Below are 63,462 nucleotides of genomic sequence, written 5' to 3' on the forward strand. Positions count from 1 at the left end.
AAATTAGGAAGAATGAATTCAATTTTTTTTTTTCATTATTTGAAAAATTATGGATAAGTGAGAAATATGCTCATCAAGGTAATGACAGTAAATCAAGAGGTCACTTAAAAACACAATCACACATTTTTTAAGGCTAAGTTTGAGAATTTGAAGAGGAGGTAAGAACTTTGGAAAATAGAAAGAATTTGGTGAAAAGAATAAAAAGATTTTGAGTAGGAGAGTTTGATTTTATTCATATATAACACCAAAAACCCCATAAAATGGGGAACTCAACAATTATATTGTATGAGAGTTTTGAAGGACATACATAAATTTTTCAAATATCTTTTAGGTTGTTATTACTATTTTGAAAACTAAAAAATTTGTAATGATAATGACTCTTTTATCATTCTAAACAAAATCATTTTTTCAAAAATGTCAAATATTGTTTTATATTTTTTTTTTTTAAATTCATTTTCGGAAATCTTCCCCTCCCCTCCCCTCCACTCCAAACTCCCAAATATAGCCTAAGCGTATTTTAAAAGTTATTTTGTGACTTTCACACTGCACCAATCTTACTTGGTGATAGCTAGACGTAGATCTATCTTAGAGAAAATTGAATTACCACCAAGTTTGTCCATTAAATTATTATTTAAAGGCATCAAAAATCTATCTTTAATTATAACTTGATAGATTTTTCTATAGCCCAAACATAATCTCCAAGACCTGTATGTAATTATGGGTGATGCAAAGGGATTATTACTATGTTGCATAATGAGAATGAATATCCGTCAAAATTATTGTTCACAGTGAATAGGTAAAAACTCACAAAGTAGATAGAGATCCATTAAAATAAACAGGTATGAATACAAATATCCATATCTTAGTACCTACTCTTGTTAGAACAAGAAATGTTTTGATCAATATTCTTAGTTTTGATGATAACATTATGTATGAATTTTGTATAAGACAATGTGGTACTCTAATCCTTTACATTTTCCATTTCAGAAAATATTTAAAGAGTATGCACAAATTAGCGCTCAGAAGCACTGACTCAGAAAGTTCTGGATGGCTTCATCAGAACATGCTCTGGCAAGACATCAGAAGATGGTCATGCAGAATCAGAACATGAACTGGAAAGCATCAAAAGAATGGAAGTCAGAAGTACAAACTCTGAAGCTCTGATGGTATCACGCTCAAAGCTCTTCAAAGTCAGAAGACAGAAGATGCTCTGCACCAAAGCTGATGACTCAGATAAACGTTGTAATCTACAAATCTGAGTCCAGAAGAAAGTACAAGATGAAAGGCTATAACGTCAAATATCTGACTGACAAAAGGAACGTTAGAAGCTACAAAAGGCAAAGTCAGTAAAAGCAGCAGAAGCAAGGCTCGAGGTAGTTGACAAAAGTGTGAAACATTAAATGCAGCGTTGTACTATTCACGCAAAGCATTAAATGCACCCCAACGGTCATTTCCTCTCAAGCGTCTATATATAGAAGTTCTGATCAGAAGCTGAACATAACACTTGCGCAAAACTTACAGAAACGCTGTCAAATTCAAAAGCTAAAGAACTTCATCTTCAACCTCACAAACTCTTTGTAATATTTAGTGAGTGTTAAGTTTAGAACTTAAGAGAAATATCACAGTTGTGATTACAACTTTATTAGAAGCATTCAAACTCTTGTAAACTTTATTTTACATTGATTGTAAAAGGATTCCTAGAGTGATCAAGTTGTGATTTGTAGGCTCTAGAAGACTTAGAGGGTATCTAAGTGGAAAACCATTGTAATCAGTTGAATTAGTGGATTAAATCCTTAGTTGAGGTAAATCACCTTGTCAGGGGTGGACTGGAGTAGTTTGGTTAACAACGAACCAGGATAAAAATAATTGTGTTCATTGTTTTTATCTTCAAAGTTTTTGAGTTACACTTATTCAATCCCCCCTTTCTAAGTGTTTTTCACTCATTCAATTGGCATCAGAGCACCAGTTCTAGGTGCAAGCACTTAACCGTGCTAGACAAAAAAATCAGGGAGAAAAACACATAAGTCAAAATGGTTGAAACAAGTTCATCTACTCCTACTCTTGAACAAAACAACAATGGTAATGGAAGCAATAGTTTCAATGGCTACAATAGACCACCAGTCTTTGATGGTGAAAACTTTGAGTATTGGAAAGATAGAATCGAAAGTTACTTTCTTTGTCAAGATGGTGATGGGATCTAGTGCTGGATGGTTACACACATCCTGTGAATGCTCAAGGTGTCAAGATTTCTAGACAAGCCATGAGTGATTCTCAAAAGAAAGACTTCAAGAATCATCACAAGTCTAGAACCATATTGCTAAATGCTATCTCTCATGCTGAGTATGAGAAGATAACAAACAGAGAAACAACTCATGATATCTTTGAATCCTTAAAGGTGACTCATGAGGGTAATGCTCAAGTAAAGGAGACAAAGGCCTTAACTCTAATATAGAAATATGAAGTATTCAAGGTGGATGAAAATGAGAACATTGAAGCAATGTTTTCAAGGTTCCAGACTCTGACTGCTGGATTGAGAGTGTTAGATAAAGGCTACACCAAAACTGATCATGTAAAGAAGATCATCAGAAGCTTACCCAGAAGATGGGGACCCATGGTGACTGCATTCAAGATTGCTAAGAATCTGAATGAAGTGTCTCTTGAGGAGCTGATCAGTGCCCTAAGGAGTCACGAGATTGAGCTGGATGCAAACGAGCCTCAAAAGAAAGGTAAGTCCGTTGCATTAAAATCTAATAATAAAAAATGCACTAACGCTTTTCACGCTGAAGAAGAAGATTCTGAAGAGTCAGAATCAGAAGAAGAAGAAGAAGAAGAAGAAGAAGAAGAAGATGAACTATCTCTGATATCCAGAAGAGTAAATCAACTCTGGAAAAGAAAGCAGAGAAAGTTCAAAGAACTTCAAAAACTTCAAAAGACCTGAGAAGGGAGAATCTTCTGGACACAGAAGATCTGACAAGAAGAAGGTGACGTGCTATGAATGTAAAGAGCCTAGACATTACAAGAATGAATGTCCAAAGCTTCAGAGAGAAAAGCCCAAGAAAAAGTTTGAAAAGAAGAAAGGCTTAATGGCTACTTGGGATGACTCAGATTCTTCTGATCAAGAATCAGACTCTGAAAATGAGCAGGCAAACATAGCACTGATGGCCATTGTTGATGAAGAATCAGAATCTACATCAAACTCAGATTCTGAAGAGGTATTTTCTAAACTTTCTAGAGATGAGTTAGTTTCCAGCTTAACTGAACTTCTGGAAATCAAGGCTAAACTTAGTATCAAATACAAAAAGCTGAAAAAGCTCTTTGCATATGAAACTAAGAAACTTGAAATAGAAAACTCTGAACTGAAAGAAAAAGTTTTAAAATAATCTAAAGATGTTGAATCATCTTCAAATTCAGAAAATTCTATTCCAAGTGTGAACAATATTCTTAAGGAATATGACTTGAGTTTCAGAAAGTTTCTATCTAGAGGTATTGGCAGAAGTCAGCTAGCCTCTATGATATATGGTGTAAGTGGAAACAAGAGAATAGGCATAGGCTATGAGGGTGAAACCCCATATAAACTTGAACCTGTTGATGAGATGATTATCACATACAAACCTCTGTATGATCAATTCAAGTTTGGCCATTCTCATGATATAAAGCACGCATCTAACTCTAAGAGTTTCCACATAACACACACCAAGAAATATGTTGCACACACCAGAAAATCCTATGATAAATCATGTGCTAAACCTCAGTTCAATCAGAACTTGAGGAGAACTAACCCAAAAGGACCCAAAAGAATGTGGGTACCTAAGGAAAAGATAATTCCTGTTGCAGATCTCCTTCAAGGCTCAAAAGACAAAGGCAAACATGTCATGGTACCTGGACTCTGGGTGCTCACGACACATGACGGGAAGAAGGTCTATGTTCCAAGACCTGGAGCTTAAATCTGCTGGAGAAGTAAAGTTTGGAGGGAACCAGAAGGGCAAGATCATTGGTTCTGGAACCATATGCATTGGTAACTTTCTCTCTATAACTAATGTACTTTTAGTAGATGGATTAGCTCATAACTTATTGTCCATAAGTCAATTAAGTGACAATGGTTATGACATAATTGTTGAAAGTATTTGTGGGTAAATATTTTCTGTAATATATCGTATCCACAGGGATTGGTTAATATCACTGCCGTTCTATAGTTGTTTATTTTGAGTTAAGAAATTTGGTTTGGTTTGTTTTATACTAATAATAATTTCAAAAGCAAATAATAAAATAAAAGCAAGTAAAGGACTTTGTGTTAACAAATAAAGAAAGATGTTGAGTCTTTAGGGTTCATCAACCTAATCCTATACAATTATCAATTAATTCACAATAGAACAATCCTTTGAATCATTATCTTCACTTATCCTCAAATAAGATTCCATGTCTGCAAATCAAATTAGATAACTTTTACCGGTATGAGATTCGATCTCTCCAAATCACAATAACGATAATAGTAATTAAGAACGATAATTATGAAAACCCAATTACAATTCCATCTCTGCAAATTGCAATTGAATCAATATAGTAACCTAGGGCAAAAGTTAAATCCTTTCTTTCGATCAAAGATTCAACAATGATGTAAATTAAAAGCAAGGTTTCTTATTGATAATAAATTCAAACAATTGTTCACAGGGATTAATCAATGGTAATGTATATTCATAGGTTAACTACTACCTTAGACTCAACAAGAGGGATTTAGCTCTCCATAGACATGAAGAACATACAAGAATCAATGGAGGAATTCATCTTCATCAATAGAATGCCTTCAATTGGTAAAGAATCCACCTTCTATTGTTATTCTCAGCTTCAGAATCAGATTGCTCTCCTAATTTCGCTCCCACAAAGTATTTTTCTATAACCACTTGGAAACTAGGGCTTTAAAACAGAACTTTTGGGCTTTTAACGCCGAGGCCGCGGCGCGGCAACGGGCTGGCGCGGCGCGCCCCTCAAACAGAAGTATTTTCGCGGCGCGCCTAGGAACTCTCGCGGCGCGCCCTTTGTACTTTCCATCTTTTTCTTCAGCCTTTGAGACTTCCAGCTTTCTTTCCTCCTCATGTTCTTCTTAAGTTCTTATTCAGCTCAAAACCTGCAACAATAACACCCACAAGTGATTCGATTTGCTTTACGCACGAACTAAACTTATTCAGTTCAATTCTTAATAAAAACCTATGGATTCATCACATTTTTGCATTGGTTTAGAGAAGAAATCACTTATATTAACACATGAATTTACCATTAATTTACTCCTAACAAACTCTCCCCAACTTAGAGTTTTGTTTGTCCCTAAACAAAATTACTTACCTCCAACAAAGTTTACCGACAATCAAGCAACAAGTTTTTTCAAAAAGTTTTTCTCAAGTGATTCAATCCAGTAACCAAGTCAAATACTCTTCTTCTACCTGCAAACTCAGAACATCCACATGAAACAAACGTTGAAAGCAAATTACCTCCAGAAGTTCAAAACACTACACAATTGTAATTGAATCAGCACTAATCACTCTCATCAAAAAGTATGATGAATAAAAGAGGGGTTAAACACTCATCCAAACAATTAAATCAACAAAGATCCATATCATACGTTCACCAAATTGCTCGCATCAAGTCTTGTGGAATCTGAGAATCAGAAGGTCTTTCTATGGTTGTAATGTGGTTTAGATTCAAAGAAAAGAAGATAATCAAGGGTTGTTCCTAATCTAGGGAAGCATCCAATTCAAAACTCATTCCTTCTTTTCTATAACTTTAATTCTCTCACCCGTTCATCCTTTTCCATTCGTAGCTTGGTTTTTCTCTCTCACTTTTTTTTTCAACAACTATTATATTCAAACGTTGTTCTTTTTCCATCAATTTTCTCTATTTTTTTTCAAGCTACGAATTCTTTAGCCTTTCACCAATTACCACATATACTTACTCTTCTTTTGAAAGTGACTCTCCCCAACTTGGAGATCAACCTGTATTTAGATTATATGAATGCTCCCCTACTTTCTAAAAAAAAGTCAAAGAGAAAACACATCACCAAATTTTATGGTTGATGGTCCAAAACAAAACTTTTTATTGAGATCAAACTCACCAGGTATTTCCTTGGTGCATATTATGATACTTATCTTGACCTCAGGCTCAAAGAATGGTTAGCAAAGGATCACACTCTCACAGAAGAAAATAAGTTTTTTTTTTCATTGGAATAGGCTAAAAGAACTCTCAGATTCAAACAAGTGCCTAAATCACTTTCACAGATTTCCACAAACGATGCAACAAACGGTTTAGCATGATACAAACACGTCAAAATAATTGATGGTCTCCTGCATATAGTAAACAATGGAAAGCTTTCCTCACAATGGTTAAGGCTAAGCCGATCCAACAAACAATGTACCATAAAGAACTTCTGACAGTATTTACTAACACCTTAAGTTTCATTGCACACATTAAGAGTTTGAGTTCAAAAATTCATACCTGCTTTGTTACTTATTGAAAAAGAAAGTGAAACTGAAAAATTTTGAACATTCACTTACTACCACTTTCATACATGTTGCTTCATTGTTGATACTTCGCTTGAGGTTCTCGCTTTGTTATGGGACTACTTACTCTGACTGGGAGTACATAACAGACATAAAAGCATAAAATTGAGAAAAAAAAATGCAAAGAGTAAATCCACCCCCAAACTTAAACTAAACATTGACCTCAATGTTTCGTAACAAGCCCGAGATGGTTGACTCACAGAGGGTATTGCAATATCACTTGCCTCTTCCTAGCTTTCACCAGAAAGGTTCCCTTATTATTTCCTGAAATAAAATAGACAAAAATAAAACATTAGAAGTGTGGGTTACCTCCCACAAAGTGCTTCGTTTAACGTCGCATGGCTCGACGGTCCATTACCCCTTGTTTTATGGAGGGTATTTCCTTTTCCAACACTTGCTACTCTGTACTTCCATAACCACAAACTCATGAAGATGAAAAGCATGGATAGCTTTTCTCTTCCCTTTACCTTCCCCATTCTTCTCACTCTCCTTAGCCTTCTTAGGGCTTTTGACATCTTCATAATTTGGTTCCATTGGAGAAGATATGTTAGAGACTTTTTCTTGGAGGTTTTTGAGATTTTTGTCTTCTTGTTCACCTTCCGGCATACTAGTTGAATTTTTCTCATTTACCCCTGACCTATGTTTCTTGACTCCTAACATCTTCAAGGTTACTTCTTCATCAAATGATTTTAGCGTTAGCGTCCCCTTTTCAATGTCAAAATTACAGCGTCCTGTCGACAAAAAGGGTCTCCCAAGAAGGATCGGAGTTTCTTCATCTTCCGGAATGTCCATGATGTGGAAGTCAACAGGGAAAACAAACTTATCAACTTCTACTAGTACATCTTCCGCTACTCCATAAGATTTCTTAATAGTGTGATCGGCGAACCGTAATTGCGACTTACTTTCACTAATCTTGTCTAATTCAAGCCTTTTGAAAATGGATAACGGCATTAGACTCACACTAGAGCCAGAATCGAGAAGTACCTTTTTAAATGATATATTCTTGATAGTGCATGGTATCGCCACCGCCCCAGGGTCTCTTCTCTTAATTGGGATTTTTCTTGCTGCAGCGACTATACTACATTTTTCGATTGCCATTTTTGGTTCTCCCTCTAGTGATCTTTTTTTCGCCGATACCTCCTTCATAAATTTCTTATACACAGGTACGTGTTCCAGTGCTTCAAAGAAAGGTAAATTCACTTCTAACTTTTTGAACAAGGACGTAAATTTCCGAACGTCTTTCTCTTTTGAATCCTTCTTTGTTACTCGCAAAGGGAGGGGTGGTTTAATCACCTGTTCAACATCTTTCTTATTTTTTTCTTCAACTGGTTTCATTGGTAGTATTATAACTTCTGGCTCTTTTCGGTCCTCTCTTATTTCCAGATCTACCTCCATCGCCATAGGGTCACCTATCTCTTCTTTCTCTTTTTCCGATTCTGAACCCCTTTGACTCCTTGTTGTAACAGCATTAATTTTCTCCTGGTCTTGCGGTTTTTTTCCGGTTGAGTTTGGTAAGGCTCCTTGTGCCTGTAGAGTAAGTTGATGTGTTATTTGCCCCACTTGAGTTTGCAGGTTTTTAATTGCCGCTTCCTGGTTCTTCTGATTTATTACTGATGTTTGAATGAACTGATTCACTGTCTCCTCTAACTTGGATTGTCCTCCTTGCTGTTGTTGTGGTGGTTGAGTGTATGGTTGGAATGCTTGTTGTTGATACCCTTGATTCGGTGGTCTTTGTTGGTACCCTTGGTTGTTGTATCTTGGTGGATAACCTTGTTGGTATGGCTGATTCTGATATTGATTCTGCCTTTGTCCTTGGTTATTATTCATGTAATTCACTTCTTCTTCTTGCACTGGTGGACAGAATCCTGTTTGATGATCTCCCTTGCACAATTCGCACCTAGCAACTTGATATGAATTAGATACCCGGTTCAGCTCTTTGATTTGTTGTGGTAGTTTAGACATTTGTTGTGTCAAAAGTTCCACTTGTGAAGTTAGCAATTTGTTCTGAGCAAGTAGAGCATCACTGTTGTTCAACTCTAACATTCCGGGTTTCTTATCTCTTACCGTTCGAACATGATTGCCTTGACGATCATTTAGAGCCATTCGCTCTATTATCTGAGTAGCTTCTTCAGGTGTTTTGGACATGAGAGAACCACCAGCTGTGGCGTCCAAAAGTGTCTTGTTTGTAGCTGTGAGACCGTTACGGAACATATGGATTTGGTCAATGTCTGAAAAACCGTGTCCTTTGCACTTTCTCAACATAGCTTTATACCTTTCCCATGCTTCATTCAAAGATTCATTACTACCTTGAGAAAATACTGCTATTGCTGTTTTTGCTTCGAAGAATCGGTTTTGAGAGTAAAACCTTTCCAGAAATTTTTCTTCCAATGTGTTCCAATTTGTCATCACTACCTCGGGTTGATCCAGATACCAATCCTTTGCCTTAGATAGCAAAGAGTGTGGGAACAACCTCTTAAATAATGCTTCCTCATCAGCTTGAGCGACACCCGTAGTACCCGCTAACTCATAGAATCGAGTAAGATGCGTGTACGGGTCTTCATGGTCCAATCCGGCGAAAGGACTTGCACAAATCAATTGTATGATACCGGTCTTCAGTTCTGTCGGTCGCCCGTTGGCGGCAGTTCTCGCGAACTGAGGATTGAGTCTTGGACTATTAGCACATGGACCATTAGCAACCATGTTGCCAACAGTAGGTTGTATAAAAACTTCCGGTTCTTCCTCCGTGAATAGTTCGTGAAAGAAGAATCCTTCTTGCGACTCGTCAATGGTTTCAAGTTGTTGTGACGATGTCGCGGTTGCGTTGTCTCTTGCTTTTGCTATGTTCGCTCTTTTTCGTGCTTTGCTATTTAACCTCCTAGCGGTCCTTTCGATCTCGGGATCAAAAAGAAGTTGATCGCTAGAAACTTTGCTGCGCATACACAATCTTCTGCAGAACTAGCAAACACGTGAAACAACCAAATAGAGAAAATAAAAATTAAAACTCAAAATAAGAACTATTGCAATGCATGCAATATTGACACCAATCCCCGGCAACGGCGCCAATTTGTTGAAAGTATTTGTGGGTAAATATTTTCTGTAATATATCGTATCCACAGGGATTGGTTAATATCACTGCCGTTCTATAGTTGTTTATTTTGAGTTAAGAAATTTGGTTTGGTTTGTTTTATACTAATAATAATATCAAAAGCAAATAATAAAATAAAAGCAAGTAAAGGACTTTGTGTTAACAAATAAAGAAAGATGTTGAGTCTTTAGGGTTCATCAACCTAATCCTATACAATTATCAATTAATTCACAATAGAACAATCCTTTGAATCATTATCTTCACTTATCCTCAAATAAGATTCCATGTCTGCAAATCAAATTAGATAACTTTTACCGGTATGAGATTCGATCTCTCCAAATCACAATAACGATAATAGTAATTAAGAACGATAATTATGAAAACCCAATTACAATTCCATCTCTGCAAATTGCAATTGAATCAATATAGTAACCTAGGGCAAAAGTTAAATCCTTTCTTTCGATCAAAGATTCAACAATGATGTAAATTAAAAGCAAGGTTTCTTATTGATAATAAATTCAAACAATTGTTCACAGGGATTAATCAATGGTAATGTATATTCATAGGTTAACTACTACCTTAGACTCAACAAGAGGGATTTAGCTCTCCATAGACATGAAGAACATACAAGAATCAATGGAGGAATTCATCTTCATCAATAGAATGCCTTCAATTGGTAAAGAATCCACCTTCTATTGTTATTCTCAGCTTCAGAATCAGATTGCTCTCCTAATTTCGCTCCCACAAAGTATTTTTCTATAACCACTTGGAAACTAGGGCTTTAAAACAGAACTTTTGGGCTTTTAACGCCGAGGCCGCGGCGCGGCAACGGGCTGGCGCGGCGCGCCTCTCAAACAGAAGTATTTTTGCGGCGCGCCTAGGAACTCTCGCGGCGCGCCCTTTGTACTTTCCATCTTTTTCTTCAGCCTTTGAGACTTCCAGCTTTCTTTCCTCCTCATGTTCTTCTTAAGTTCTTATTCAGCTCAAAACCTGCAACAATAACACCCACAAGTGATTCGATTTGCTTTACGCACGAACTAAACTTATTCAGTTCAATTCTTAATAAAAACCTATGGATTCATCACATTGTTGCATTGGTTTAGAGAAGAAATCACTTATATTAACAATAATCTTCAATCAAAAGTCTTGCAAAGCTATTAGTCAGAAGGATGGCTCAATCCTATTTACAGGCAAGAGAAAGAACAACATTTATAAGATTGATCTTTCTGATCTTAAGAATCAAAAGGTTACTTTCCTTATGTCTGTTAGTGAAGAGCAGTGGGTCTGGCACAGAAGATTAGGTCATGCTAGTTTGAGAAAGATTTCTTAGATTAACAAGCTTAATCTGGTCAGAGGACTCCCTAATCTGAAATATAAATCAGATGCTCTTTGCGAAGCATGTCAGAAAGGGAAGTTTTCGAAACCTGCATTCAAATCAAAAAATGTTGTCTCTTCCTCTAGCCCGCTAGAACTTCTGCACATTGATCTTTTTGGCCCAGTCAAAACAGCATCAATCAGAGGGAAGAAATATGGATTAGTCATCGTAGACGACTATAGCATATGAACATGGGTAAAGTTCTTGAAACACAAGGATGAGCCACATACTGTGTTCTTTGACTTCTGCACTCAGATTCAATCTGAGAAGGAATGCAAAATCATAAAGGTCATGAGTGATCAGTGATCATGGTGGTGAATTTGAGAACAGATTCTATGAAATTTATTTCAAAGAAAATGGTATTGCCCATGATTTATTTTGTCCTAGAACTCCACAACAAAATGGAGTTGTAGAACGAAAGAATAGGACTCTACAAGAAATGGCCAAAACCATGATCAATGAAACCAATACGGCTAAGCATTTCTGGGCAGAAGCAATTAACACAGCGTGTTATATTCAAAATAGAATCTCTATAAGACCTATTCTAAATAAGTCTCCTTATAAATTGTGGAAGAACAGAAAGCCCAACATTTCTTATTTCCATCCATTTGGATGTGTATGTTATATTCTGAATACTAAAGATCATCTGAATAAGTTTGATTCTAAAGCTCAAAAGTTTTTCTACTTGGATATTCTGAACGCTCAAAAGGCTACAGAGTATACAATACTGAAACTCTGGTAGTTGAAGAATCAACCAATATCATATTTGATGATAAGCTTGGCAATGAAAAGCTAAAGCAGTTTGAGAATTTTGCAGATATAGATATATCTATCTCAGATCATGAAGAACCCAAAGGAAAGAATGATGCAGAAGATCAAGCTGCAGAATCTTTGGAGAATCTCAGAATATCTGAAGAGCCAACACTCAGAAGATCTTCTAGACTCAACTCTGCTCATTCAGAAGATGTCATCATTGGAAAAAAAGATGATCCCATCAGAACAAGAGCATTCCTTAAGAACAATGCAGAATGTCAATTTGGTCTAGTATCTCTGATTGAGCCAACTTCTGTTGATCAAGCTCTGGAAGATGCTGACTGGATAATTGCCATGCAAGAAGAGCTTAATCAGTTTACAAGGAATGATGTATGGGATTTGGTTCCAAGACCAAAAGGATTTAACATCATTGGAACTAAGTGGATCTTCAGAAATAAGCTAAGTGAGAAAGGTGAAGTCGTTAGAAACAAAGCCAGACTGGTTGCTCAGGGCTATAGTCAGCAAGAAGGTATTGACTATACAGAAACCTTTGCACCAGTGGCTAGGTTAGAATCAATTCGTCTATTAATTTCATTTGCCACTCAGAATAACATCACTCTGTATTTGATGAATGTTAAGATAACTTTTACCATGTTTATATAGATGAAGAAGTTTATGTCCACCAATCTCCTGGTTTTGAAGACTCTAAGTCTCCAGAACATGTTTTCAAACTTAAGAAATCATTATACGGGTTGAAGCAAGCTCCTAGAGCTTGGTATGAAAGTTTAAGTTCTTTCCTTCTGGATAATGGTTTCACTAGAGGAAAAGTGGATACAACTCTATTTTGTAAAACCTTTAAAAAGGATATTTTAATTTGCCAAATGTATGTTGATGATATCATATTTGGAACATCTAATGCTACACTTGGAAAGGAGTTCGCTAAGTCTATGCAGGCAGAGTTTGAAATGAGCATGATGGGAGAACTCAAGTATTTCCTTGGGATCCAGATTAATCAAACTTCTGAAGGAACTTATGTTCATCAAACCAAGTATGTGAAAGATCTACTGAAGAAGTTTAATCTTTCACAAAGCAAAGAATCCAATGCATCCAACGTGTGTATTAGGTAAGGATGAGGTAAGTAAGAAGGTTGATCAAAAACTCTACAAAGGTATGAATGGATCTCTTCTATATCTTACTGCTTCTAGACCTGATATTTTATTCAGTGTATGCCTGTGTGCTAGATTCCAATCAGATCCTAGAGAATCTCACTTAACGGCTGTTAAGAGAATTCGGAGGTATCTGAAAGGTACTACTAATGTTGGTTTAGTCTACAGAAGATCTGAAGATTACAACTTAGTAGGATATTGTGATGCTGATCACGCTGGAGATAGAGTTGAAAGGAAAAGTACTTCTGGAAGCTGTCAGTTTCTGGGAAGTCATCTGATCTCCTGGTACAGCAAGAAACAAGCCACAATTGCCCTCTCTACAACAGAAGCAGAATATATTGTTGCTGCTGGATGTAGTACACAGATGCTCTGGATGAAGAGTCAGCTAGAAGATTATCAGATATATGAGAGTAACATTCCTATATTCTGTGATAATACTTATGCTATTTGTTTATCTAAGAATCCAATCTTACATTCTAAATCTAAACATATTGAGATTAAACATCACTTCATTAGGGACTATGTTCAGAAGGGTGTTCTTTCTTTTAACTTTGTGGATATAGAACATCAGTGGACTGATATCTTCACAAAACCCCTTGTTGAAGATAGGTTTAAGTTCATTCTGAAGAATATCAGTATGGATCTATGCCCAGAATGAAAGGATAAGAAGATCTGATATATGGATTAGATTTGAAATGTTTTTTTTTATCAAATGTTCTGGATTTGTTGTTCGTTTAGATATTCTGATTCTGTTATTGCTAATGTTTCATATGTCTAAGTTGATTCAGAATTTCTGTTAAAGCAAAACAGCTGTCACCAGCTATTCCAGATGATGAACACGTGTTCATTCTAAAGGGACAAGCATGCGTGCAGTTGATGAGACGCCTCCCTAGGTAACTGTGCAAATCATTTCAAATTTCACGTTATCTCTCCTAACGTCATTCAACATTAAATGCAAAGTTGATTCTCTACAGTCCATAACAGTTCATTCTCAGAATTTGATTGCATTTTGTTTCGCATCCGTGGCTATTTAAACACATCTCATATTCATTTTCCCTCTTTTCACGCATTCATCATCATCTTGTTTATGCATTTCTGCCTCTTCTTCTCTCTATTCAAAAACCCTAAAAAGAAAACAAGAAATCTCAGTAGTGCTTCAATGGCTTCTCCTTCAAAGCAAAATGTTGGTTCATCTTCTCAACAACATAATTAAGATCAACAACAACAACTTGTTGCCCAGAAGACATGTTCTATTCCTTTGAATGAATTAGAGGTTATCTGTGAAATGATGGTTGATTTTGATAACCTGGAAGCACATGAAATTCATCTGAAGGAGGCTATGACTTTTCAAGGATGGCAAGCATTCTTCTATGGTTTGTGTGGACCAGTCTATCCAGATCTGGTGAAAGAATTCTGGGTTCATGCAACTGTTATGCCAAAGGCCATTCTCTCCATTGTTCATGGTGAACGTATCTCAATTACAGAAAACCTTCTGTTGATGCACGTTTTGATTTGTTAAATAACAAGGTCAGGACATGTTTAGAAGTTCTGAAGGTTGCTCATGACTCCAAGATGGATCATGTAGCTGCTAAGAAGCTCTGGAGAGCTTTTAGAAGGCAAGTTCAAGAAGACTTTCTGGATCTCCAGAAAGATTGTTTGGCTGCTGCTTCTGGTCCTTCTGGATTCTTTTTGGAGTATGATGATGGAAGATACTACCATCCCATCACCAACTGGAAGCCTCAGGAAGAGAAACCGTTTGTTGATGAGTTGGAAGAAGAAAATCCTCTAGCAATCGTTGTGTGGAAGCCACATCCATACAAAGTTCTGACTGGAGATTTTCAGGCTTTGTTCAACTGGTTCAGGGAGAACCCTCTGGAGAAAGCCCCTAACATGGTTTACCCAGAAGTTGAGTACCCTCCAGAACCTGTGATTCCTGTTTTCAAAGGGCTACCTTCTAAAGAAACTTCTGCTGAAGATATTCCTGTTAGGAAAATCATGAAGATGTTCAAATGGTTGATGCTGATGCTGATCATCCTGTTTTGGATAACAGTTTTGATGCTTCTTCTGCTAGTCCTTCTGTTCTGCTGAACACCTTGAAGGAACTCCAACAGAATCAAGTTGCCTTGGCTAGTCGTCTGGACAAGAAAGATAACACAAATGCTGAAATCAGAACTTGGATGAAGACCCAAGAAGAAACCACCAAGAAGCAAGCTGAAGACACTTCTGAGATTAAGAACCTTCTGGTCGCCTTAGCCTCTAGGTTTACCCCAGTAGTAGTCTGTCTTGTGTCTTAGTTAGTTTTCTTTGTTTCTGCATCTGCTTGTTTGCATCTGTTTTTTGTATTCTCTTCTGATTCTAATAAATGAAATATCTTTTTCTTTCTTCACTCTGTGTGTCTTTCATCCGAATCTTTTATGCTTTTTGATGTTATGACAAAAAGGGGGAGAAATGTGATAATTGAATTGATTTATAATATCAGTTGCTGGGCTTAAGTCTCAACATTCCTAACAATTATTTGCAAGTTTCTGTCTTTGATAGTTTTTTGCAGGAATGAGATATTCTGGACAAGCTCAATATGAGAAGCAAATACAAGGGGAAAAGCAATTCTAAAGCTCTTAAAGATTTGAAGCAAGCTTAGTGCTCTGAAGCTTCAAGTCCAGAAGCAAGAAATGTTGTGATCAAACCTAGAAGTTCTAATACAAGAAGTCTCAAAGTTCTGTTGGATCAGATACATAGAAGACTGAAGACATGAGAGCTCTAATACAAGTGATCACAAAGAGATATTCAAAGCTCTGAAGCTGTCCAATGGAAACTCTGAAGAGAAGCTATGAATGTTCTGAAGTTCTAACCTCAACGTGAAAGTCTCAACTGAAATAGAAAAATACTCAGGGAAGTCTTTTATTTATAAAGTCTTCTAGTATTAATTTCAGGGGAGATTGTTAATCTCAGGGGGAGACATATTCACACACACTCTGATTATATGCTTATGCTATATCTATGTAATTGTCTTTGTTCATCTGATATTCTTAATACAAATTCATATCAATTATATATGTTTTTGTCATCATCAAAAAGGGGGAGATTGTTAGAACAAGAAATGTTCTGATCAATATTCTTAGTTTTGATGATAACATTATGTATGAATTTTGTATAAGACAATGTGGTACTCTAATCCTTTACATTTTCCATTTCAGGAAATATTTAAAGAGTATGCACAAATCAGTGCTCAAAAGCACTGACTCAGAAAGTTTTGGATGGCTTCATCAGAACATGCTCTGGCAAGACATCAGAAGATGGTTATGCAAAATCAGAACATGAACTGAAAAGCATCAGAAGAATGGAAGTCAGAAATAGAAGCTCTGAAGTTCTGATGGTATCACGCTCAAAGCTCTTCAAAGTCAAAAGACAGAAGATGCTCTGTACCAAAGCTGATGACTCTGATATTCAAACGTTGTTATCTACAAATCTGAGTCCAGAAGAAAGTACAAGATGAAAGGCTGTAACGTCAAATCTCTGATTGACAAAAGGAACGTTAAAAGCTACAAAAAGCAAAGTCAGTAAAAGCAGCAAAAGCAAGGCTCGAGGTAGTTGACAAAAGGGTGAAACATTAATTGCAGCGTTGTACTATTCATGCAAAGCATTAAATGCACCCCAACGGTCATTTCCTCTCAAGCGTCTATATATAGAAGTTCTGATCAGAAGTTGAACATAACACTTGCGCAAAACTTACAGAAACGCTGTCAAATTCAAAAGCTAAAGAACTTCATCTTCAACCTCACAAACTCTTTGTAATATTTAGTGAGTGTTAAGTTTAGAACTTAAGAGAAATATCACAGTTGTAATTACAGCTTTATTAGAAGCATTCAAACTCTTGTAAACTTTATTTTACATTGATTGTAAAAGGATTCCTAGAGTGATCAAGTTGTGATCTGTAGACTCTAGAAGACTTAGAGGGTATCTAAGTGGAAAACCATTGTAATCAGTTGGATTAGTGGATTAAATCCTCAGTTGAGGTAAATCACCTTGTCAGGGGTGGACTGGAGTAGTTTGGTTAACAACGAACCAGGATAAAAATAATTGTGTTCATTGTTTTTATCTTCAAAGTTTTTGAGTTACACTTATTCAATCCCCCCCCCCCCCCCCCCCCCCCCCTCCCCCCCCTTTCAATCCCCCCCCCCCCCCCCCCCCCCCCCCCCCCCCCCCCCCCCCCCCCCCCCTTTCTAAGTGTTTTTCACTCCTTCAACTCTATCTCATACCCACACAATACATATTTATATCATTATATAAAAACACATCACTGTTAATCTAAAAAAAAAATATTATTATTAAACTATTATTCATTTTAATATGAGGGTTTATTTATTTTATAGTTCAACAACAAAAAATTCTACAATTTTCTAATGTTACTAAAAACTTAAAACGATATAAAAATATATTATTATTAAACTATTATTCATTTTAATATGAGGGTTTATTTATTTTATAGTTCAACAACAAAAAAATTTACAATTTTCTAATGTTACTAAAAACTTAAAACGATATGTGGGTAACATAAACAAGTATGAGTATTTAGGTACATATAGAACACGAACACAGATTGACATGGTAATACAATCCATATGGGTGGAATTCACCCGAACTCGCCCCGAGTTTAATGAGGAAAATCCGCTTTGATTAGGTTTAAATTCGGATTTAAATTTTCTCGATTATAAAATATGAAACAAATCAGTTAATGGAAACACTAGTACTCACTCTAAACTCGATCCGTTTATTTTATTATGTACTTTATTATTTGATAATTTAAAATATTAATTGTGTAGTCAATGTATTGATATTTTGTTTTTTATTTATTATTCGAATGTATGAAATTTTGAGGTTGTTATATTTTATTATTCTAATGTAATTTAATATTGCAAAAAATGAATATTTTTATTAAAAAATTAATTCCACTACATAAATGTGGCAGAACGGAAATATCCAAACTCTTTTAAGAGGAGTTTAAGTTTTAATTCTTCATTAATATTAGACATCGGAACAGGAAGTAGAAATTGTTTGGAGATTTAAGTTTGAATTTGAAAGATGTAAAAACCGTCTCTAATCCAACCCGTTGTCATGCTTAGGCACGGACTGAAACACGGGTGCCCGAACGAGTATAGACTCAAGTACAATTTTTTTTCAAAACATATTTCAAAATGGGCATATAGAGACGAGTGTTAACAAAACTAAAAATTTGTAAAACAATATTCAGATAGCTAAAAGTACCACAGCAAAAATTAACTGAATTGTGTTAAATCAGAGCAAAATCAACCAAGCTAAATCCCATGGCACCATCACTCTCTTGTTTTGGTTCTTCCTTTTTCTCCTCGACTACTGAAACAGCGGCAGCTGCACCACCCGCAGCAGCAACAGCTCCCTGAGCTCCATTACCAACAGCACTGGCAATCAGATCTTTAATATTTTTCTTCTCAGCAAGTTTAATAAATAGACTGGACATATTCAACTTCAACCTTTGCACTTTTCAACAAAGTGCTGATATTGTGAGGAGCAGTGACGACAATTTTATCATCTTCAAGCAGTTTCTCCATGCCACATTTTCACACCGAATGTTCAAACAGAAATAGAATAAAATGTTTCAAAGTATGAATTGGTGTTTTCAGTGAAAAAAAAAGAAAAATATTAGTACCTTATAATGTTATAACACTTTTTTTTATTTTTAATCTTCTCAACAAAAGGTTAGAAACTAGAATGACTAATAATACAAATTTAATATTCTGTTTTATAAAATTTATTTATGTGAAATGTCCCAATATCAAAACGGGTAAAATAAAACAATTCAAACTCTTATTTAAATATCTATAAAAAAATAATTTAGTTTGACCTATAAGTAATCTTCTAATTTATATTTATATAATAGTAAATTGTGTCATTCTTAAATAAAAATAATTGCTATTAATTTTGATTTTATGATCTTTTAAATAAACTTTTTATTAATAATAAATTTATCTTCCAATCAATTTTAAAATTTAAATTTAGTTAAATTTGTAACATAAATTTATTTAAAAAATTAATATAATCAAATTAAATTAGATTGTAATTATTTAAAATTATAATAAATCATTTCTATATATAAATAAATAATATTTTAGTTTTTTCCCACTATTTTCTTGATTCTAATTCTAATTTTATTATATATTTAAGTTTTCATTTTAACCTTTGCTAATATGCCTAGTTTCGTTATTTTTTTGCTTATCCAAAACATTGAAAATTGATTTTAATATGTATGATTCTAAAAATTAATTATCTCAATTATTAATTTAGTTTTGCTAGTTTGATCAAATGGATGAGTTGTAAATTCACAATTCAACCCATGGTAGCCGGTAGGGCATCATTAATACTTATAATTCTTTTTAAAAAAACCTAATAATAATCTCATACAAAAATAATAGTAATATATTAATAATAATAATAATAATAATAATAATAATAATAATAATAATAATAATAATAATAATAAAGGAAAATCATATCACTTATAAAAATAATTTATTTTGCCTAACTAAAAACTAATTTATATCCTACTTATTAATATTTAAAAGGTGAATTCTCAACCTCTAGATAGGGGTGGGAATAGGCCAGGCCGGCCTACAGGGGCCTATAGCCTAGCCTACTTAAGGCCAGGCCAGGCTAGGCCTATTTAATAAAAAGGCTAGGCTTGGGCTTTTTTAAAAGCCTATTTAATAAAATAGGTCAGGCCTATGCTATTAAAAGAGCCTATAAAGCCTTGTAGGCCGGCCTATATATATATATATATATATATATATATATATATATATATATATATATATATATATATATATATATATATATATATATATATATATATATATATATATATATATATATATATATATATATATATATATATATATATATATATATATATATATATATATATATATATATATATATTAGTCTAAATAGGTTGGCCTATATATGCATATATATTAGAAAAAGCGTTAAATAGATTGGTCTATATATGCATATATATTAGAAAAAATGTTAAATAGGTTGGTCTAAATGTTCTTATATATGCGACCTATAAGGCTTTTTAAGTAATATGAATTAATTGAAAACATTAATAAGAAAGAGACTTTTAAATAGGCTTTCAGGCCAGGCCAGACTTTTAAAAAGGCCAGGCCAGGCTGAAAAAAACGAGCCTATAGTAGGCCATAGGCCAGGCTCAGGCCTTATAAGTTTATCGTAGGCCAGGCCCAGGCCTTATAAAGCCTAGCCTAGCCTATTCCCACCCCTACCTCTAGACTACTTGGAAAAAAAAATCCATACACAATTTTGATAGAGAAAAAAGGCATTCTAGAAAACAGCAATAGAAAGAGTCTCTTTTATTGGCTCCAACTTATTCCGTAGATATCCACTCTAAAATAAAATCTCATAATTATGACTTAAATAATTCACCTCTAAACTACAAGACCACCTAAATCATGCTAATTTTTATTTTGGCCAAACGTATATTTCACTAAATCTAATACTAAATAATTTTTTTAAGGCGTTTAAAATTTGCCTAAAGTGCATTTTTTATTCTTCTCCCAAAGAAAAATTAATCCTTATTCGATATATAAATAAACTCCTCATATCTTGTTAAATACACAATGACCAAACTCTATTGCGTAAACCCCGTCATTACATTAACTTCACAATTACCAAACTCTATTACTTAAACCACTCTTAGCATCCATGATCTTAAACCACTCTTGGCATTCATGTTTGGCTACTGCTTAAGAAAAACTAATTGATAAAGTTACAAGGATGAAAATGGTTATTTTAATATTAATAGTTTTACATACAATGACCCCCAACATCTCAAGAAACACGAAATAGCAAAGACATACTATGGATGGTCACAAGAGTTTCCAAAGATTAGGGTACATTTACTGTGTTCATTTCCACTGGGACTAAAAAGCATTAAAAAAACAAACAAGAATTGGTATTTTCCGTATTTCCCTCACCGTGTTCTTTTACAATTTTAAAAACAAATTAGTATTTTCGAAAAATTTGAAAATGTTATAACCATCAATAGTACATGTCCTACTCTATTTGTTGACCTCCATACAAGAACAAATCATTTCATATAAATATATTTGTTCTTCAATCATCAAACTTTCCCTAGTATAGTAAAATCCAAAATATTGAACCTCTCTTTCAACATCGAGAGTCAGAAAAGACACTATCATTAAAATGAACAGGATAAAAACACACGACAAGATTATGCCTTACCTCTAATAGCCAAGTCACTATAAATATAATAATTCTTAAGTATAATCGTGCTGCAAAAATCGAAGATTTAGGTAGTTTTCCTATTACTGATTTATTTTGAAAGAAAGTGGGAGAACTAAGAATTCTAATGGCAATCTAGAAAACATAATGTACAATAAATATCACCTATGGAATTTTTTTTTTCATACACTATGTATAATGTGCTTGCATGCTCATTGAAGTCAATAACTAAAGCATTGTATGTTCTAAAATTACATGACTATTTACCTCAATTATCTACCGTCATTCTATGGGATGAAGTTTGCCTTATTGAGTTATATCATTCAAAGCATGAAGAAGGATTTGACATCTTTTCTTATTTTGCCAAAACCTGAAATCATCAAGTTATTCAGAATTCCTCTGGAACAACATAGAAACTTTAACCAAAAGAAACAAATAAAATAGGGTAAATTGTGCCTAGAATTGGGACAGTGGCTTTCTAAATCTAACTGGTAGAGCAAAGGGAAGATTAAAACATAATAGGGTAAATTTGAAGAAAGACAGCTGCACAACAAACAATGTACATCACAAAATTAAAAAGAAAAACAAGCATACAAATCACCCTATCTGAATATAGGAAAAAGATAAGAGTATTGAAGGCTCAAGGTATTACTTGTTGATAACTTTTAATATGAATTACGCTTAATTTTTAACAAAGACTACAAAAATAATTTAGTAACTACCAAAGAAATGATGCATTTGAAAAACATAAAGAGGAGGCATGGTACAAAAACCTTCAATAATATAGAGTTGACAAGAATTCCAACTTAATAGTTGATCCAAAAAACAAACTGTGAGATAGCAGGCTGATTAAGAAAAGCGGTGTCCAAAACAGTCCATATGAAGATGCCAGCACTAGTCACTTTATTTGAGGTAAAATTTTGATTTCAATTACCAACAATCCCCTTGGTAGGATATAAGTTCATTTTTTGGCATTGTATGGGGAAACCCCTCCGTCCACCATTAACTTTATTACTACCCAAAAGACACTCAGCAATACATCAATTTAATGTACATAAAAACATCGGTCAAAAGACTCAACGTATAAACAACAACTCATGTTAACCATATATAATGCTTGGATGCTACCATAGAAAGAATAGATATTTCATAATTATATACGAACAGGTTGCAGCGCTTTATTAATATAACAAAGCTACCAATTAACAATCAGTAAAATGTAAACAGATCTTACATATTTATAAGCCGCTCAAACTTCAAAAGCATAAAATATATTTATACACCTAAACCCAGTGCCATCTCATAGAGAAGTGGAAAAAAAAATTAACAGTTCCCACCTCTAAACACAACTATAAAATACATAAAAAGAATGAAGCAATATTAAAAGTTTGATAAATGACCATTTCTTAATAAATTCACAAAACCACAGGGACCGTGTAGCCAAAGTTTATATGCTAATAGATTCCCAGAGGTTTGATTCAGGATCAGAGAAAGAAGAGATGGTGCATAAGATTACACAACTACAAGGAACAACTATTTAGTTGAGTAATATGAACTTCAAGCAACACAACACAAGATTACATCACTTCATGAATCATTTATTTTTTTCATTTCTTAATAAATTTGGGCAAAACTATTAGCATACCTGAACGAGTTTCAGAATTAGACAATAAGAAAACAAAATTTGAACAAAAAAGCCGACACGATAAAATTAATATTAAACTATTATTAGTTAAAATTGAATCCTTGAAACAGATTTATATATAGACGTCATGTAATAATTACAAGGGAAGGGAAGCAGATAAACTAACCAAGTCAGAAACATGAGCCTAAACTTCGAAGCAAATGTTCCTGGGATACATTGTCAGGAAAAAATACAATATACAAAATCCTGCCAAAAGCCTCCGCAACTTTTCAAAATTCTCTTCACAGGTAAGTTGTATGTACAACACAGGCAAATCTAACTTTGTGGTACAATATATAGCCGTGAGTGTTGATCCACCAGCAATAACACTGAAAGGTAACAAGCAGTCATAAATCAATATTTATAGGAGAAAGAACATTAAAAACAATTTTCTGAAATAAAAAATGACAGAAACATGCTACAGGTAAGTAGAACAACATTAAACTATCTATTCTAAAAGAAATTTGGTCCAGTTAAAATATGAAAAGGATTCCTAACATCACAAACACAAAGACTAATAATACCAATCCTTAGTTGGTCTAGTGGTGATTGGCGCTGGACTAGGTAGGGAGGACCACGATTTGATCCCCCACAACTGTGATCGGGAGGGGGCTGGAAGAAACCACTTGCAAGTCATTTCAAAATTATTTTAAAAGTCCTAATAAAAGCAAGCAGTCCGTAAATTACAAAATAAAACATTTGCAAGTCATTTCCGTGACATACGAGTGCTACCCAAACTGAGGAGAGAGAAAACATACTTAGTTTTAGTAATTGTCCAACCAACTAACTTCAAGTGGGTCTCCAAGAATTAACAGCAGAAATGTCTGGCCTGCAAAGCAACATCTGAGGAGCACCGTGTCCTGGTGAAAGGAACAATGAGATTGACTTGATCCATAATTCATAAAAATATTTTCTCAACAAATAAAGACTAATAAATGCAGTAAGAAAAGCAAAGAATAAAAAAAAACAATAAATTTAGAAAAAGTTACCTGATACAGGTGCACTAGGTAGGGTGCTTGAAATTGCTCGCTGAAAACCTACATTACTTATCGGCGGCCTTTCAAGTGATGGTCGGAAACCTTCATCACCATTATTAAAAGAAAATTATGAGCAACTATCAGATTACTCTTACAAACAACAGAAAATCCCTATGAAGCACGGACACCTTTAGGCGAAGGCGTGTCACAGTGTCCGACACATGTGAGTGTTTGTAGGACACCCGTACAACACCTCAAAAAAGTCAGACAAGTGTTAGAAAAGTCAAACAAGTGTCACCAAAAAAATTGTTTTTATTCTTTGCTTCGACACTCTTTGAATCGATGTTTGACACGTATGTTTTGGACAATTCAGACCAATGTTTCAAAAAAAAAATTGTTTTTCTTTATTGTTACAACACACCTTATATATTTCTTGGACAAATTTCACATGTCCAAAGGGGCTAAACATGTATTGAAACAATGTTATCAATAAAGAATTAAAGACAGTAAGTTTTATTAGAATATTTTTAATTATTTTAATAATGGATAGATAAATGAAACTCAAATATTATCATATATGTAGAGGTGTCGGTGTCCTATGCTTTTACATTATCGGTGTCACAGTGTCGGTGTCCATGTCGTGTTCCAGTGTCCGTATCGGAATCTGTGCTTCATAGAAAATACTAATAACATCAGTATTATTATAAAGCTTTAATTGTCATCAGCAACCGAAATAAATAAATAGTAAAACTAAAAAAATAGAAGGAAAAGGACCTCTGCAAGCTGAAAATTATCTTCACGGATGAATTATATGTGATAAATAGTTTAAAAGACAAACATTAATTTATTTAGTATCATAAACATTTAAATTGCAAGGAAAATTTAACATACCTTCTTGCCCAAAGGGAGGACCAGGGCATGAAGGATTTATCCCTCTCCATACACCATTTTGATGTTGATTGTTTGTCGATGACATTCTCCATTGCTCATCAGTAACAAATTGCCTCGGGCCATCTGGAAGAGATGGTAAAGGAAAAGGAGGATGAAATGCATGTGGAAGGTGTGGCTGAACTGGGTGATTTGGATATGAGAACTGATTTGAAGGATTTTGGGGTGGGGCAGGATGTGCATGTCTCTGAGCATATGGGATGTTACCCTGCTGATATTGCTGGTTAGGTTGATGAACTTGAGCATTTAAATACACATCATTATGTCCGTATTCTAATTGTCTTGAATGGTTAAAACCAGATGGCTCCTGGGAGCTGCATCCTGCAGCCAAGGTAAACGCAGATGGCTGTGAAAATAGTTCATTCTTGACAGCTGCATTAGTCTGACTCTGACCTCCAGAAATAGAATTACCAGCCATTTGAACTATTTGGTTACCCTGCAAAAAGGATTGTATTTATCCATGTGAGAAATCAAAGAAATCGAAACAAACAGGAGATATCAAAAGCAAAACTTTCTTACACTAGTTGAGCTACTAAAGTCGTGAGGTATGTTCTGCGGATACTTTGGTGATGACTGATATGATGACTGATGTAGCATTAATGACTGGGAGACATGTGAAGGCCGGGGCAGTCCAGATGATTGAGGAACCAATGATACTAGTGAGGCTGAGGATGGTAAAGGAGGAGGTACGGGTTGCAACGTTGGAGGTGGTGGGGGTGGGGGAGGAGATGGAGATGATAGAGGAGGAGGAGGGGGAGGTGAAGAAGGCAAAGGTGGAGTTGGAGGGGGTGAATCAAGAGGTAATGGAGGGGAACCCTCCGGAGTAGCCAATATGTCTTCTGAAATATTTGAAGTTGGGTCTAAATTCCTATTTGAGCTCTGAAGAAGCATTTCAGTTTCATCAGAACTGTTCAAATATACAGGTCTCTCGTCCTTTGGGTGACCTGAAACATCTTCCATTTCTAGCTCACCATCCACATCCTCCAAGATACAATGGCGTTTGTCATTTGGGGTCACAGTATGAGTATCTGATCCTCCAAACTTGGGTGTGGGATCTGCTGGAGATGTACCATACATATCCGCACATGAATTGATTTGTAAATCTTCTTCATCTTCATCTTCCTCAAATGCATGACAAGAAAAGCCAGGCAGCTGAAATGTGGCATTACTGATAGACAACACACATGAATATAACAAGAATCAGATATCCAAATAACTTTTTCTGAAACAAATAAAATGGTAATAGAATAGAAAACAAGAAATACAAAGCTTTCTATAATTAATCAAATGTACAGCAAAGTAAAAACCCACCAATGCAAACCCACCTGAATTGAGCAAAAAAAAGCTATTCCTATATTCCAATCATATGATAGGAAATCCGCCATAGCAAAGCTTACATGATCTTCTCATTTTTAAAACAAGCCCAGTATAAAAATATAGTCTATCGTCGCATCAGGCATTAAATATGATAATTGATTATTTTCTTCTGCTCATGTTTCAATACTTTTTTAAAGGAGAATATAATATAGTCAACAATAAATTGGAAAGGCATGTGTCTCGTGCGCTACAAGTTATGGACTCATGAGAGCCATGCCATATACTTATGATACATCACAAGGATGCTGCTTAACTGTCAGGATAGAATAGGAGTAAATACATATGGCACATCACCATCATGCGCTACAAGTTATGGGCTTGTTACTTATTAGAGCCATGCTACCAATATAGGAATTTGATAAGTATCTACAAGTACTAGGAGAACCCTATATTAAAAGCTAGCTATCAAGGGGAAATAACCAAACTATTTAAATACTGCATCGAGGAATCCCATACTCCTCTCAATGTGGGACTAAGCCACTAAGGAACTCCATAATACCAAGTCCCTATCACAGCACCAATACCAGAGGCCGACATACTGGAGGAGGCATTCTACGACACTTGAGCTATCCAGTCAGCATACTAGTATCCCTTTCAGAGCCACCAACAACCAGGCTCTAATATCATTTGATAAGTGTTCAAGGGGGAGAATCAGGTCACTTTATAGTCCATCAAGCAAGTATTCATTACTACTCGATATGGACTTGGGCATGCCTGAATATCCAAGTCTCTATCAGAATCCCATTTTTCTATTGTTCCCAGTCAAATGTACATGCTTCAATTTTCAAAACCAATTCAATCTCAAAGCATGTCATGTGATGTCCAGAAGCTTGATAATGCAAGAATACATATAATAAACCAATTATCGGATGTTTTGTACGAGAAACATTTTTTGTGGGGCCTGGTTTTATAACCTTGTGTATTTTAATTAAATCATGAATATTCGGTATTCAAACTATATTTGTCTGTGATAATATGAACATAAATTGGTACTATTTGTACAAGTCTATTTAGTTAATATAACTTTTAACACAGTTTGACATATTTCTTTTAGCAATTTGAATATTTTCAAATTCCTCATGCCGAACTCATTTTGCTAAATATTCCACTTTGTGGTTGTTTTTCATGCATCATTTAAGGATTCAGAAATTACTATATCTTCTTGTTTTTAGCAAGGATAAACTAACTGAACAAAAATTACCAGCAACTCATGATAGGAAAAAACCTGATATAAATTAAAAAGAACATGAATTTATTAATAGAAAACACTTGATCTAAAAATTTGATGGAACAAATACCAGACCTTCCATACTCATCAACAAGCATGCCTTCCATTTCTCTAATTGGGTCATCTACAGATCGCTCGGCACGAGATGGACGCCTGAAGGAAAAGCTAACTGTGATATCATCATTTGAAACCCCAATTTCATTCATGTGACGGCGTATAACAGACTCCGGCAAAATTTTCCTCTCAAGCCACAACCTCAAAACCTGCAAACCACCCAAAATAGAAATAAGGAAATATACCTATTCAAACGAAAAACTCATTTCAGAGACAGATTATTGCCAAAGACAAGTATTTCTTGGCATTCAAAAAACATGATCACGTGGGGCACAACTTGAGGAAAAGAACAATGAGGTCGTTGCGATGCTGGATGAATTCAATGTTTGCCATACAGTGGTGAGGAACTAAATTCCTTTGGAATAAGTTGTTTTGTTTGGATGCAGTATGAATCTAATGTTAGCCCCTTGACTTTGAAGGAGTATGTATATCCATGAATATGTTAAAATAGTTTGAAGAAAATTGAAGTGGCAATTTCAGTGGTGAATGGTCCATATTTAATCGAGTAAAACACCAACATCTTGTAGGGCCTCACAGTATTACAGTTCTAATCCAGCACAAGTTTGACTACATGAATCAGTGGCCTCTGTCTAAGGCTCTTGTGCATGTTTCCAGACACTTTCATCTATTAATATGCAAAGAAACTAACTGGCTGGCTTTGTTGTATAACATTTTTTTCTTTCTGGTTCTTTTCTTTTTAGGATTTCGATCCTCCCCCTATTTCTACCCTGCTTCTTTTTTTTTTGGTGAAAGGGAGGGCCTAAGCCCATTTCTACCCTGCTTCTTTCCCCTAATACATTACAATTCTTTTTGTTGTCTACTTTTAATATAATAAAACTAATTACCATCAAAATTACCTAAATAACCAAATTGATCCTCCCCCTATTTCTACCCTGCTTCTTTCCCCTAGTACAATTCTTTTTGTTGTCTACTTTTAATATAATACAACTAATTTACCATCAAAATTACCTAAATAACCAAATTAAAACAGTTTAGAGAAGGTTTATCAAACACCTAAATGTCATTACATCAACTAATCGTTACTTATCATTTATTTCTTACTTTACTGCATACTATTTAATTATCTCCACTAAACCACGTATTAGAAAAACCATTTACACACCCAACTTTAATGAACTTGCCTTGAAAACCTTCAAGTTATCACTAAACCCTAAAAATTTTGAATTTTACTTTGAAACAATCACAACCCTTCCAATTCCTCTGCACTCCTTCCATTGCTCTATAAAACATGACAGTAACACCATTCTGAATTCACTGCATCTACCACTCTTTCTTTTCCTTTCGACTAATTTTCAAAATTTACGGTATGCTCCTTCATCTTCCACATTTTCGATTTCCATCAAGCTCATACAAAAACCATCATCCAACTTTTCCTCTTCCCTTTAAAATATTTCATCTGTGATATACATATGTTTTTCAAAATCTAATGTTTGATATGATTTTGTTTTTGCTTTTATTAATCCATGATGTTTTTCACTGAACCAGAAAATGAATCGAAAATTTGACTGGGTCAAGGACATTAACGACACAAAAGAAACCTGAAGATTGGCTGTTCGAATCATTGATTCATGGAGCGTTATTAACAGTAAGGGTATCGAGCATTTGGAGAAATCGTTTAATATGTTATTGTGTTCTACATTCTGTTAACAGTTTTTATGTTTTCATATGTCATTAGAGTAATACATATAATCATTAATAATAGTAAATAAATAAAATTATATTATGTTGCTTCAATGTTACAATTAATTATTTAGATTATTTATTAATTAATAAAATGAATAATAATAATATTTATTTACTATTTTTATAACAGCGTTGTGCAACCTGTGCGAACGCACGTGCAGATGAGTACTTAATTATTTCCTTCAATATTTCTACAAAAATATACATTTCCAACGGACCGGGACTACTTAATTTGTATATCTTTTATATATATTTTTTAACCATCAATATATTATATTTATTTTATTTATAACAATATTGCGCGACACGTATAAACACACGGGTAGATGACAACTTAATTATTTCATTTATTTTTTCTATCAAAATATACATTTTCGACGTATCGAAACTTCTTAGTATATTTTTTATATACATTTTTTAACCACAAATATATCATTTTTTATTACGGATAGATGACAATTTAATTATATCATTTATTTTTACTACTAAAAATAAATCTCAATATATATACATAATACCTATTATAATCTTTTTTTATTATATCATGATTTTATAACTACACTGCAAGACCCGTGCGAACGCACGGGTCCTTTACTAGTTAATAAATAAAAACAAACAAGCTGACCTTGTGACATTGACGACGATTTTCACGGGCACTAGCTCCAGAGGGAGCAGCAGCGCCAAGAAGACGTGGCAGCGCTGCTTGAACTATAGGGATGTAAGAAGCTCCAGCAATTCCTAAAAAAACGTCAATAAGTGAGACAGATGCTACAATGAAAAAAAAATCCTAAAGTTGCAATTTTGAGCTGGGAAGAGAAGTGGAAATAAAAACACTGATAATAAATGCTAATAACAAAGGATTATCTCATTTCCTCACCCACCTTTTTGACTATGTGAGCACTGAGTGATAGAATCAACAAGAAAAAATAAATCCACTTTGCGATGAAAACTAGCTTCATTTTCCAATTTCCGGATGAGAAGCTCAACAACCTGAATATAAGGATTTAGAAGTAAGTCCAGTACAGTGCCCATAAAATCACAAAAATAGTAGCAACGAGTATGGCATCTTAGAATCTATAATCACATTTCTATTAATGATCTCTAACTTAATATAAAGCAAACAGAAAGAAGATGCATTTTTTTATTTTCAATGGATCTTTGATGCTCCTACTCCAGGACTTTTGACATACAAAATCATGTTCCAGAATCTTCATTATAGTAAATATGAGGCTTGTGCACCTCCTCCATCCCCCAATAAAACCGGCAATGCTGGTTTGGGAGATTCCAACTACTTTCACACTTGTACACTTTCAACTTCTTGCATGTCACATAATTGTATTTGCAACTTAATATCAGATTTGAGACATATTTTTGGGCATCTGCACTATAAAACAGAAACATTTATCACGCTTTTTCCTACTAGATGGGATTGGCTATGAATCAACCAACAACATTGAGTCTTGTCATGTATTAAGGTCAAAGGTAGCCACGCATTATTGTAACATTCTCATCCTAAAATACTAAGTTTACTTTTTGGTTTTAATATGCCTAGAACGCCAACATTCAGTTGCACATAACATTTTTTGTGCACTATGGTAGTAATTAAATAATTTAAGTTCCTTTCAACTGCAACGTCATCCCCTCTAATAGTTCATATAGCTTGCAAGGAAGAGTGGAGTGTATGGGTTCATCATGTATTCCATAATTTATAACTAGAAAATAGCAAGAATATGATGGAGCTGACCTCGTTGGCAATGCCATACTTAGCACAATCTATGGCAAGACGAGTTGCACGCCCAATACTTTCTTTGGTCCTTGACAAAGTTTCTATCATTCCTTCAAAAGCGTCACGAGCAACAGCAGCCTCTGTACCACCACTGAGAGAACCTTCAGGACCCCTTTGCACTGAACCGACTCTTCTGTCGTCAATATCATCCGCATCGAGCTGATTTTGAGATGCAGAGTGATAGTCATTAGTTGGTGGAGAAGCCGAAGTTGTGAGCTCATAAACTCCCTGCACATCAGTCTGTGCGGTGTTTCTTGAGACGGGGAGAAATGGCTGAACTGTGGATGGGCTAGGAGTTCCCCCCTGGACATTATGAATATCAGAAGAAAGATACTGAGAATGAGCTTTTTTCCATTTTGCCTGGGCAGCTGCAATAAGATGCTTCATAGTCTTAGATGTTTCTGGAGTCCCAGAACCAGTATACATATTACTTCTTTCTTCCATATCCTCTTCCAATCTGGAATAATATAAACAAAATGGGAAAAGAAAAGGATCAGCAAACAACACTTAACAAAACGAGAGGACTAAAAAAGCACAAGTACCCATCAACAAGCAGTGCATCAGGCTCCTTAAAATCTACTGTTGAAACAGGAACGTCAACTTCCTGAGGCAATGTCTTTGGAGCAGTTTTGGAATTTTCAGCTGAAGATGCTAGCTTCTTCTTATGAGCAGAAACTTGGTTTTGAGAAGAGCTGAGGTTATGTGAAGGTTTGGAAGACCCGTTCTCAGCCTTCTTTAGAGTAGCAATGCTGGAGGCTTTAAGCAAAGATTTGGAAGATTTGTTCCGTTCAGCATTTAACTTTGTTGTTGCAGGAACTGGCTGAGGTGATTTTACTGGGGAGGCAGAGCTAACTCTTGCCACCTTAGAGGGAAACTGCTTTGAATCTAACTTATCATGACTAAGAGGAACATGCACAAGAGTGGCTTCATCGGCTTTCTCTTTTTCAGGGGGCTTAATTGATGATGCGTCAATATGTAATTGAGAAGACGGCTCTTTCAAATGAGCTTCCTCAAGCTCACTAGAATTTCTGTAAGCCAGCTTAGAAGCATCAGATTTTTCAGAATGTGCATTATTGCCCTTCTTGACCTCCGAAGCAAAAGGCGACTTAATATTTTTTGCAGCTCCTCCATGAACAGGAGTTTTAGGTACATCATCATCTTCATTAAGGCAAACAGCTTTACGTTTCTTCTGTGCTTGTTTTGTCGTAACATTCTTTGTATCACCTTTCAGTTTAAGATTGCCCCAATCTTTTTTATCATCAGAAGCAACCCTATCAGAATCAAGCATAGTTTTCTGAACATGGCTATGTTGTTTGATCATAGGTAGCAACTCATGGACAGAGCTTTTTTCTGTTTTGGAATTTAATGTGGACCTTTTCAACTCTGACATTTTAGATGATTTGTCTATGGCAAAAGTAGAGCAAGGCAAAGCACTTTTCACATCTTTTGGGATGTGCCCTGAAGTTAAATCATCTCTGGCCTCCATGCGTTTCAACTTCTTCGTAGCATGTAAGGATTCATTAGCTCCCATATTATGCTTTGCATGAACTTGGTTATTCTTTCCTATACTTGAATTTCTGCCATCAGCCTCCTGTAATTCATTTTTTACCTCGAGACTTGCATTTTTTGAAATCAAGTTCTTACCTTTTTCTCCATTACTACCATTTGAGTCTGGTTTAAAAGTGTCTGGAGAATTTAATTTAACAGCAGATGCATCTTTCCCTTTCTTTCCAGATTTAAATGTCTCTCCTGACCTGGAAAGATCAGCACTGCCAGTAGACTTTTCCACCTTCAAAAGTGTTCCAGTAGATGATCCACCATTTTTATTTATGTCATCTTCAACTTCACGTCTCCTCTTTGAACCAGTAATAAGCTTTCTTGGCTTACTACCATTTGCTAAAATACTATTTTCGTTATCATGTTGACCAAAATCATTAACATTACTTGCACCTTTAAGAGTAGATTTGCTAGAAGTCTTCCTTATCTCTGAACCAGTGGATAATTTACTTTTGACCAAAGGTGATGAAACAGAAGAACTTTCATTTGGACGGCCAGACTCTGAGAGCTTTTCATCTAGGCTAACACTCTCTCTGGTTTTCAGCAAACAGTTCTCCAAATTGGAGCCAACATTACCCGCATAGATGTTATCTTTTTCTGCATGAGACGTCATAGCATCAGTGGTATCCTTTGGATCAGTCACTGGCTCATCAACAGGAGGAGCTTCTGAATCAATCCGAGAATCATCTGTGTCATCACCACTGGCCTTCTGTTTCTGAATCTCATCAAAAGCTGCAGATATTTCCTTCACTGCTTGGGTAAAGTACTTCGTCTTTCCGTGAAGCCGAGAAGACAACTTAGTTTTACACTCACTTGTAAAGACCTGAATATCTGCGGGTACAACAAAAGCTCTGCAAACAAAAAAGAAAATAACATAGGTGCAATGATATGGAAACAAAAATACAGGATAATAATCTAATGAAAAATAACCATGAAGGATGCAGAGCAAAAATCATAAGAGTAATCACCAAAACAGATTACCTTGGTATCTAGAAGGTCAACCGACTTTTACCCTTCAAATTAACCAGAATTTACTCAACATGACCTTAATCATGGTTATCAACTCATGATAAAATTTTAATTTAAGAGATATTTCCAGGATCCTAAATTTATGTTAGAGCATTATGTAGAGCTACAAAATGTTGACAACTTTTTCTGGAAAAAATATCATAAGTACCAAAAGATGTACGAGAGCAAAGCATAAATTAGCCTCACCGAACAGTCAAAGACAAGAATAAGAACCCATTAAGAGATATAAATCAAAAGATCATATGAATCACCTTTTCAAGAAGGATCCAATCTCAAAACATTCAGTTAGCACTTTCGTATCATTAAAACTTTCTGTTAGGCAATTGCTAATTAAAAAACTACTATTTGCATCCAAAAACTACTATCGTAAATTGTTATGGCGGATTTCATATTGACACAATATCATCCCAAATTAATAATCCCTGAACTTTATATACTTATTATTTAAGGTGATTCAATTTTAAACTCTGGCCGACCAACAAATTCATCAGGTAAATGATCTATTTGTTCCTTACTTTTTCTTATGCATTCAATAACCAGGGAAGATAGTTGAGGAATCAAAATAGAATCCAACAACTACGTTCAATAAAAACTTAGTACAACTACAAGAAAAAGAGTAAAAAACACCACAAGTGATAAGACTAATATACACAACCCAACCACTAAACAAAAATTAAGCATAAACTGTCTAAGCCTTGTTTGTTCCAACAGCCAAATTATCTCCACACCACCGCCCACATAGATCAGGACAGAAGATTCTCACATTTAACATGGGGTTATGACACAACAATATCTACAGCAGCATAAAAAGTTGCTCAACTTCTCTTGAGCCCTATAATCATTAAACTTAATTTATTTAGAGGTATTGGTCCCATTGGTTGTGATTTTCTTGAAGAAAAAGCTCTATTGGTGGTTTCCTTGGAACTAAAAAAAGAGTGGCTTCAGAAAGAAATAAAACCACCAAAAGAAGATGGACCATAGAATCACCTTTTTGAGCATAAACAAACAGATCCACAAAACCACTCACGGGCCTCCACATTGTTGTTGAATCTTTTAGGGAAGTAAGTCCCTGGCACAGTGTAAAACCCTCTAAGACCGGGAAATAAGAATAACATCCTTGTCCTTGCCAATCCCAGTCTTAACAGTTAAGTTTCAGCATAAGTTTTCAATAAAGGATATTCAAGGTATAAAGGTAAATCTCGTAGGACCCTTGTTTAGATGGGTTTATTAGAAATATAAACCATTTTTTTGGGCCTTCTCCTAACGATTTGACCTTTTAGATAAGTTGGTGAGGTCATCAATGAATTGCAGATTCGGTTATATACAAGTAATTAGTGGAAACAACTATTTGTATTAACCTAGAAGAACATGCAGTTATAGAACCCAAAATTATATAATCATATGATAAACATAACTGGAAGCTGGTCATTCAGTTTCAACATTAAGGATGCCATTCTAAAAACACTATAACATCTACATTATACTCTATAACTTTTTATCAGTAGATGTGTCAAATACAACTATCCCACAACCCACAACATCAACATCCAGCCAAATACTCAGAACAGAAGGACACTCAATAATCAGTGAAATAACAGGTGAGAGGGCAATATTCCGAAACTCCTACATAAGTCATCAGTACATTTTTTCCACATCCAAACTACATAATCAGTTTACACTAAAGTGTGTTCCCCCTTATTAATTCCACACAACAGTCCCTATTTTTCATCGCAAATTATAAAAGTCGCGTCCCCGTCATTCACTGGTAACTTGACAACATGTTAGTTACAAGAGAAATCAGGTAAGAGAGGCTTACATCTCTTTGGTGCCAAAGAATTGAACAAAATATTTCTTTGGATCAGGTGTTTTCTCCCATTCCTCAGGCCTACTTATCTGAAAACAAAGCAAAAAAATCAGTATCCATTCATCAGCATCTTGAACTGAAAGCTCAATCAACCCACCAATCCTTAAACTGACAGCAATGCACAATCAGACAAAAAAACAAAAAATTCAAAATTCCTAATTCGAACAATTAACAAAGTTAGCTATACGAAACAAAGATTCACAAGGAAATCATGATGAAAAAACTGTAAATAACGAAGAGTTCGATGAAAAGAGTATCACACACCTTGGCAGGCCAAGGAGGGAAACCCTTGACCTTAGCGAGTACAAGATCGCCTAAACGCAAGTGTCCGTTCGCATTAGCCTTGTTCGTTGCGCGTCGACGCGCCGGACGCGCCGGAGGCATGACTCGGAGAACGACGTCGTGAGAAAACAGTGGAAAGGGGAAGTGCACGATCAGAAAACCCTAGTAAATCCCGCGGAGGCACCGCGGGGAGGTTGAAGAGGGTTCAGCGGCGGAGGTGAAAGGGATTAGGGGAATTCGAATTCGAATTGGACAAGAATAGGAAAAGATTTTGATTATTTGTGAAAATAGCTTATAGCTTTTGCGTCTGCGTTTGCGTTTGGCTCGTTGGTTTTGGGTTTTCCCAGAACCAGCGTGTGTTAGGGATGGGACCTGAAGGGAATTTTCTGATTTTATTTTCTTTTTGGTTTGCAAAATTTTTGTTATATATATTTTAGGTTCTATTTATTTATTTATATAATAATTAATAATTATATTTTATCTTTTTTTTTACCAACTTTTATTTTAGCTTATCTTGCTCCAAGAATTAAAGTATTTATTTTCAGTAAATGCCTTAGATCTTCCCAGTCAAAAAATATATATATTTCTAATCAATATTTATTTATATATTTTCGTAAATATTAGAATGAAAATCTATGAACATGTTCTTAATGAGCACGTTTAGCTTCACACATTGTTTACGGGCGGTGGAAGCCAAGTGATGTGTGATTTTTGTCTTGTTTTAATTCAACCACCCATGGAACACAAGCAACAAACGTGTCATGTACTTTGGTTTCTTGTTCTATCCCATGATTTTCTCTTGTCTCATAACACAACATAACCATGAATCTAAAATACTTACGAGTTATGAATCATTAACTAGTAAGTGATATCATGTAATTATGATACTCCCTTCATCTTACAATAATTGTTCTCTTTTTTAATTTTATTTATTTTAAATTATTTGTTTATTTAAAATTTCAATGTGATATTTATTATTATTTTCCACTAACTTATATTTGTTTATTGTATTTTAATTCATTTAAGTACTTCACTACCTATTATTAATAGGATTATTTTAGTAAATGACACTCATTTTATCATTGAAATTAACATAATTAATCAATTCTTTAAAAAATGTGAAAATTTCAAAAAAAAAACACCTATTGTGAGACGGATGAAGTATTGTTTTGACATATCAAACTATCCAAATAATTGACGTTTTGACCACAAATTAATGGATTTTGCTTTAAACGAAATAAATTGATAAATGCTAAAGTCTCTTAATTAATTTTATCCAAAGTTTAGTGTTGATTAGAGTAATTTTTTATATAAGAAAAATCAATTATATTTAAAATACAAGCAAATATTTAATCGGTACAATTGCATAAATTTGAACAAATTAATATGAGTAACACGCTTTTGAAATACATATGAATTGCATTTAGGTTTTAAGGATTACTAATATTTGACATATTCATATTAAACTATTAACCTATTATAGATTTTTCTACATTTTTAAATATTTTTAAAGTAACTTCGGCATTTACTCTTCACAAATTTATCTCTTTGGTGTATATTCTTCTTTAGCTATGTTGAGCTTTATTTTCTCTCGATTATTTGTTATTGTTAGCTTCATGAGCTTTGAGGTTGGTTGACACTAATTTTGCTAAAATATGCCTCTGGTAAAGATGTCAGACATAATGTCATATCATCCTAACTAATACAGCAGAATTGGACTTCAAGCATAACTGTTTTGGTGCAATAGAGTTTGGGCTTCTTTGAAAAGACAAATGTTCTAACAGATGTCGTAACATCATGACCCAGAACTTCAGTGCAAAGCTATTTTAAATCTTGACAGATTTAATTGGATCCTGTGAGATTTATTCCAAATATGTCTCAGTATATTTCGCGGGTCAAGATGATTTTATCTGGAACAAAGAAATCAAATCTCCAATAGAATTAATATTTATGTTTTTGAAGATTTGTTATAAGAATTGAGGAGGGTATATTACATGATTGGTACAGCTATAAGCGTGTGGATCAAGCATTTATGGATAAAGAATTTGAAGTCCAAAAGAATCTTGAAGACTATATATAGACAACCCTAGTCCTAATATTTTTGTATCTTTTATTATTCATAGTTTGTAAATTAAGATTTAGGGTATAAGGGTTTTGAGAGTCTCTTGTGTAACTTGTGGTGTACGTCCCCTTGTATCTTTTGATATTTGTGGTAGACATTCTTATTCTCACTCAGAAACCTTTAGGTAATGAGTTAAGTATTGTTCACACTCTTAAGCTTTTAAGCATAGAGTTGAGTATTGTTCTTGATCGAAGCTTTTAAGCAATATCGAGTACTTGTTCTTGGTTAAGGAGTGTCTTAACTAAGTTTTTTGTTATTAATCAAGGGGTGTCTTGATTAAGGTGTTTTCTTTAGTAGAAGTTGTGAAACAAGACTAAGGTTATTTTATTGGAGATGTAGTCTTCCTTTGTCACGAGGTTGTGACTTGATTTTTTAAGTGTGATTTTTCAGTTAGGTGAAAGGTCGTTGATAAAGTAATTGGGACTGTTAGACATCGCTCTGGTGGTTGGACGTGAGATGGGATTTCTCATATTTAGGAAGGTCTTAGGTAGAGGTAACATAGGATAGTGATTATGATGGAAAATTGTAAGCATGAGACTTGTCTAGGCTTTGAACTAATGCCATAGTGGACTTCCTTCATGGCTTGGTAGCCCTCAGAGTAAGTGATGTTGCACCAAACTGGTTAAACAATTATGTATGTGTTATTTATGTTGTGCATGTTTATTTTATGCATAATCACACAGTTTCAAAAGTTTGTTCAGGATGTCATAACAGATGTTGGAACATCTGTCTCGACATTAGATTTGTTACATCTGTCTCGACATCAGTTATGTCGTTGATTATTCTGCGTTTAAACTTATTAGCATCTATCTCTTTTTGATCTTGCCAAAGGAGAGAAATTGTAATGTGAGTTTAGTTTTAATTTATTTGTTTAATCAAAATTTGATAGGGTGCAATATTGGGGAGCACGAAGCAAAACCTTGATCATGCTTTACTTAATGTTCAAGTTGACTCAGTTATAACGTCGTTTTCTAAGCATCAAAAAGTGGGAGACTGAAGTTACTTTGCTCTCTAGGGCTTCGGTTTTATTACTTGTCTCGTTTATTATCATTTATTATTTATCGCTTTCATAATTGAGTCTCATCTAGTTGGATTTTTGCATATATCTTAGAGTTGAGTGCAATGTTTTTTAAATGAAGTTTTGCATAAAATTGTGTTTTTGCATGCATAAATCAAACCTTTTGGTAAAAGTCAATGCAATATGGTTCAAGTCAATTTAGTCAATTGTTTGGGTCAAAAAACTCATGAATGAATTGTTCTTATCATACTTACTTTAGATTCAAAGTTACACTTCATTTTACTCAAAAAAACAAATTTAAGAAGTGTGATTCGAATCAAGATTATGCATGATTCGAATCAAACATGAATGTGAAAATTCAAATTTTGCTGAAAATTCAAATTTTGCCTCTGTCTGCCATGATTCTAATCACAAATGATACTTGATTCAAATAACAGTACAAAATATGAGTTATCTTTTATTTTGTCTCATTTGATTCAAATAACAGGCTGTAGTTGATTCAAATCACAATCTACCATGATTCCAATCACATATTACACTTGATTTGAATCATAGTGTAAAATTTGAATTTTAAGTTCTTGATTCAAACCATTTCACTTGTTTGACTCAAATCATACTCGTTGCTCTTGACTCGAATCAAAAGGACATCTTTACTCATTTTTGGGCATAATTTCAAGCACCTATATATTTGCATTTCCTCTCTCCCTTGCCAAAAAGAATCGACTTTGAGTGATTATTGTGATCATGATCACATCTTTGAGAGTCTTTCTAAAAATTTGGAAACCCGCTTTCAAAGGAGACATTTTCACATCTATCTTTTTTATTTGAATTCATCTTCAACCTCTAGCAAGATTAACATTAGTTTCTTCTCAATTCTTAGAGAATGTGAGATCTATTGTAGGTGGGGATCAGTCTTTGTTGATGTTTTATGAATTCCTTGAGTTGCAGGTCAAGATTGAGATTGTGTGGCGGTGTTGGAGATTGGCAATCCAGCAAGAAAAAAGAAGTATTTTCGTCTGGTTACTTCGGTAGTGATGTGTGAAATCCTACAGACAAAGTCGAAGTTTCTACGTTCTTCAGACATATCAATATTCAAGGTACCAGTAGCACCGAGGAAAGCTTGTTGCAAAACGGAGGCTTGACGGAATTATTAATTTTGGAAGAGTTAAGTCCAGATCAGGTGAATCTTGTAAGATCGGCAAAGCAGACGTCGTATGCAACAAGAGAGGATTAAGTTAAGAAAACTAGCTATTTTCAAGAGTATGTCGTATCAAGTGGTTGTATAATTTCTGTAAACAATTGTCATTTTATTTTTATTGGAAGATAACAATTTTCAATGAGAAACCAACGAATAGTGGATTAAGCTCCTGCAACGATGATAAAGTTGAACCTATATTATTTTTAACCATTAGATTGAAAAGAATTAATGGTCAAGATGTGGAGTAAGTTATTATAACTTACTCTTGGAGTCAATATAACCCTCCTCTATATATATATATATATATATATATATATATATATATATATATATATATATATATATATATATATATATATATATATATATATATATATATATATATATATATATATATATATATATATATATATATATATATATATATATATATATATATGGTGTATTATCCCTTTTTCTCATCTCTCTTAAATTTTTTACATAATTTTCCATGCTTAGGTTTGTATCGCTTTCGTAGAATAACATGATGTTAGAATTTATCTGCCTATAGTAATTTCGTGATTAAAGTTTAGGTTTGTGATAGGTATAGTCATTTGAATATTCTCCCTCGCGATTACTGTTGTATGAACTCTTGCTGTTAGATTGATCATCTAATTAATCAAATTCAATTTGAGCCTTGTGTAAAAATTGAATTATGATAATTGTTAAATTGTTTGTTTAAAGCAAACTCATATTTACCGGTTGTTTTAATTTCTGATAATCTAAGTTAACTGTATTGTCCATTTAATCGTATGTTTATAAAAACCACTGCTATCTTTTGCTTCCATTTGTTATATGCTCTCATGGTATCAAACTGGTCTCGGAGGATGTAATTTGCACATCTGTTTGCAAAACTGAAGAATGATCTATTTAACCCCTTCTAGACCGTTTCGATGCCCATATCCTCCACCAGCACTATATTCAGTCAATATCTTTTCAAGAGACCAATCAGATTAGGCATTATGTTGGATATATAGGTATTCTTGTTATTAAGGCTAGTTTGATTCCTCTAGCGACAATTGAAGAAATCATGGCATACTTGGTTGAACATGATGAAGAAACCATGTCAACTTCCAAGAATGCTACTAGCTTAACTGATCCTTGATATTTGATCCATGATATATTCCGTTTCGAATTAATGAATCCTATGTTTGTTCTATATTCTAAGGCATCCGGATTGCAAAATCTAGATGTGAGTTTTAAAATTATTCCTATGAACATAAATTTCATGCACCTGGATTTTAAGATCTGGAAATGATAAATTCGAAAAGAAAATAAAAATTAAGGAGCTTTGACCAACATGGGAAGAGAAAAAACTTATTTCAATAAAGTCTCCCAGTGTACATGAGTTTCTCCTACAAAAACCCATGTACACTATAGTTCAGAAATGTGCAATCATGTCAATGCATCAAGTTCTCAACAAGATCAAACTTTCTGCCACTGATAAGAAAGTATTCCAAAATCTGGGCAAACTTTCATGCCATTCTAAATTTGTAAGGGTCCAATAGCCAGGAGGGAAACAAGTCAACAGCCTAATTTTCAACTTCCAATTATGAAATTGGATGCTACTCGAGCAATTTCAAAACCAAGAAACTACGATGCATCACATCAGCAGATTTATCAAACCATTCCTCTCAGTCTCTTGAGATGATTGCTAATAGCAGGATAGAGGTATACAAACTACAAAGCACTAGGAACTAAGAATGCTACAAGTACCAAACTCAAAGATATAAAAGCATTACTTCCACTGTTCCACACATAATTTAGCAATCAGATAAATACTACTAGACTACTGAAAAATTCATCTTATATTATTGTGAATAATTAGAAACTTCAAGATAAGGGTACTTAAAGCTCAAAATCTGTATGATAAAAATATGCCAATTAAACCGAATTGAGAAGAAAGACTGAAGCTTAATTGTAAAATCTAATAACTGAAACTTACAAAGATTATGTCCAATTGATAAAATTATACCAACTGCAACTAAAAGAAACCTTACCCTCCGATTCTAATTTGAACCTTTATCTTTGCCTTCATCGCCAACAGCATCAGAGACCAAAGTCATAGGTCTCTGATCAATAACCTCATCAATAATCCCATACTCCATTGCCTCTTTAGCGGACATAAAATGATCTCTATCCATCTTCTTCTCAATATCATCAATCGGTTGGCCCGTGTGCTTGGCGTACAACTTATTCAGCTCTTCCGAGATTTTTTTAATATGATCGGAATGAATTTGCATATCCTTTGCCTGGCCACTGTATCCACCAGAAGGCTGGTGAATCATGATTGTAGCATTCGGAAGAGAACGCCTCTGACCCTTGGCACCCGCACTCAACAGGAGAGAAGCCATGGACGCAGCCTGCCCCAAACACATTGTGTTGATCGGAGACCGAATGTACTGCATAGTATCATAAATTGCAAGCCCTACAAACATTACAACCAGACATCAACTGTATCACTATCCAACTCAACAGTTTGTTACCTAGCAGTAATGGGTATGTTTGGTAATTATAAGACAATAAATCAATTAGTTATTCAGCCATTCAGTCATTTGTTCATAATGAACTTGAATATAAACACTATTCCTCCAAATAAGAGCTTGCATGTTTTTTCTTAGGATAAGCAAATGTTAGTATATTAGCTATTATGGTACTAGTATTTTCTCTTTGAACTCTGGCCTTTTAACTCTTTCAACCCTTAGCTCAGACCATAACCCCCAGTCTTTCAACATACAAGCACTATTCTCCCAAATGATTCATAACTTGTAACATCAAGATTGCAGTTGGATTGACCTATGAATAGATTATTTCGGCATATCTAATAACATAAATCACCTGTGAGAGTGTTAGAGTGGTCTAAAAACATTTTATGACACATCAATAAGTTGTTTTATGGTAATTTAGATGAGCTCTCAATGGTATTCTGAAAACAATTTATAGCTTATCTAAAAACAATAAGCACTTTCTTATAATCCGAGTTTCGCCTAACTCAATCCTACAAAACTGACTTATAGGGCGAGAGATGTCTCTTAGTTGTAAACACATTCTCAGCTTATATCTCATCGAATGTGTGACTTTCGACAAGCTTAATTAAGTTGCTTATCCAAACAGACTCCAAAGTAAATCTCAGGACAAGAAAACCTTACCTATTTAACACAAAATCACATCTTTTTCACATGAAGGCATTGATAATTAGGGGGTTATTGTGATACAACAAAATGGGTAATCAAAAAACGATATTTTTAGAAGATGTATGCAATTAAAGAGCATAAAAGGCGATAAAATGGTAATGGGTGTTATCAATTACTACCTGCAGTAACAGCACCACCAGGGGAATTGAGGTACATGTTGATAGGCTTGGAAGGGTTTTCAGATTCAAGAAACAAAAGCTGAGCAACAACGACATGAGAGGTGTCATCAGAGATGGGTCCATTGATACAAATGATGCGTTCCTTGAGAAGACGAGAGAAGATATCGTAGGCTCTTTCACCTCTGGAAGAGGTTTCAATGACCATTGGGATCAAACTGTAGGCTCGATTTCTACATGGTGCGAATTCAGGTTTTGTTCCGTTGAACAAGAAATTGGTTGCGAGTGATTTTGAGGTTCTGAATAAGGCTCTCATGGTGCTTTGTCACTGAGATTGGGTTTTTGGTTCGGTTTTGTGATTAGGGCTTGTTTTTACCAAAACAGTGAAACTGAAACACAGGTGACACGACACAACAGGAAGGTGTACGGTGGTCCCTAGTTTCATTTTCCCTTGTTTTATGGCTTGTTTGTAAAGAAATGTTTTTGTCATTTTAATTATTTTTTTCTAAAGAAGTATTTTTTGGGTACCATTTTAATTACTAATTAATTTTTGTTTTTAATTATTTTGAGAATTTTTTTGAGAAAAGTTGATATATCATGTTTAGATTTAGGTTTTATTTTATAAAATCAAATTATTGGTTAAAGCATATAAGTAACATTAATATAAATAATATTTTATCCAAATTCATATTGTTTATATTATATAATTAATAATTATAAACCACTATTTAACTTTATTACGTGAGACTAGATCGAAGTTGAGTTTAATAAGATAAGTGTAGTTTATAAATGAGGTGGTGAACCTGAGTCATGTTGAATTTCATAATGTTAAATATGGTGGCGACTAGGGGTGCTCAAAACCAAACCAACCCAATAGAAAACCGCAAACCAAACCAAACCAAACCGAAACCGCAAAAAACCGCATTTAGTTTGGATTAGTTTGAGTCATCTTTTAATAAAACCGCACGTTTCGGTTCGGTTTGCGGTTTGTATTTTGTAAACCGAATCAAACCGCATTATGTTACAACCTAACTTTTACTTAACTCACATCTAACCCAAACTTAAATGTATTATTCCTTAGCCTTATGGTTAAGAACAATTTTCTCGTCCTTACACATATGATTTTAGTCCTGATCTTTTCAAATCTCTAATAGTATTATCGCGCCTTCTTTGCCACATACATCTTCCCTCTTTTTCTATAATCTCTACTCTCTTATATTCTTTCTTTTTTACCTTCTTATTTTTATGCAAATGTTCCCTATTTCAGTTTCATTTTTATCGCACATCTTCTTCTCTAATCTCTCAACTCTTTTGTTTTTTCTTTTTCACCTTCACTAATCTCTCCTCTCTTCTATTTTTTTGTTTCATTTCTAATAATTTTTATATTGTTTTATACTATTATTTTATGTTTATTATTTAACTTGTCTAATTTAATTTTTACATATTAAATAGAAAGTTGTTGTCAAAACATGACGAGTTTTGTTGTTATTTGATAGTGTATGAATGTCTAAATACAAAGTTATGTTGTCATCTACATGTATGTATTGTTCAATAAAATATTTGTAAAAAACCGAACCGAACCAAACCGCATTAATTTGGTTTGGTTTGGTTCGGATTTTTTTTAAAAGTCAACCGAACCAAACCAAACCGCATGATTTTTTCTCTTGCAGTTCGGATGATTTTTTTCGTCAAAACCGCCCAAACCACACCGCGATCACCCCTAGTGGCGACCGACAAGAAAGCATATGTAAATACTTTGATTCTTTATAATAGAATAGTTAGAGTTTAAATGCTGAATTTGTTTCATGGAGCATCTTAAATTTTCACTAAGTGAATAGTCTTTTCCATCGAGTCTTTATAAAGTGGGCGTCAAACCAATTTCAATTAAGTAGCTCTTGAGCCTAGTCAAGAGTAGCTAGAGTATGACTTGTGGTGCAAGTTGTTTTCTCATATGCACATCAAACTTCATGTTATTGGATTTTCTATGAGAATTAACATCTAAATTTGACTTAATTCTTAACTTTTTGTATTCTTGGTTTTTTTAGGATCAAAATATGATGGGGTTTTATTGACTTTGCCACCCTTCCATCTTGTTGTCACATGGAGCTTATGATTTATAAGGTGATTTTTCGTCATAAGCATGCCATGATTAGTTTATGAAGATTGTAAATGTCGTTATGAATTCGATAATGTAATCCCTTATGACTTGGGACTAGTTTACTGGTGGGTGTGTGGTCTCGATGATCCATTGAATTTTTCCTGACATATCTATTTTCTTTCTGTTTGTTGGTTCCCACACAGAGTATAAATAGGACTAAGTTATCTCTTTTCATTCTTCACTTTCTTGCCCCATTATCATTTTTCTTCATAGTTATTATCTCTCTCGAAGTGTTTTTCCCATTTTTGAAAATCTTTAAGCTTTTCTTATCGGTAAGTTTCCTTGTGTTGTTATGATGATTTTAATGTTTTATTATGTGTTTCTCTTTTTTTGACGACCGCTTCTTTGGTGATGATTATCTCATTATGGGTGCATTAGTGGCCCTATTCCTCATTCCCTCGACCATTGATCAAAGGGGATAATGACTTCACTCTTGCAATCAAATTCAAGATAAATTCATATAAAAGGCTTAATCTAAAAAAACATAGAGTATATTAGATTAGAATTGGAAGGTTCACTATAATACTTCTCTAGATGGATTGGATGAATACTTGGGTCCTTTGGATCGCTTGTACAATTTAATTTTGGATAATTAGAAAGTAAAGTTTTTATTCAATTTTTTTTACCAAAAAGTTATTTTTTTTATATAGAACTATTAAAGTTTATAGTTACAACCATTTGTAAGCAAGCACTATAGATAATATAACAACACAGATTTAAAAAATAAAAATTCATTAGACATTTCTATACCTAAAATCATAGTTATTGAAATGTCTAGTTTAAGAAATGTACATGATCTCTCCTCATAAATTCCATTACCAAATATCCAATCAACAATCAACTTTAAACATCCTTATTTAGTCTTTCATTCCAAGTACTATACTCACTCAATCCTATTTCTAAATATCACTCTGTGTTAACAAACTAATACTACATAAATCTCTAATGATATAAAAACCCTTATACATGTTCCAAACAAAAAAGAAAAAAAAAATACAACATCATTAGTCACTATATCAACTTAGCATAATTAATTTTCACCAATGACCAAATCCAAGTATTTTCCAATTTCATCATCACCCCTCTTACAAAGATTAACCTTGATCCCATGTTTCATATACATAGTCAATGCAATCTTTGGCTCCACAATGTGATTCTCAACAACCTTCACATGATACCTAAATATGATACTAGCAGCAACATATTTCATCTGATAATAAGCAAAATCTTTGCCTAAACACAAACGAGGTCCACCATTAAATGCAGTGAATTTGTATGCAGATTCACTCATAAATTTTCCATCTTTTAACCATCTTTCTGGCTTAAACTCCCTGCAATCTTTCCCCCATATGCTTTCCATTCTCCCCATTGCATATATTGCATATATCACTTTTGTTCCTTTTTTTAGTTCTGTTCCATCTGGGAACCTATCATCCTCAACTACCTACAAAAAAAAAACAATATCATAATTATGTTATTAATAGTTGCATGCTTTTAACCTCGAGCCACTAGGTGAATTTAATACATGACTTTGAATTGTGTGAGATTATTCTTCTAGGTAGCACTAGTTAATTTGCAGATTTTCTATAGGTTGGTGTTTTCCAATAAAATTTGAAACTTTTGACTCATACTTCTTGCATGGTTTCAACATAACAGTAAAAACTTTCATTGTAGTGGGACACTGACAAACATCGGATACGACACTGAGATTGAAACTGGCACGTCCTCAACAATATTAGTTTGAAAAATAAATAATCTGAGCATAATTACAATGTCCGACACTGACACAGACAATGTCTTTTTTCAGAGGTGTTGGTGCTAGAGAACATGTAACTGATAAATAGAAACAAGAAAAATAGACAAGAAAAAATAAACATTAGTTACCTCTTTGTGATCCACTGGAACAGAAGGGTATAATCTGAGAGTTTCTGATAAACAAGCATGCAAATAATCCATTTTTTTAATCTCTTCAGGCCTAAATATCAAAGAATTTCCAAACACATCCTTCTTCATATCATTTCTTTGACTCACCACTTTGCATATCTCTTCTAAAATCTTCTCCTCCACTTCATGATTCTTATCAAGCAACCAGAAAAACCAACTCAAAGCAACAGAAGAAGTGTCTCTCCCAGCTAATATAAAATTCACACATATATCTCTCAAGAACTTATCTGAATAAGCACTTCCATTCTCATCTTTCATCTTCATAAAAACAGTTAACAGATCAGATTTCTGTGATTTCTTGTCCTCAAATTCCAAAGACAGTTCCTTTTTTCTAGTCCTAATAACATTCATAGCAAACTCATCAACCCCTTTGATTGATCTCTTGAGTTTTCTCTCTGTGCCTAAGTTGAAAAGCCTCATAAACTTCCAAACACACGTCGGCGTAACAAAACGAAACATGGTCGCTTCTGTTGCATCTTCAAAGGCTCTTGCAAATGGTATAACAGGAAGATTTTGACTCAAACAACCTGGATCAACACCAAAAGCTATCATACAAACATTATCAAAAGTTAACCTTAAAAGAATGTCTTGAAGATCTACAACAACTCTTTTATCAACTGAATCCTCTAGAACAGGTAAAAGCCTTGAATGAACAAGGTGAAATAAAGAATCAGTTGTTAAACTCCTGAACTTCGTTGAATGAAACTCAATGCTCGCTGTTTTTCTTTGCTTCTGCCATTTTTCGTCGTCGGCGTTGAATATACCGTCTCCAAGTAAGTCTCTTGCCGTGCTTCTGAAGTAAGTTCCTTTAGGAAAGTTGATGAACTTGGTTTTGAGAAGGTGTTCGAGGTTTCGAGGATCGGAAGTGATTATGCAGTTGAGGCTGCTGAAAGTAGGACCTTTGAAATGAAAAGTTCCGTTTTGTTTGTTGAGTATGTCAGAGAACCATTCATACAAGTTGGTTCTTAGGCCATTGAGTAGAGAAGGTAACATACCAAGAAAAGGCCAAATAGGTAAACCATGATGGTTCTTTTGTTTGAGGGAATGAATGATTATGAAGATGGTGATTGCTATGAGAATTTCAAGAGTTTGGATGTTTTGGAAGATGAAGAGAATAAGGGAATAGACCATGTTGAAGTCCGCGGCGAAAGGCGAGGAGGAAGAGGAAGAAGAGGAGGAGGAGAGGTTGAGATTGGTCATGGTGTTTGAGAGATAAGGAATGTGAAAATGCATGATAGTAATGGTTTGGTCATGGTTGAAGTATGTTAGTTATATGCATGAGTTTGCATATGTGGTTTGGTTTGGTGAACAGAAATGTTTTTGAGAGGAAAAGTTGAAATTGTTAAAAGTGATTATGGGAAAAGGAATTAAAGTAGAGAGGAGTGTAAGAGTTTTAAGAAAGGGTTTGGACTTTGGAGGATGAGAAGTTGATGAGGCAGATTACCTAAGAGGGAGTATAGTGTTACAAGTTTCTTTATGATTTTATTGGCTTATGAATCTATATATACATTAACTACCTAATTCTTGTATTTTTATTGTTTTGTTTTGTTAATACTAACACGGCATGGTTTTGGAATTTGGTTAGAATGTTTAATCAAATACTAGTCTATGAGTTAATGTAAACTAACTTGGTTGGGTTGAGGAGAGAGTATTTTATTGCTTATTCAAGAAGTTAAGGTGGCAATTCTTTATCTTTGGGATTAAGATAGTACTAGTACATTTAAATATAGATGCGTGAAGAGATAATAGATCATGGAAAATAAATATACTTTATTCTTCTCTTAGCATAGAAATTTCTAAAAAAAATATAAATGTTTTAAAAATTATTTGAGTACTATGAAGATATTTGGAAATTAGGAATTCGGATAGTGTGAGATATAGGGTTTTGTCACTGATGTTTTGATTCGATTCATTTTCTAGCGAGTTTGTTTGTTTTAGCTTTAAAAAATGTTTTTTTTTTATATTTTTAAAAATAGATTTTATAAAATTATTTTTCAAAATATTATACATTTTTTTATATTTGTTTTTTCTAAATTGAAAGACTAATTTTGATATTCTATAACATAAACATATATTATTGAAGATCAAAATATAGTTGCAATTGTAATTTTAAAAAAATTTATTTCTAAAATATTTTTATAAAAAATTATTTGAAATAGCTTTAAAATTAAGTAATTTTTTAAAAATTTGACATTAAAAAAAATTCAATAAAATATCTAAAATTATATTTTTAAGAATAACTATTCAAACTAATTTTTTACTGATTTTATAAAAAATTTATTTGTAAAGTTTTTTACACAAAATTATATAACACTTTAAAATTCATTTAAGAAAACAAACCAAACGACCCCAATAAGGGATGAAAAAATTAAGGGTTAAATATACAAACCCCCCTGTAATGTTAGCGAGTATTTATTTTAGCCCCTGGTAAAGTTTTTTTTTCATTACCCCCTTAACTTGCAAAGATTCCACGCCAAAACACCCCTCAATGCCACTTGTTAAATCAGAATTATTAAAATTAAATTAAAATGTCCATGTGACTGTAAGATGTTACATAGATGAGAAGGAAGGCACAAGGTTCTTCATCTTAATCTGAGGTGCTTGCCACTGAAAGTAAGGGAATAATTCATAAAAAGGAACCAAAGGGTGGTAGAGAGATCATCATAAGAAAATCCAAGCCGCATTACAAGAATCTGAAGTGTCATTATTGTCATAAAATAGGACACGTACATAAGTATTGCTATCAGTGGAAAAGAGATAACAAAGGCAAGAAGAGTAAGTCTAAACAAAGAGATCATGAAGATCATGATGATGATTGTGTTACTACTGCTACTAGTAATGAACATGTTATTCTAAGTGATCATGAGTTTCTCAATCTCGTATCAAATGAGAATATGTGGATTGTTGATAGTGGAGCTACATTGCATGTTACACCAAGGAAGAATTTCTTCACATCTTATACTTCTGGTAACTTTGAAATCTTGAAGATGGGTAATGATGGTGTATTTAAGGCAATTGGTATTGGTGGTGTATGCTTTCAAACCAACATAGGAATACAGTAGTTTCTTAGAGGTGTCAAACATCCATTAGATGTCAGTTTTAACTTGATATGTGTGCATATACTTTATGATTGTGGTTATGACAATCACTTTGAATCTAGAAAGTGGAAACCCAAGAAAGGTAACTTGATTATGACTAGAGGGGAGAAACTTTCTAAATTGTATTGGACAAAAGCTTTGGCTGCTAGGGATAATGTGAATGCTATCAACATGGAAGCGTCTTTGTGGCACCGAATACTTAGTCATATTAGTCAAAAAGCGGTAATCGATTACTTTAGAAGACAGTAGCGCATACCTCATTTTCACTCAGCGGTAACAGGTTACTCCAAAAATGGTAACCAGTTACCACGACAAAATTCCAAAATTTTCAAAGATTGCCACAGCTGTAACCAGTTACTCCTAAAGTGGTAACCGATTACCACCTTGACAGAAGCATTTTTTTCTGCAAATTTCTATGTACGAAAACTACTCCTAAAACCCAAATTTTCTATGACAGAAGTGTACCCAATTTCGACAAGTTCAATCCAAAATGCATAGTAATCATCATACATTACATAACCACATCAAAAACACGTCATATACATAAACTCATGGCAATTCAACATCAAATATATCATCAATTCACCAATCACCATGTTCTTTATCAATTCATCATACAAAACAAGAACAAAGCCTACCACTACATTAACTTGATATCAATTATAATAAACTCGATTACACCCTCTTACCTAGAATTCCTAGTAACTGATTTCTTCCTTCGCGTTCTATGGAAAATTCCTCTTGGTTCTCTGTGCCCTAACTCTCACTTTTATGTTCTCCCAGAATTTCACGATCAGTCAGAATGAATCCCTCATTCCCTTACTTTCCCCTTTTCTATTAGTTTATTATCCCTAATGATCCTTTTACCACCATACCCTCACTTAAGCACTCACACTTACCATTATGCCATTATCCTCCTTTTCACTTTATTATTCTATTTATTCTACTTTAATTATTATTACAACTCTAAATAATAAAACTCAATTATTATTATTCTAATAATATAAACTAAATTATTAAATCCAATAATTTCTAGTTATCTCCTTAATCTAACACTACCCTACAACACATCACACACATATCATCATACTTCACACAAATTCACTAATAGTCCACAAATAATCAATTAAATAAATAATTTTAAATTTTAGGATGTTACATTATGCCTTGAAGACAAAAGACTAAGTGTTCAAGAAGTTCAAAGAATTTTATGCTTTGGTAGAAAGGCAAACATGCAAGAAGCTAAAATGTGTTTGTTCTGATAATTGTGGTGAGTATTATGGAGTATTTGATGCCTATTGCAAACAGCATGGTATTGCACATGAAGAGAATCTTCCTAAAACTCCTCAATTGAATGGTTTAGTAGAGAGGATGAATCAAACACTAATTGAGAGAGAGAGAGTAAGGTGCACTATTACAGAAAACACATTTCACAACAGTTAGTAAAGGAATATCATCACAGTTGACCAACCTTGTGAGGTTGGATGTGATTTTAAGTGTGTAGTTTACAATCACGGTATATTGATCGTTGTAGTGATCTGGATAACGCGCTGCCTATAACAACGGTTGTGTTAAACAATCGTTGTGAGAAATTTTACAGGTCATGTGTTTGATACTCAACAACGTCATTTTTGGCGTTTATTATTCTGAATAGTGTTCTACCTATAACAACAGTTGTATTAAGTAACCATTGTGAAATTATTTGTTTTATAATATATATTTTTTTATTTTACAAAATTTCAAAATTTTTAATCTGAATTTTTCTAAATCGTATTAGACTAGAAACAACAACATGTCCATTTGTAAAGAATTAGTCAAAAAATTGTATTACACCAAAGACAAAATTCCATTAAGAACCATAAACCTTTGATTTTCTGGATTTAGGAAATTTGCTCATACATCATACACATCCCTTCTTTGCCACTCCTTGTACTTTTTTGATGAACTGAATTGATTTGAATTTTTTCAACGTTCACTATCTTTTTTATACTTCCGTAGATACACTTCCGGAAGAAAAAAAATCAAATTTTGTTAAACAAAAGGTACTTCCTAATGTGTATCTACAAAATCAGAGGACATAATTGAATTTTTCCATGTGATTGAGAGATTCCAGAGATAGATAGAAATATTGCCAAAAAACAATTATAAATGATAAATTGGCTTTTCACACCATATTTATATACAATTTTTTTTTTTAATTATGTGTTCTACTTAGTTTACCAATCATTAGTTGGTTCAGTGGTGACTGGCGCTGAATTTGGTAGGGAGGACCATGATTCGATTCCCCGCAACTACGATCGGAAGGGGGCTGGAACCACTCGATGCCATAACTGACCTCCGAACCAGACTAAACCGGTGGTTATAAACCAATAAAAAATCAAACTTGTGTAACATTTGGCTCCAAATATCATATCTTTAAAAAAAAATTCAACCAAGATACAATTAACTTAAAAATAAAAATTGTGTAAAACTAAACAAATTAAAATAAGGATTAAATATATTTTTCGTCTTTATAAACTATTAAATTTTGTTTTTATCTTTGTAAAAAAAATTGATATATTTTGGTCCTGTAAAATTATTATACATATAGGTTAAGGGCTGGCCCAACCAATTTGGAGGCCCTGTTTTAATTTAAAATATGGACTTATAAAAAAAACGGATGGAACGGAACGGAATGGAGTGGTATGGATTCCATTCCATTCCATCACTTACCACCATATTTCTTTCCCTTCGATTTGGGCGGAATGAACAACTTACCTTATTCCGTCCTAAAATTCTCAAACAATGGAATGGTATCTTCGTTCCGCTCCGCTCCATTCCGCTCCGCTATGATCCATTATGCTCCGTTCATTTTATGATATCCAAACATAGCCATATATATATATATATATATATATATATATATATATATATATATATATATATATATATATATATATATATATATATATATATATATATATATATATATATATATAATTAACACATGTGTTGTGGCTCAAAATTGTGAGGCCCCAAAATTATGAGGCACTGTGTTGTGGCTCAGGTTGTACAGACACAGAGTCAGGCCTGTATAGGTTTAGTTTTTGCTGTTATATAATGTATATTTTTATGTAATTATTTGCAGACATGTTTAGAAATTAGAACGTTATAAAAGGTTTATTAAAAAAAATAACTCAAAATTTATTTTTTAAGTTAATTTTCATTACTTTTATCACTAACTTTTAGATTTTAAAAGATTTATATTAAATTTATGTTATTTTAAAAAATTGTAAAATTTGATAAATAAATAAATAAATTATCCAAAATTTTATGAAAATAATCGGGACTAAAATTGTATGGATAAAAAATTTGTAGAAACAAAAAATGTTATTTTTTTAATAGAGACTAAAGATAAAATATAACCTTTAAAATAATTTATGTAAAAAATAATTTCTGGCATCAAGTGGTTCCATCCCCCTCCCGATATCGTAGTTGCGGGGGATCCAACCGTGGTTCTCCCTACCAAGTCCAGCGCCAATCACCACTGAACCAACTAACGATTGGTTAATTTAAATATATTCTAACAAAATCCATATAAGACACTGTTTTTTTACCCAATTGATGATTAAAGCAAATGAATGCAAATTAAATTGGAATGTAATTAAAGAAAAACTTACAAAGAAATGGAAAAAAATAGTGAGAAAAATATTTAATTTTAATTAGTCTAATTCATTTTTAAATAGCAAAAAAATAAAATAGCACAAAAACAACAATACTTTTCAAGAAGGAGATTCCGGTTTCGTTGAAATGATCATTGGTTCTTTTAACATTATAGGGGGTGGAAACACTCTAAAACGAAGGAGGATATGTGATATAATTAAAAAAGGGGAAGCGAACATTTTTTTAATTCAAGAAACTAAATTCACAAACACCACGGAAGGATTAGCTCATAGTTTTTGGACCAAGGAGGACATAGGCTTCTCTTATTCAAATTCGTTGGGTATGTCGGGAGGTATGATAATTCTTTGGAAGATAGGTGTTGTGGATGTCTTATTAATTTTCAAAGGTGAAGGCTTTTTAGGAATCAAAGTAAAGTGGAAGGGGGGAATTTATTATATTCTCAATGTCTACTCTTCGTGTCTTTTAGCTAAGAAGAAAGTTTTGTGGGCTAAAATTTTGTCGTTGAAGAATTTATATTGTGATGGGGAGTGGATTATTGGTGGGGATTTTAATTCTATTAAAAATCCCTCGGAGAGGAAAGGTAGGAGGGACGGGGTTCTTTCTAACGAAGAGGAGCTATTCGGTAAGTTCATTGAGGACATAGATTTGGTGGATATCCCTTGTAAAGGTAAGAAGTTTTCTTGGTATAGTGGTTGTGGGAGAGCTATGAGTAGGATCGATCGTTTTTTGGTGTCTAATGTTGTGGTGGATAGATGGTGTTTGGTTGGTCAATTTGTTGGGTGTAGAGATATTTCGGACCATTGTCCGGTTTGGTTGGTGAAGGACAATTCTAATTGGGGTCCTAAACCGTTCAAATTTAATAATGAATGGTTCTCTTTTCCGTCGTTTCTCCCTTTTGTTGAATCGGAATGGAAAGAGATGACGGTGGTGGGTAGACCCGATTTTGTGCTTTATGAAAAATTGAAAAGGTTGAAAGAGAGACTTAGATGGTGGAACACATCGATTTTTTGTAAGGTCGACTTGGAATTGGAGGAAAGCTTGAAGGAGGTGAACAAGGGAGACTCTATTTTGGAGGAAGTGGCGGAGGAGGACTTCCTTGTCTCTTTGCAAGGTAGAAGTGAGGCGAATAAGAGGTTGTGGTTGAATCTTAGGATCAAGGAAAACATGCTCGTTCAAAAATCTAGGCTTAAGTGGTTGAATGATGGGGATTCCAATTCGCGTTTCTTTCATAATGTGGTTAGAGAGAAGAGAAGACGTAACCACATCGGTCCTTTGGTTTGTCCCAGAGGTTTGGTTGAAAAAGTAGAAGAGGTTAAGGACGAGGTCCGCAATCCCTTTGCTTCGAAATTCATTGAGTTAGAGGAAGATAGATTGAACCTTGATGGTATCCCTTTCAAGAGCTTAAACGATGTAGATCGCGTTTCTCTCGAAAGGCCTTTTGAAGAATGTGAAATCAAGGAAGCAATATGGAGGTGTGGGAGTGATAAAAGCCCGGGTCCCGATGGGTTCTCTTTTTTGTTCATTAAGAGATGTTGGTTCTTCCTAAAGGAGGATTTTTTGAGGTTCTTTATGTTAGAACAAGATTTGTTCTGATCAATTATCTTAGTTTTGATGATAACAATAATATGAATTTTGCTTAAGATAATATGGTACTCTAATCCAATGCAATTTCCTTTTCAGGAAATATATAAAGAGTATGCATAATTCAGCGCTCAGAAGCTTTGTCTCAAAGGGTTCAGCATGCAACATCAGAACATGGTCTGGCAAGACATCAGAAGATGGTCGAAGCAGAATCAGAACATGGGTCTATGGAAGCATCAGAAGAACATGAGATTAGAAGCACTGAAGTTCTGATGGTATCACACTCAGAAGCACTTCAAGGTCAGAAGATCAGAAGATGCTTTGCACCAAGCTGTTTGACTCTGATGATATTCAAACGTTGTATTCACAAACATCAGATCAGAAGGAAGTACATGTGGCAGGCTACGCTGACTGACAAAAGGAACGTTAGAAGCTATTAAAGGCAACGTCAGTAGACACAGCGTGAACAAGGCTCGAGGTAGTTGACAAAAGCGTATAACATTAAATGCGATGCTGTACGGAACACGCAAAGCATTAAATGCACTCAACGGTCATCTTCTCCAACGCCTATAAATATGAAGTTCTGATGAGAAGCAAGGTTAACGACTCTGAACAAAACAACTCATATTAACTTGCTGAAACTCTGTTCTATTCAAAGCTCAGAATCTTCATCTTCATCAAAGCTCACTACATTGCTGTTGTAATATATTAGTGAGATTAAGCTTAAACGTTAAGAGAAATATCACAGTTTGTGATTATAGCTTTTAAGAAGCAATTGTAATACTCTTAGAATTGATTACATTAAGTTGTAAGGAACTAGAGTGATCGTGTGGATCAGAATACTCTAGGAAGTCTTAGAGGTTATCTAAGCAGGTTGTAACTAGAGTGATCGTGTGGATCAGAATACTCTAGAAAGTCTTAGAGGGTATCTAAGCAGTTGTTCCTGGAGTGATCAGTGTGTGATCAGAAGACTCTGGAAGACTTAGTTGCTGACTAAGTGGAAAACCATTGTAATCCGTGCGATTAGTGGATTAAATCCTCAGTTGAGGTAAATCATCTCTGCGGGGGTGGACTGGAGTAGTTTAGTTAACAACGAACCAGGATAAAAATAACTGTGCAATTTATTTTTATCGGTCAAGTTTTTAAAGCTACACTTATTCAAACCCCCCCTTTCTAAGTGTTTTTCTATCCTTCAATTGGCATCAGAGCGCCGGTTCTAAGGTGCAAGCACTTAACCATGTTTAGAAAAGATTCAGGAAGAGAAAAACGCTTCAGTAAAAGATGGCTGATGAAACTGCAAAGTCTACATCTACATCTGGCTCTGCTGAGCAACACAACGGTAACAATGGTTATACTAGACCGCCGGTATTTGATGGTGAAAACTTTGAATACTGGAAAGATAAACTGGAAAGTTACTTTCTTGGTCTAGATGGTGATCTATGGGATCTTCTGATGGATGGTTACAAACATCCGGTAAATGCCAGTGGCGTAAAGCTGACAAGGCAAGAAATGAGCGATGATCAGAAGAAGCTTTTCAGGAATCATCATAAATGCAGAACTGTTTTGCTGAATGCTATCTCTCATGCTGAGTATGAGAAGATATCTAACAGGGAAACGGCCTATGACATATATGAGTCCTTGAAAATGACTCATGAAGGAAATGCTCAAGTCAAGGACACTAAAGCTCTTGCTCTAATCCAGAAATATGAAGCCTTCAAGATGGAGGATGATGAAGACATTGAAAAGATGTTTTCAAGATTTCAAACTCTTACTGCTGGATTGAGAGTTCTTGACAAGGGATACACCAAGGCTGATCACGTAAAGAAGATCATCAGAAGCTTACCCAGAAGATGGGGTCCTATGGTGACTGCATTTAAGATTGCGAAGAATCTAAATGAAGTCTCTTTGGAAGAGCTGATCAGTGCCCTGAGGAGTCATGAAATTGAACTGGATGCAAACGAGCCTCAAAAGAAAGGTAAGTCTATTGCATTAAAATCCAATATCAAGAAATGCACTAACGCTTTTCAGGATAGAGAAGAAGATCCTGAAGAATCAGAATCTGAAGAAGAAGATGAACTGTCCTTGATCTCCAGAAGGCTAAATCAACTCTGGAAGAACAAGCAAAGGAAGTTTAGAGGCGTCAGAAGTTCAAAGAAATTTGAACGTGGAGAATCTTCTGATGACAGAAGATTTGACAAGAAGAAGGTCATGTGCTATGAATGCAATGAGCCTGGACACTTCAAGAATGAATGTCCAAAACTTCAGAAGGAAAATCCCAAGAAGAAGTTTCATAAGAAGAAAGGTCTTATGGCAACCTGGGATGAGTCAGAAGATGATTCAGACTCTGAAGATGAGCAGGCTAACTGTGCGCTGATGGCGACAGAAGATGACGGATCAGAATCTACATCAGAATCAGATTCTGAAGAGGTATTTTCTGAACTTACTAGAGATGAGTTAGTTTCCAGTCTAACAGAACTTCTGGAATTCAAGTCTCAGATTAGTCTCAAATACAAAAAGCTGAAAAAGCTATTTGAATTTTGTCATACCCCAAAATTTGCCCTCACATATTTTCATATGTCATTTTATTTCAAGTAATTGACATAACCCAGTCGGTAAGGATTTGAGTGTACAAGCGCGAGAGGTCCTGGATTCGAGTCTCACTTACTGACATTTTTACCTCTTATTTGTTTCTAACTTTAGTTTTAACTTTATTTTTATTCAAAATCACAAAAATATGTTTTTATCATTTTAATACTTAATTTTCGTATTTATTATTTAATCATTTTTTAAAAAAAATTAATTTTTCAATTTTTCATTTTTTTTTTCATAAAAAAAATCAAAAAATCAAAAAATCATAAAATAAAAGATTTGAAAAGATTTTACAGCTTTTTGCATTTTAGGTTAGTATTTGTAGTTTTAGGAAAGAATTGACGTAATTGGTTAAATATAATCATAAATCTCAAATCAAATAATTTTAATTTGGGACTTTTGATTATTTTAATTAATTATAATCAATTTGATTTTATGCATTTTTTAACTTCTTAACCTAATCTCTCATCTTATAAATAGTCACTCTTCACACAAAAAAAAAGGAGAAAAAAAAGAACCCTTATTTCTTTCTCGTACAGTACACAAAAACGAACCATTAATCCTTATTCCAACCGATTCACATGTACAGAACACCCGAAAATCACAACTTCCTCATCTACTCTTGCCTCCAACGCACAAAACGCAACAATTTTGTTCCAAATCCGTAGAACCGATTCAACAAGTTCATAGCGCATCTTCATATATTACTGGACCGACTCTCTTGCGATTTCATCACAATCACAATCGTCGAAATCACTATATGAACATTCACTAAAGTTTCTAAATTCTTGCATCAATTTAACAACAATTAATATAACAAATATTCTGTTTGTTTTCATGAGTTACAGGTAGAATAAAGGAAGCTTCACCGCTGCAAATAACAACAACTTGCGGCAACTTTCAACACCGATAATGCCAACACAGAAAATTGAATTTCAAGAACACTCTCTCTACCTTTCACGAAAGAAGAAGCAGCAGAACCGCGAGAAATTAAAAATAAGGATTGAATTACTGTCGATCATGTAGTTTATTCTTCAGCTCACTATGTTGTTTTTCTAGTGTTGATTGTAGGTAATCTTCAAAGAAGGAACATTCAAAGATATGAACAAAAACTCAAGACGGAAGATCCACGACACCATCGCCTACATCACCAATCACAACTGCACAGCACCGATCCAGAATCCAAACCGACAGAAGCAAGCCGTAAAATCATCAACACAACACAACACGCGGCACACCTGCGACGCCGTAACGTCATCAATACCATCCTTCAAACCTGTCAACAAGAATTTCCAACAAAGCCTTCATTCCAAGTTGTTGCAACCGATCTGACACCAATCGAAGCTCAGCGATTCAAATCGAATTTCAGCACAACAACATCACCGCGAAGACCGACTCAACTCAGTCGGGAAACAAATCCTAATCGCCGCCACTCCTTCCGATTTCAGGCCACCACGATGTCGTCGTCGGTGTTCAGACCGAGACAACGCACCACCTCGAAGCTACGAAGCCGCACCGATCTCCGCCCTTGTGCGCCGCACCCGGCCACCTGCAGCAGCACCGCACGACCACCGCCGTGGATCTCCCTCCGTCGAAGCCGCGAAACTGACGTACAAAGGTACTGTTTTCCGTTTCTTTACATTTTTCGGTTTGGATGTTGTTGTCTTGAGAAAGAGATGGAATTTCTTATGTTTTCTAGCTTTCAAACGTGTGGGTGCTGTTGGTTATTTGATCTTTCTAATATTTTAAATGCCACTTGTCAAATTAGTGATTAGATGTTGTTTTTAATTTATAAAATAAAAAATGAACATTGAATGGTTTTCAAAGGCTTCAGGCTGCAGTGCTTCACTCGCTGCTCTATCCAAAAAGTTCTCATTTATTTTCTTTCATCCAAAAAATATTATTATAAACTTAAGTAGTTTTGTCTAGAATTCAATCTATAACAAAATACAAAAACAATTAATTAGATTTTTATGTTTCTATATAAAAAATACAAAAAACATTCTAATTAGTTTTTTTTAGAAATTGACATGTTTAATTTTATATTTTCTTTTGTTAATCATCGTTGATATTTGTTAGTATTTCTTATCATTTATCCTGCATCATTTTATTTCTATGTACTACTATTTTCTTGTATTGCGAGTACATACATTCGAGCTGTTCATGTTCATCCTCAATCATAGACCTCCACCACACTGAATCAGGGGTAACCTCGAGGTTATCTCCGACTACGAACCATATCAGATCAAATCAAGCTAAGTACTTTTGTTTATTTTATTTTAAATACATTATATCCTTATTTTTAGGGTTAACTATGTTCGCCTTCGAACCGATAAATGCACTCATCCTATTTTGTTTGCCTTTTCCAGGGTTTGTCAAATTGCCAAAGCTACGAGTTTGGTAACCCTAAACCCTAACCTTTTATTTTTTCTGTTTAATTATTACTTGTGTCAAACCCTATTAAGGGAACCGCTGGTTACAATTTCCCTCCCCCATATCTGTTTGATTATATTATTTAAATGCGTGGTTAGTAAAATAGGGAGTGACAACCATTAAATTGAATTAGCCTCACTAATTTACAAGATAATATAATTGAATATAATCACGTGATTGTTGCACACACGCACCCTTTTGGGGTAACCCTCTCTGTTGCCTTGTTGCCTGTTGCCTCGTATTTTTGCAGAATAAGCCATGTCCCTCGAATACGAGGATACCTCAGCCTGTTGCCTCGATAATTAAAAGGTCATGCGACCCTAAATGATGCTGCCTTCGATACACAATTATGACCTCGACCCTCGGATGTTGCCTACGGAAAATGGCTGAGGTATCTTCTGGCTGCCTACGAAATGGCTTATTCTGATCCTTGCCTTAGACTACCTGCCCTTCTATGGCATGGGACAGTCTTATGGCAAAGGATGCTTCGATGACCCTTCAACCTCCAAACGAAAGGCTTCCTGCCCTCTTATGGCAAGGAGAGACCCTTTCATTCTGAAAGGCTAAAAAGAGACCTATCATCTGAGTTTAAGGTAATTGCCCCTAATTGCCTTGCAATGCTCAAACTTTCATTATATTCTTTCTCATAATTTTTCAAAAGGGCTACGCTCATTTACGAGCTAAAGTCCCTATCTCTTTCATCTATATTTTCTAAACAAACGAGCAAGCAAAGCAATTAAGAGCCCATGGAAAACCATGGATGCAAAGGGTGCCTTACACCTTCCCTTTGCATAAATTACCCCCCGAACTTAGATTTCTTAAAAAGGTTTTTTTCTGTTTCTTTTTGCCTTTCCGAATCTGTTTGGATAAAATAAAAGTCGGTGGCGACTCTTGCTTACCGCGACATTCCGATTAATAAAAAGTCAGTTCACCGTGTTACAGAACTGGCGACTCTGCTGGGGAAATTTCGATTAAGAGGGGTTACCTTAAAGGTTTAGGATTCATTTTAAAATGTTTTCTATTGTTTGCTTTGTTTGTTTTATTTTTCAGGGGCGTTTTGGGAAAACTGAAGGACGAATCCTATTCCCGGATTCAAGAACACTTAAGATTAGGAGTGGCATAGTCATGGAGACCCCCCTTGTGCATGCTTGGGGTTGGTCAAAATGAAGTTCGCGCTTGAGTTAGGCCTCCACTGGTTATTGTGTACCTCTTTTGCATGAGAGAGGTTTACGCATGTATCTTTGGGTGCGTCGGAGCTCAAGGACCTTTAGTCACCTTTAACCCATCCTGACTTTTAGGAACGTAGTGGGAGGGCTATTCTTGGTGCATGCCAAGTTATGGTCGCTACCCGATACTACAGCTCAGATAGGTTTCTTCCTAAAGTATCATTGCGTGGTATGCATGTACCATGTTCGAGGGTGCTTTAGAGGGGGCTGACAATTCTGAGTCACTTGGTAGAACCTGTTGCTGAAATCTCCTTATCCATAGAAATACCCTTGGGAAGGACACCTGATCAGACCCCATGCAAGCCTTAAGCCAAAAATTGTGTGACTTGTGTGACTTATTTGTGTGTGCTACTAACCCTTCTATTTCCTTGCAGGATTTGCTTGTGGGACATTTCGTCCTTATCACCTTATGCCTTACTTAATGCATCACATGTGCATGACATCATGACATCATAAGCATAACATGATTTAACTAACCCTTTCAAGGATCTTAGGAATTTAGGGCGCATAATTTCAGGTGCCCTTATCAAAGACTAAATTCCTATCAAGGGGCAAGAGGATTTATTTTCCTCTAGCCACATACCTTCCAATTCAAAGACTCAGTACCTATCAAGGGGCAAGAGGATTTATTTTCCTCTAGCCATGTACCTTCGAATTCTAAAGTATCTCCAAATCAGAGGCTATGACCCACTTGATATGGTGAGCTTGATTCTCAAAGAAAGACGTTCAAAGACAAAATTCAGATCTCTCCAGACAAAGACGCGACCAAATCATTTTCTAATATTGCTAACTAAATGCCTTAAAGATCCTTGAAAACATTTCATTTGCATTCATGACATTGCATATTTCTAACTTTGTTTTCAGGTTCCGCCTCGACAATCATTCCTCTCAGATATAATCGAGCTAGAGATTTATTCTGACAAGCCTTTACATTCCAAAACTTTGTCAAATAACTCATCGACTCTAACGAACAAGCATTCTCAATCAGATATGGTCTAATGTATGACCCGTTCCGGTATTCTCAGTCAGATATGGTCCAATGAATGACTCGTTCTGACATTCCTCTGCGGATATGGTCTAATGTATGACTCGTTCTGGTATTCTCCTTCAGATATGGTTTAATGAATAACTCGTTCTGATATCCTTCCTCAGATATGATCCAATGTATGACTCGTTCTGACATTCCAACAGATATGGTCTAATGTACGACTCGTTCTGCTATTCCTCTTCAGATATGGTCTAATGTATGGCTCGTTCTGATATTACTCCTCAGATATGGTCCAATGTATGACTCGTTCTGACATTCCTCTGCAG

General features: G+C 34.6%; 3 protein-coding genes across 5 annotated transcripts; all 3 read right to left on the bottom strand.

The window, feature by feature from the left end:
* Nucleotides 1–21,326: 21,326 nt before the first annotated feature.
* LOC131602214 (ENHANCER OF AG-4 protein 2-like) lies at nt 21,327–36,161 on the bottom strand. Of its 3 annotated transcripts, XM_058874261.1 has the most exons (14): nt 35,752–36,161; nt 35,440–35,516; nt 32,682–33,445; nt 31,580–32,600; nt 30,996–31,494; nt 30,133–30,241; nt 29,877–29,989; nt 27,509–27,696; nt 25,348–25,996; nt 24,772–25,264; nt 23,893–23,982; nt 23,662–23,763; nt 23,031–23,232; nt 21,327–21,589 (listed from the first exon to the last, which is right to left on the bottom strand). In XM_058874261.1, exons 1-12 carry the CDS (start codon nt 35,869–35,871, stop codon nt 23,693–23,695), a joined length of 4,194 nt encoding a protein of 1,397 aa, XP_058730244.1. In that variant the 5' UTR covers nt 35,872–36,161; the 3' UTR covers nt 21,327–21,589; nt 23,031–23,232; nt 23,662–23,692. The 3 variants fall into 3 exon arrangements, with proteins under 3 accessions (XP_058730244.1, XP_058730242.1, XP_058730243.1); XM_058874259.1 differs by having other exon boundaries at nt 31,580–33,445; XM_058874260.1 differs by lacking the exon at nt 21,327–21,589 and having other exon boundaries at nt 22,926–23,232; nt 31,580–33,445.
* Nucleotides 36,162–41,939: 5,778 nt separating this feature from the next.
* Nucleotides 41,940–43,897, bottom strand: LOC131607128 (ATP-dependent Clp protease proteolytic subunit 2, mitochondrial-like). The gene is made up of 2 exons (XM_058879161.1): nt 43,460–43,897; nt 41,940–42,574 (listed from the first exon to the last, which is right to left on the bottom strand). The coding sequence occupies exons 1-2, from the start codon at nt 43,770–43,772 to the stop codon at nt 42,156–42,158; spliced, it is 732 nt and encodes a 243-aa protein (XP_058735144.1). The 5' UTR covers nt 43,773–43,897; the 3' UTR covers nt 41,940–42,155.
* Nucleotides 43,898–46,387: 2,490 nt separating this feature from the next.
* LOC131607129 (cytochrome P450 86B1-like) lies at nt 46,388–49,010 on the bottom strand. The gene is made up of 2 exons (XM_058879162.1): nt 47,499–49,010; nt 46,388–47,058 (listed from the first exon to the last, which is right to left on the bottom strand). The coding sequence occupies exons 1-2, from the start codon at nt 48,789–48,791 to the stop codon at nt 46,645–46,647; spliced, it is 1,707 nt and encodes a 568-aa protein (XP_058735145.1). The 5' UTR covers nt 48,792–49,010; the 3' UTR covers nt 46,388–46,644.
* Between the last annotated feature and the right edge of the window lie 14,452 nt (nt 49,011–63,462).

Source organism: Vicia villosa, linkage group LG5, assembly GCF_029867415.1.
Source record: "Vicia villosa cultivar HV-30 ecotype Madison, WI linkage group LG5, Vvil1.0, whole genome shotgun sequence".
Classification (NCBI taxonomy): domain Eukaryota; kingdom Viridiplantae; phylum Streptophyta; class Magnoliopsida; order Fabales; family Fabaceae; genus Vicia; species Vicia villosa.

Excerpts from the sequence above, each read along its gene's own strand:
- LOC131607128 (XM_058879161.1), bottom strand. The coding sequence starts at position 43,772 with ATGAGAGCCTTATTCAGAACCTCAAAATCACTCGCAACCAATTTCTTG. Across the intron at positions 42,575-43,459 it reads TGGTGGTGCTGTTACTGCAG|GGCTTGCAATTTATGATACT; the intron begins GTAGTAATTGAT and ends TAATGTTTGTAG.
- LOC131607129 (XM_058879162.1), bottom strand. The coding sequence starts at position 48,791 with ATGCATTTTCACATTCCTTATCTCTCAAACACCATGACCAATCTCAAC. Across the intron at positions 47,059-47,498 it reads TTCCAGTGGATCACAAAGAG|GTAGTTGAGGATGATAGGTT; the intron begins GTAACTAATGTT and ends TTTTTTTTGTAG.
- LOC131602214 (XM_058874259.1), bottom strand. The coding sequence starts at position 35,871 with ATGCCTCCGGCGCGTCCGGCGCGTCGACGCGCAACGAACAAGGCTAAT. Across the intron at positions 29,990-30,132 it reads GTGCTCACATAGTCAAAAAG|GAATTGCTGGAGCTTCTTAC; the intron begins GTGGGTGAGGAA and ends ACGTTTTTTTAG. Across the intron at positions 25,997-27,508 it reads CTTGTTGATGAGTATGGAAG|TAATGCCACATTTCAGCTGC; the intron begins GTCTGGTATTTG and ends GTTGTCTATCAG.